Raw genomic sequence first — 59,378 nt, forward strand, 5'->3', positions numbered from 1 at the left:
ACATGCATGGCTTTCGGATTCATGTTTGGCCGTCGAAGGTGGTCTGGCCAGCCACCTATAAAAGGCCATAGGTCGGTGAAATGGATAAGTTTTCTTCCATTTTCACAGACAGAGGTGAGACCATGATCTTCCTTGGGTGCTCTTCATGCTTTTTACAAATCTTTCAACGTTTTGATGAGTTTGTATGTTGTTTTGAAGGTTTTGAGCTAAAAACCAAGATTTTGAAGTTTGGAGAGGTTGAGAGTGAGTTTCTCTACATCTCCACGTTAGGATCACATATCCTCGAGATCTTCAAGAGGTAAGTGGAGATCCGTAGTTTCTTTGATGTTTTATAAAGGTTTTATAGAGGTTTATGGGTAGAGATGCATGATTAGGGTAAGTTGAGGTTTTGGTTGAGTTGTGGTCAAAACATGCTTATGTGTGTAGTTGTGATGTTTGTTGGGGTTTTGAGGTAGTTTTAGACCCCTTTGTGCTTATGTTTGAGTTTATGTGTGTTGTAGAGTTGAGGTTTGCATGGTTGAGAGGTTTGGAGGAAGATTGCATGAAGTTGAGCAGGGTTCTACCTTACTGGGGAACCCAGTTTCGACCGCTGAAAGAGGGTTCGGCCGCCGAACATGCTAAGGAGGTGGTTTCGGCTGCCTAAGCTTGCCCCCGAAAGTTTAAACTTTCGGCTCTAGAGGGAGGTTCGGCCGCCGAAAGTGCCTCCGAACATGCATGAGTTTCGTCTCTGGAGGGACTTTCGGCCGCCGAAGGTACCGCCGAAAGTAGCTGAGTTTCGGCTCTGGAGAGGGCTTTCGGCCGCCGAACCTGCCGCCGAAAGTGCCCTGTCCAGCCTTCATTTGCATGTTTTCCTTGATGGTTTTAGGATGTTGTAGGGGGCTTTTGGGGAGGTTTATAGAGCTGTCCTTGAGTTAGGTTGGTCCCTCATTTGAGTCCATTTGTGTAGGAACGGACCAGAGGAACCAAAGAGATCAGCAGTGAGCACTGCTTCAGAGGTTTCAGAGTCAGTTCAGAGTCAGCCAGAGGTGAGTAGAACTAAACTGAATTCTTGTACATTGAGAAATCGAATGCTTTTAGCATGTTTCATGCACCATGATTATGCAATAGGTTGATTGCATTAGAATTCACGAATATGTTGCATTGCATTCTATATTATTGTTGATGTGGGTGATAGTGGATGATCCATTAGTCCCTGAGAAAGACCAGGTGCCCATTCTACGCCCTGGCATGGAATAGTAGAAGTCCAGGTGCCCATTCTACGCCCTGGCACGGTACATGGTAAGTTATGCTATGATGTGATATGACAGGAAGACCAGGTGCCCATTCTACGCCCTGGCACGAGTTTAGGATGTCGGGACTATTGGTGACATGTTCACCTGAGATGATGTAAATTGTCTGTGATGTGATGCATTCCATGAGAGCATGTTTAATACAATGTTTTATGGTTCTACTCACTGGACTATAGTAGCTCACCCCTCTCCCTTAACCCCAGTCTTGCAGGATCAGAGGTCAGGGGAAGTTAAGAAGGGTACAGGAAGAGTAAAGAATGTTGTAATAGGATAGGGTGGACATGTAATATTGGTGGTAAAGAGATGTAATGGTATTGTATAGAGTTTCGTTGCTTGACCTAGATGTGTTGTAAATCCTTTTGTACATGATCTGTTTATTGTATGTATATGTTGTTGAAAACCAGGCTTAACATAGTATGAGTTTAAATCCGTCTAGAGCAAGCTCTAGTAAGGGGTTCTGTAGTACAGAGATAGTGCATGCACAGGTTGAGCCGTGGTTCATAGCAAAGTTTAATGTTTTTACAGTAAATATATGATCATGTATGGGATTTCACAGGTATACAGAGATTATAGCAGGCTTGCTATGGGTCTCGGCGACCTTAAGTCGATCTGGATCCTAGCGCCGGTAGCGGTCCGGTTTTCGGGTCGTTACAATGGTCCTCACTCACCCAACCTTCCCAGCCTTCCCGAAAGCACTCCCCTGGCTCGAGATCAGGGTACTTCTCTTTTCATCTTCTTTATTTTTTTGAATTGCCTTTCTTACTTACTTTTCTTTTTGTTTACAAATATGGCTGGGTCAAGCAAATTTACCGAGAAGATATGTGCTGCTTGTAAGGGCAAGACTATTGCTACTAGGGTTGTTAGTCCCTGCTAAGCATGCTCGCCCTTCAAAACCGGTGATTGTGCTTCCTCCTCCCCCTCCCCAGCCTGCAACTGAGGAGTTGGCACCCCTTCAGCCTGAATCTTCAGCCCCGGGTGCTTCTGCTTCTGTCCCGGCTCCTGAGCTCCTTGCTAATGTCCTTTCCTCCTTTGTACCTGCTCCTACGAGTGCAAAGGTTGAGTCTTCTTGGCCTGCAGGCATTCAGCGCTTTGTCTTGGTGCTAAACCAAGCACCTTCGCTCTTTGATGATTTTTCTCTAGGCCTCCTGCTAATAAAAACGCCTTAAAGCCCGCAGATCGCCATCACTTAAATGAGGTTGAGATGAACGAGCTGTTTGTTAATTCCATCCATTCTGCATTGGAGGGTGCTCTTTGCACCTATGTGGCCAATGAGCATTTTAAAGCCTTAAGGTGAGAGTTTGATTAAAGGCCTGGGTCGCTGAAGTTCAAGGCACAATGAAGGAGACCATAGAGTCAGTGGAAAGCTTCAGGCTGATCTTAATGAGGCCCTTGCTTCTAACTTGGGCCTTGAGAATTTGGCTAAATCTGCCAAGAATCAAGTAGTCTTGTTGCAATGCCAAGTCTTAAAGCTGTAGGCTCAAGCTAAAGCGGCCCAAATTGCCTCTATCAGGGTTGCTGAGCTCGAGGTAGAGCTTAAGGAGACAGTGGTCCCGGGTAGGGAGATGTTTATTCAATGCCAAAATTCAGTGAAGAAAGAGCTGGTGAATCATTTTCATTATGATAATTTCTCCTAGATGGACGACATTCTTCCTGAGGAAGAAGAAGAGGATCAAGGGGAGCATGCTAAAGATACTCTCGCCCATGAGGAGCATGCTGAAGATACTCCTTCCATCCAGGTCTCACCTGTTAATGTAATAGACATAAAGAATATCGATATAATAGAGACTCGAGCAGATGATCCTGAAGAGCCTATCTCTTTGTAACTTTTCATGATTTTAATGAGAATGTTTTGCCCTTATTTTCATTAAGTGTTTATATATTTTACAAATAATCTCTTTTAAAATTTTGCTCAAGGGACTAACACCTGGTTACTGGCCTGACCCGTGGCCATGAGGCTAACACCTGGCCATACGGCAGATGCCCACCCTGTATGTCACGGAACTTGTTACATGTAGCTTGGGCATAAACTGCCTTATGATATTTCTTTGCTACATAAGACTGTCACCCGACCATGATTTTGTCGATTTTCTGTCTCGTGACCTTGTTTGGTTTGACCAACTATTGGATGGTATAGCGGGAACTGCCTTGGGACCTAGCCTAGCGAAAACAACTTTGTGGCCTTGATTAGTGGGATCAATACTCGAGTGGTCTGGTGAAAACTGCATTATGACTTGGCATATCGAAAACTGCCTTGTGGCCTTGATTAGTGGGACCAACACCTAAGTGGTCTGGCGAAAACTGCCTTGTGACCTGGTCTGGCGAAAACCGCTTTGTAGCCTTAATTAGTGGGATCAAAGCCCGAGTGGTCTGGCGGAAACCATCTTGGAGCCATTGCCTGGCGAAAACTGCCTTGTAACTTTGAATTGTTTTGTCTCTTTAATCTTTCTTCTTTTTTGAGGAAGACAATCCATTATTCCTTAACACTAAATAGCATATCATATGAAAATACCTCGTTGGCTTTGTTATTAAAAGAATATCCTCCTTTAATAGATGAGAGTGGAACCACCCGGTTTCCTCAAAATGGCTGACTTATGAGATTTTTGGGCAGATGACTCCTAAGATTTTTAAAAGTTTTCTACCTACCCGACAATTATATTGACAATCTGCTTACTTCCCCTACTTCTCACCGGGTCCTTTTGTTATCACATGTATGACTCTTACGGGTTCTCTATCAGGGATTGTTTCAAGAGTTGTTTTCTCGTGTTCAGATCTCATTTCTTCTTTTTCCTTCCTTGTGAATTTTCGAAGGGTGCCATCCCTTATCAGCCTTTCAATCTCGTCCTTTAATTGCCGACATTCTTTTGTTGTGTGGCCATGATCTTGATGGAAGCAGCAATATTTTGTCCTGTCTCATTTCTCCGCTTTCTCGAGATTGAGCTTGGATGGCCACCTGATTTCTTTATTATTTTTCCTGATCCACATCAAGACACAAGTTTGTGAGTCACTTAGCGGAGTGTACTTCTTATACTTACTCTGTTCATCCTCTTTTCGTGAGATGGGGTAACTCATGTGATCTCCTTCATGTCCTCGTCTCTCGGATTTTTTACTATGCTTCTGATTTACCCTCATGTCTTCTTTCAGTGCTTGAACTTAATCATCCAGTCTGATATACTTATGAGCTTTGTCTATCAACTGTTGGTACATTGCAGCTAAATTTTTTATTAAGAAATCCATGAGTTTGATATTGCGGGTTCCTTTCTTCAATGCTTCATATGCTATCTCATGATTTAACTCTTCCACATGTATAGCTTCAACATTGAAACGGGAAATAAAACTCCTTAAATACTCGCCCTCTCCCTAATGGATCTTCTGCAGGTCAGATAAAAGTTTTTTGAAAGGTATGCCAAGTAATAAATATGGATTTGAATAATGTAGCAAACTGTGTAAAATTTTGAACTAATATGGGCTTAGGTATTGGTACCATTTCTGAGCCAAACCTGTGAGTATTGATGAAAATACTCAGCATAACACAAAATTATTGACGTCCTGAAACTGCATGGTCATTTTGAAGATGGCCAGATGACTTCTTGGGTCTATCGTTCCATCGTACTTGTCTAAGATGGATAGCTTAAACTTGGTGGGAAAGATTTTTGCTAATATTTCTTTTGCGCCATGTAGACTGAAATCCTCTTCTTATTCCTTTTTGTATCTTTATACAACACGTGCTAACCTTCAATCCACTCCTTTCGGAGTCTCGTCCGATTTATCTTTGGATTCAATCCTTCCTTTGGAGCGCAATTTGGCCGCTTCTGTGGGCCCTTGTGGTGTCTATAGAGGCTTCTTCCCTTCTTCCATAATCCATCTTTGACGCTTCTTCTCGAGTCTTATACTGCCCAAGAGTAGCTTGCAGCCTTTGGATATACTGGAGTATCTGTTCATTATTTAAATTATTTAGGTATGCTTCGTTGATTACTGGGGCTTGTTTTCTCTGTTGTCCCGGGTAGATGAAATGATGACTCTTTCATTGGTAGCAATATTAACAGCAGCTCTAGGACTACCAACCATTTTGAGAGTGAAGGAAGAAAGAAGGAATAGGAAACTGGTCTTAATCCAAATGAATATAGGGGATTTAATGGAGTTCCCGACCAAATGATGTTGCTGAAATTAGATTGATGACGTAGCCAGAATGAGACTGTGTTGTGATTGGTTAGAGCCTGTAAGAGAGAAAACGTGAGGTGGTGGTGGGTGCTCACGGCAGCCACTCCGACACTCAAGTTAGTATCTCCACAAGTAGAGAAAATATAATGAACTACTAAGAGATTTAGTGTTTTAGAATAGCATCCATTTTTCTTTGTAATTCTTCTCTATTTATACTGTAAGAGGTAGAGATGAATATGATATTTTTCTGATAATCGGCAGTAATGTAGCCGTCTGCTTGATACGAGACATTATCGGCCAACATGTGAGAATCCCGCGATCACAGACATAATGTGTGTGATAACAGTAACTTCGTATCAAGACTCACCTTGAGAAGGAAGGATGAGTCTTCTGGTGATGACCCGGCTATTAAAGTGTCTGGATCTTCTCTTTCTCGTGCTAGTCTGCATTTTTCACGTTTCTAATTCTTGTCACATGTCTCTACCTAATAACAACAGTTTACAACTTATGTTGAGTGGATGTTATGTAACATCAGTTAGTCTATTAATTTTTAAAAAGTATATAAGAATGTTCTTAACATTGTAAAAAATCTATTAGTTAATCTCTGGATTAATTTTAATAATTAAATATTATAAAAAAATATATAATATCTTTAATGTGAATAGATTAATTAGTAAATTTTTTAAAAAATTAAGAAATTAATTAATAATTTTTTTAAATAATAAGAATTAAATAATAAAATATTTAATAATTAAAATTAATAAAATAATAAGTAGTAGATTTTTAAAAATATTTTAATATATTTTTAAAAAATTGATAAATCAATTAATAAATTTTTATAATGTTATAATTTATATAAAAAGCAAATATGTTAATATAAGAAATAAATATTAGGGATTGTATAATTATAAATTTTAATTTTTCTTTTTACTTACATACCGTTTATATTTAAATACCGTCTTTTATATATAAATAGATTATAATTTACGTCATAAAATATAATAAAATATTATATTTTTATATATAATATAAAAATTAAATAGTAAATTTTTTATATTTTAATTACTATTTTCCATCTCTTTTAAAAATAAAAATAATTAATCACTCAAATTAACAAATACTCTAGCGTGGATTCTCCGGCAAAAGAAAGAAGTATCTTTTATAGTCTACTACTTTAATAGTCTTGAAAATATGATATTTTTTCTTTGTAAAAAAAGAGAGTATAAGTTTCATGAGAGTTAATTTATGATTATCTATGTTGATTTAATATTAAATTACTTTAAATTAATTATTTTAATATTTATTAAATAAAAGTTAGGAATTTTTTTTAAAAAAAATATACCTTTATGATATGGCAGTGTAAACAAAAGCAATAGGCATTTACGATCCGCCGATGAGTCTATGACTTTCATGGCATTACACTATTACAGGGCATCTCGTGTCCTGAAATTGACAGAATTAGCATATTTTCGAGATTCCTTGAGCGCAAATTTCATGCCACGATGCCTTTAATACCTACAATTTTTTAGCCCCCGTTTGTATGGATAATTTTATGAAAAAAATTTAAATGATTCTCGTAAAATTATTTGTAATTTTATTTTTATATATTAAAAATTTTTTAAATTAAAAAATTTTGAAATTTTTTTATTTTAAATAATAATTTTATAAAAAAATTAAATAAATTAAATTATTATAAAATTTTTTATTTTTAAACGGAGGGTTAATATTTACATTATTCCCTATTATCATTTATAAAATAAAATTGAATTAAAAAATTTTGAAGTTATGATAATATGAGTTGGGCATATATAATTTGGGGTGTTATTAGTATATGCAGCTCCATCCAAAACCAAAACAGTTGTCTCAACTTCAACTTAGGTTGCGCTATTGCTTGGATCCATGAAAAGTCATCTTCATGTTGTAGCCCGAGTGGGAGTTGGGTTTGGACGGATTTTACGTGATTAATAGCTCGCATGGCGGTATGTCTTTTGCACTGTGTTATTTTTCCTCTTCACATTACTCAGGCAATGGCTGTTAGGGAGTTGGATCCAAGCACAGCCATTTGGCACATGTTTTGCTCAGGCATCTTCATTACTCATTTTAATTTCACTTTGATTCGAGATGTTGAAATGCTATTGCAATAACTTCAAAATGTCCTTTTCATTCGTATTAAAAAATTTGTAAATCAATATACTCATACTGTTTTCATGTAAAATTTGGATATCTAGAGTATTCATCCTCCCTTCATGATGTATTTGACTTCTAATTTAATTAATATATGTTTTTATTAAAAAAAACAAAAAAAGAAGAAGGAATTAGCCCTAAGTTATGTTGATTTAAAAGGTTATTAGGATTTAATCCTCCCATTTCAATTTATTACAATTATTCTTAAAAACCTTACTTGTCCATTTATTTTTTATTAATTAATAACTTATATATTAGCAATCTACAAACGAAATAAGTAATTTAAAAGGCAAAGGTAATCAAAGTATTATCTCTAATTACAAAAGGGGGGAAAATGCAACGATATCTAACCATACATCTTACAAGAGAAAGTTTAAAATTTCTGTACTTTTTTCAAAGTTAAGGGTATAATTAATAGATATGATTCATGAGGCTAAAAGGTTATAGATTTAGGCTAAAGATCCACTAATACAACACATCAAAATCAACAGCTCTTAAGCACTAAGGGAAAAGAAAACTCGGCTATCAATCTCAATTGTGTCATTTGCTTTCTACTTTCTCTGTTGCTATTATCAACAACACACTAATATGAATAATAGTTCCACCAGCAACAATACTTGAAGTCATGATTGACCCAAGAAAAAAGAATAAAACACAGCGGAGGTTCCCAACAACCGAAGCTTCTAGTATTAAATGAGAATAAAACCAATAAAAAAGGAAAATGCACATGCAGCGTTGGGTTACGGGTGGTCAGGTGAAAGCTAGACGCTAGAGAAATAGAAAAACTAGTTTCTGCTATTATAAAATTAGTTTAGATTTTAAAATATTTTATAATTATTAAAAATTTTATAGTCATTAAAATTTTTATAATCGTTAAAAATTTTATTTATGAAATTTTTTTACTATTGCAGGTTTGATATTTAGATTTAATATTAAATTTAACTGTTATGATTTTATTATATTATCTCAATATTTTTATAACCGCTTACAACGGCAATTTTTTCCACTATAAATACCTCTCTCTTTTCAAAGAAATACAATATCATTTTTTTACTTTATTCTCTCTCCTTTATGTTTTCTGTTGAGTTATAAATTAGAAATAAATTATTGTTGTCCTGATCTTGAAAATTAAATATCAGAAAGACCTATTTAATCCTGGAGATTACAAAATAAATTTTTAAGGATAGTGTCTAACACGACTCAGGTTTTATTATTTTATCATATTTTTTCAACAATCTTAAGAATTTAACAAATTTTAAACAGATGGAACAAAACGTTGTCATTGCCTCTGCTTTTGCACTGCCTACTTCCAATGACATTATCACTTATACCTGCTGTTGATCTAAAGTTGTATGAAATCTGGACCTATTTTAATAAGGTATGTAGGCATACATTTATCAGTACTCTTTCTAACGATCTCTTCCTGTTCCTACAAGGAAGCCAATGAAATATGAGATTCAATGAACATAAAATATACTGCTGAGAAAACTTTTTTATCTGCTTATCATCTACAAAATAGGATATCCTATAAGAAAACTGATAAAACACCCAATAAACTTTGGAAAGGCTATACACCTAACTTAAAATATTTAAAAGTATGGGGTGTCTAGCTAAAGTAATTCTTCCTGATCCTAAGAAACGAAAAATAGATTTAAAAACTTATGATTGCATGTCTATAGGTTATGCTGAACATAATGCTATATATAGATTTTTTATTTTGAAAAGTGATATGCTTGATTGTAATACTATAATTGAGACAAAAAATGCTGAGTTTTTTTAATATGTTTTTCCTTTAAAAATTGAGAAAATTTCCTATGCACCTAATGAAAATATTTATGAAAATGATTTTGGAAATAATAATGAAGATTTAAGAAGAAGTAAAAGATAAAGAAAAGAGATTTCTTTTGAAAATGAATTTTATACTTATCTTATTGAAAATGAACCTTTTAAGTTTTTCTGAAACTATTAAAAATTCTGAATCTCCTTTTTGGAAATAAGCAATTAAAATTGAAATTGATTCCATTACTCAAAATGATACCTGGACTTTAGTAGACTTGCCTTCAGGAGCTAAACCTATTGGTTGTAAATGAATTTTTTAAAAAAAATATAACCCAAATGGGTTAATTGAAAAATATAAAGTAAGGCTAGTAGCAAAAAGATTTTTTTCAAAAATAAAATATAGATTATTTTGACACATTTGCTCCCGTAGCTAGAATTTTTTCTATTAGAGTATTAATTGCTTTAGCTTCTATACATAAATTTGTTATTTATCAAATGGATGTTAAAACAATTTTTTTAAATGGAGATTTAGAAGAATAAATTTATATGGTACAACCTGATGGTTGTATTGTTTCTGGTCAAAAAAATAAAATTTGCAAACTTTTTAAATCCATATATGGTTTAAAACAAGCTCCCCAAACAGTGGCATGAGAAATTTAACCAAATTTTATTGAATGGTGATTTTACCTCTGTTGAACTTGATCAGTGTGTATACACAAAACGTATAAATGATGAATATGTGATTATTTGTTTATTTTTGGTATGAGTTACAATATAGTTTGTAAATAAAAAACTTTCCTTACCTCTAAATTTAATACGAAAGATATGTGAGAGGCAATTGTGATTTTGGAAGTTAGAATCATAAGAAAGAATAATAGTCTAATGCTATTACAAGAGCATTATGTTGAGAAGCTTCTAAGTAGTTTGGACATTTCAATGTCAAACCAGTGAGTACCATTTATGATCCTAACTGTCAACTAAAGAAAAATAGAGGTGACTCTGTTGCTCAATCTGAATATGCACAGATCATTGGGAGTCTGTTGCATTTAATAAATTTTTCATGACCTGATATAGTTTATGATGTAGGTAGATTGAGTAGGTATACACATAATCCCAATAATGATCATTGGGCTGCATTAGTTAAACTAATGAAATATTTGAGAGGTACCATGAATTATGATATCTTATATTATGGATTTCCCGTTGTATTAGAAGGATACAACGATGCTAACTGGATTTCAGATTCAAATTAGATAAAATCCACTAGTAGTTATGTATTCACTCTAAGAGGTGGTGCAATTACATGAAAATCAACTAAACAAAATATTATTGCTAAATCCACTATGGAGTCAGAGTTTATTACTCTGGAATTAGCTGGAACAGAAGCTGAGTGACTAAGAAACTTCTTAGCAAATATTCCGTTAGGAATAAAACCAACATCATCTGTATCAATGCGTTGTGATTGCCAAGCGGTAATAGTCATTGCAAAGAATAAAACTTTTAATGGTAAGAATAAACATATTCGTCTAAAACATAATATTATTAAGCAGCTGCTGAAAGATAGAACTATTTTAATTGATTATGTGAAGTCAGAAGTGAATTTGCCCAATTCTCTGACTAAACTTTTAGAGATAAAACTAATAGATGAAACATAGAGGGGAATGAGACTTGAGTCAATTTGAAATTAACAGTGATAGAAACTCAACCTTTGTGATTGGAGATCCCATGAAAAATATTCATATGGGTAATAACAAGTCATTTGTTAGTTCTGCTAGCACTATTTATCGTTGTTCATTCCTATGGTGTGAAAAGTGCTAAACTGCATTAATGAGAGGATGAGATGAAAGCTCTTAATCATATTCATATCTCTTATGGGTGGTGTATAAATTGCAGTATACACTTGATTATATCACCTATATAAGTATGGAGTGGGGCCGCTTCTATGAGATTGTGGCATAATCTCTAGAGTACTTATGAACTACTAGGCGCGCGCATAACCTATTAGCGCAAAACAGCGTTGGCAATAAGATCTGTGGAGTGTTATGAGATTGATGAGATATTAGCATATAAAATTTTTTTTCTGGTTTATAGAAACAAAAGTTTCACCAATTACTTTGTATGTTAAGTCTTATTAATCTAAGTGTGGTTCATAGTCCAAAAGACACCAGATTCGAAACATATACTCTAAATTTTTAAATCCAGCAATGAAAAATATTTTGAAATATGTGGAGAATTGTTGTAAAATTAGTTTAGATTTCAAAAGATTTTATGATCGTTGAAGATTTTATTTATGAGATTTTTTTGCTATTGCAGGTTTGATATTTAAATCTGAACATTATGATTTTATTATATTACCTCAAAATTTTTATAATCCCTTACAACGACCATTTTTTTTACTATAAATAGTTTTCATCCTTGCAAAGAAATGCAATATCAATTTTTTATTTTTTTCTCTCTTCTTTATATTTTTTATTGAATTATAAATTAAAAATAAATCTTTATTGTTTTAATTCTGAAAATTAAATCTCAAAAAAATCTACTAAAAAATTATAAAATAAATCTTAATATCCAACACAATTTAAATTTTATTATTTTATCATCTCAGTGTCCCACACTACTTAAATTTTATTTCTATTATAGAAATAGAAAATGGAGTTTCTACAATCGAATCTTATCGTTATCGTCAAAGTCAATAAATGAGAATCTACGGATGATGAAGCTGGCGAGAGAGAGTAACCGTTTCAACTCAAAACACAAGAAAAAGCAGGACATAAGACAAACTTACTCGCAGCAAAAAGTCCTCCTGCCAAAAATCAATATATAAGAGGAACCATATACACCTTCTTCCCAAAAACTACCATATATTAATTCTGTCAGACAAATTAATAAAAAACATCTTTATATAATGATAAATATTTTCCTCTTCCTGGTCCATGATAGATCTGGTTTTCCTCTGGGTCCTTTCTTGTTGGGCTCCCTGATGGGTCTCTCCATGTTCTACCTGGTGAAAGGACCTGTAAATAAGAAAGAATGGTCAGGGGCCTACCGGGTGTGCCCCGGCAGAGGCCCTCCGACGCTCAAGTCAGATTTTATGGCTCAGAGTAGTATATTTAGGCAAGGGTTACAGTAAGAATAAAAATGGTGTCCAGGAAGGAGAAGGAAGAAGAAAAGAGCCCCCCCCTGCGTGGCTTCTACCGTGATATATATATCTGTCTCTCTGCCACAATGCTAGCTGTCTTCTGTCGCCTAGCTCCGTATGTACGGATGTGTCAGGCGCCTGCTCCATGCGTAACGGCCATTAATTCTCCTCTGATACGTATGATTCTCCTCTGATACGCATGCGGAAGGACCTACCAGCGGGGCATCTTGGTCATTTTTCCCTTTCCGGGCTAGGTTGAATGGTAGGGCTGAAGTTGGGCCTGGTGAGGGCCTGATTACTGGGCCGAGAGGTTTGGGCCGGTTTGATTGAGGAGTCTAGGCGGAATCCGGCCCTGTGACTGAGCGGGCTGGACCTGGCTCTCGAGGGGAATATTGAAGCCTTCGGATCATGGACTGTTTTCATGGGCCTGGCCTTTATACCGGGGTGAAGAAATCCAGCGATCATCAATTGCCCCTTTATCTCCTCAGCAGTTATTCCATGACTGGTGAGGGGATAAATCTTTAAACTCTATTCATGACCGTGTGGTCCGAGAACTGTTCTTGTCGAAGGTATCCCTTTCTTGCCTTTTTATTATTTTTGTCTGAGCGTCGGACTCTCGTGTATATTTTTTGCCCTTGAGTATTTATGGGTTGTCTTGTCTCGAGCGTTTTGCGGGCTTTTTGTTGCCTGGACCTTTCTCTAGGCCAGCTGAGTTGGTTTAGTGTGAGCGGTCAATTCCCGAGGTCGGTGCCTCTTATGATTGCCCCTGATTCTCTGTTTTGGCTTTGTATTTTGGTATGCAGTTTGCTTAAGAATCGCCTTGCCTTAATTCGGTTTGCCTATTGGTTTTACCAGTACTGCGCTCGTTTTCTTGAGATTGGCATGGTGCTTTGGTACTTTTGGCTGTTGTGTGAGATCAAAGTCTCTCTACCTGATGACTCGAGGTCCTTTGGGAGGTCGGAGTTTAGCTTTTTATGGTTCCGTGCCCCAATCTTTTATGTGAGATCAGAACTGTGTTCTTATGAGTTGTTTTTGCTTGTAGCACCGGATGATCTTGAGGATTCCGGCCATTTTTTGCTCCGGGAGATCTTTGAGATCTTCGCCGGCCTTCTACCTTAGTGAGGTCTTCTACCTTAATGAGGTCTTCTACCTCTCCGAGAGGTCTTCTACTTTTCTGAGGTCTTCTGCCTCAGTGAGGTCTTCTGCCTCAGTGAGGTCTTCTGCCTCATTGAGGTCTTCTGCCTCTTTGAGGTCTTCTGCCTCATTGAGGTCTTCTGCCTCATTGAGGTCTTCTGCCTCATTTGAGGTCTTCTGCCTCTTTGAGGTCTTCTTTTGGTAGGACCTCGGTGAGGTCTTCTTTTGTCAAGACCTTATTGAGGTCTTCCTTTGTTAAGACCTCTTTGAGGTCTTCTTTTGTTAAGACCTTATTGAGGTCTTCCTTTGCTAGGACCTCAGTGAGGTCTTCTTTTGGTAGGACCTCGGTGAGGTCTTCTTTTGTCAAGACCTTATTGAGGTCTTCCTTTGTCAAGACCTCATTGAGGTCTTCTTTTGTTAAGACCTTATTGAGGTCTTCCTTTGCTAGGACCTCAGTGAGGTCTTCTTTTGTCAAGACCTTATTGAGGTCTTCCTTTGTCAAGACCTCATTGAGGTCTTCTTTTGTTAAGACCTTATTGAGGTCTTCCTTTGCTAGGACCTCAGTGAGGTCTTCTTTTGCTAGGACCTCGGTGAGGTCTTCTATTGTCAAGACCTTATTGAGGTCTTCCTTTGTCAAGACCTCATTGAGGTCTTCTTTTGTTAAGACCTTATTGAGGTCTTCCTTTGCTAGGACCTCAGTGAGGTCTTCTTTTGTCAAGACCTTATTGAGGTCTTCCTTTGTCAAGACCTCATTGAGGTCTTCTTTTGTTAAGACCTTATTGAGGTCTTCTTTTGTTAAGACCTTTATTGAGGTCTTCCTTTGCTAGGACCTCAGTGAGGTCTTCTTTTGCTAGGACCTCGGTGAGGTCTTCTTTTGGTAGGACCTCGGTGAGGTCTTCTTTTGTCAAGACCTTATTGAGGTCTTCCTTTGTCAAGACCTCATTGAGGTCTTCTTTTGTTAAGACCTTATTGAGGTCTTCCTTTGCTAGGACCTCAGTGAGGTCTTCTTTTGTCAAGACCTTATTGAGGTCTTCCTTTGCTAGGACCTCAGTGAGGTCTTCTTTTGCTAGGACCTCGGTGAGGTCTTCTTTTGGTAGGACCTCGGTGAGGTCTTCTTTTGGTAGGACCTCGGTGAGGTCTTCTTTTGGTAGGACCTCGGTGAGGTCTTCTTTTGTCAAGACCTTATTGAGGTCTTCCTTTGTCAAGACCTCATTGAGGTCTTCTTTTGTTAAGACCTTATTGAGGTCTTCCTTTGCTAGGACCTCAGTGAGGTCTTCTTTTGCTAGGACCTCGGTGAGGTCTTCTATTGTCAAGACCTTATTGAGGTCTTCCTTTGTCAAGACCTCATTGAGGTCTTCTTTTGTCAAGACCTTATTGAGGTCTTCCTTTGTCAAGACCTTATTGAGGTCTTCCTTTGTCAAGACCTCATTGAGGTCTTCTTTTGTCAAGACCTTATTGAGGTCTTCCTTTGTCAAGACCTTATTGAGGTCTTCCTTTGTCAAGACCTCATTGAGGTCTTCTTTTGTTAAGACCTTATTGAGGTCTTCTTTTGCTAGGACCTCATTGAGGTCATCTTTTCTTGTATCCGGGAGATCTTGGGGGTCCCGGTCTTGAATCCGGGAGAACTTGGGGATCCCGGTCTCGTATCCGGGAGATCTTGGGGATCCCGGTCTTGAATCCAGGAGATCTTGGGGATCCCGGTCTTGAATCCGGGAGATCTTGGGGATCCCGGTCTTGAATCCGGGAGATCTTGGGGATCCCGGTCTTGTATCCGGGAGATCTTGGGGATCCCGGTCTTGAATCCGGGAGATCTTGGGGATCCCGGTCTTGAATCCGGGAGAACTTGGGGATCCCGGTCTCGTATCCGGGAGATCTTGGGGATCCCGGTCTTGAATCCGGGAGATCTTGGGGATCCCGGTCTTGAATCCGGGAGATCTTGGGGATCCCGGTCTTGAATCCGGGAGATCTTGGGGATCCCGGTCTTGAATCCGGGAGATCTTGGGGATCCCGGTCTTGAATCCGGGAGATCTTGGGGATCCCGGTCTTGTATCCGGGAGATCTTGGGGATCCCGGTCTTGTATCCGGGAGATCTTGGGGATCCCGGTCTTGAATCCGGGAGATCTTGGGGATCCCGGTCTTGAATCCGGGAGATCTTGGGGATCCCGGTCTTGAATCCGGGAGATCTTGGGGATCCCGATCTTGAATCCGGGAGAACTTGGGGATCCCGGTCTCGTATCCGGGAGATCTTGGGGATCCCGGTCTCGTATCCGGGAGATCTTGGGGATCCCGGTCTTGAATCCGGGAGATCTTGGGGATCCCGGTCTTGAATCCGGGAGATCTTGGGGATCCCGGTCTTGAATCCGGGAGATCTTGGGGATCCCGGTCTTGTATCCGGGAGATCTTGGGGATCCCGGTCTTGTATCCGGGAGATCTTGGGGATCCCGGTCTTGAATCCGGGAGATCTTGGGGATCCCGGTCTTGAATCCGGGAGATCTTGGGGATCCCGGTCTTGAATCCGGGAGATCTTGGGGATCCCGGTCTTGTATCCGGGAGATCTTGGGGATCCCGGTCTTGTATCCGGGAGATCTTGGGAATCCCGGTCTTCTACCTCTGAGGTCTCTATGTCTCAGGGTCTTCGGGTGAGATTTAGAATTTTTCTGCAAAATAAAAGCTTGCACAGAGCGTATATAACGCGGATGCTCGTTGTTAATTCAATGATATTCATCAATTAATAATATGTCGCACATGTCACTTGGTTTCATTTTTCAGATGCATGCAGGTATTAACTCATGCAATTTTAGAGATGCAGCGAACAATACTTTTGCATGTGTAAATTTTCTCCAGGATTTTTCAATCTATAGAACATAGGCAGTTATCAAGATATCTGAACTTATAGAGGCATATTTTGATTAAATTTAGTCTTACTATTTACATGCGAAACATGTCTTTTAATGATCTATGAAGTCATTTGTATTCGATAATATTTACTTAAAAATGACTGCCAATAACTAAAGGCATTCTTGAAATTCTGAAGCAAAATAATAAATATACACAGCAAAGTGCGATTCGGGTAACTGGAGCATATATATGTCACGAGTATTTAAGATAAGTAATTAAGGGCTTTGTAAATTTTTCAAACAGTAATCTAAGTGTGGTTCATAGTCCAAAAGACACCAGATTCGAAACATATACTCTAAATTTTTAAATCCAGCAATGAAAAATATTTTGAAATATGTGGAGAATTGTTGTAAAATTAGTTTAGATTTCAAAAGATTTTATGATCGTTGAAGATTTTATTTATGAGATTTTTTTGCTATTGCAGGTTTGATATTTAAATCTGAACATTATGATTTTATTATATTACCTCAAAATTTTTATAATCCCTTACAACGACCATTTTTTTTACTATAAATAGTTTTCATCCTTGCAAAGAAATGCAATATCAATTTTTTATTTTTTTCTCTCTTCTTTATATTTTTTATTGAATTATAAATTAAAAATAAATCTTTATTGTTTTAATTCTGAAAATTAAATCTCAAAAAAATCTACTAAAAAATTATAAAATAAATCTTAATATCCAACACAATTTAAATTTTATTATTTTATCATCTCAGTGTCCCACACTACTTAAATTTTATTTCTATTATAGAAATAGAAAATGGAGTTTCTACAATCGAATCTTATCGTTATCGTCAAAGTCAATAAATGAGAATCTACGGATGATGAAGCTGGCGAGAGAGAGTAACCGTTTCAACTCAAAACACAAGAAAAAGCAGGACATAAGACAAACTTACTCGCAGCAAAAAGTCCTCCTGCCAAAAATCAATATATAAGAGGAACCATATACACCTTCTTCCCAAAAACTACCATATATTAATTCTGTCAGACAAATTAATAAAAAACATCTTTATATAATGATAAATATTTTCCTCTTCCTGGTCCATGATAGATCTGGTTTTCCTCTGGGTCCTTTCTTGTTGGGCTCCCTGATGGGTCTCTCCATGTTCTACCTGGTGAAAGGACCTGTAAATAAGAAAGAATGGTCAGGGGCCTACCGGGTGTGCCCCGGCAGAGGCCCTCCGACGCTCAAGTCAGATTTTATGGCTCAGAGTAGTATATTTAGGCAAGGGTTACAGTAAGAATAAAAATGGTGTCCAGGAAGGAGAAGGAAGAAGAAAAGAGCCCCCCCCTGCGTGGCTTCTACCGTGATATATATATCTGTCTCTCTGCCACAATGCTAGCTGTCTTCTGTCGCCTAGCTCCGTATGTACGGATGTGTCAGGCGCCTGCTCCATGCGTAACGGCCATTAATTCTCCTCTGATACGTATGATTCTCCTCTGATACGCATGCGGAAGGACCTACCAGCGGGGCATCTTGGTCATTTTTCCCTTTCCGGGCTAGGTTGAATGGTAGGGCTGAAGTTGGGCCTGGTGAGGGCCTGATTACTGGGCCGAGAGGTTTGGGCCGGTTTGATTGAGGAGTCTAGGCGGAATCCGGCCCTGTGACTGAGCGGGCTGGACCTGGCTCTCGAGGGGAATATTGAAGCCTTCGGATCATGGACTGTTTTCATGGGCCTGGCCTTTATACCGGGGTGAAGAAATCCAGCGATCATCAATTGCCCCTTTATCTCCTCAGCAGTTATTCCATGACTGGTGAGGGGATAAATCTTTAAACTCTATTCATGACCGTGTGGTCCGAGAACTGTTCTTGTCGAAGGTATCCCTTTCTTGCCTTTTTATTATTTTTGTCTGAGCGTCGGACTCTCGTGTATGTTTTTTGCCCTTGAGTATTTATGGGTTGTCTTGTCTCGAGCGTTTTGCGGGCTTTTTGTTGCCTGGACCTTTCTCTAGGCCAGCTGAGTTGGTTTAGTGTGAGCGGTCAATTCCCGAGGTCGGTGCCTCTTATGATTGCCCCTGATTCTCTGTTTTGGCTTTGTATTTTGGTATGCAGTTTGCTTAAGAATCGCCTTGCCTTAATTCGGTTTGCCTATTGGTTTTACCAGTACTGCGCTCGTTTTCTTGAGATTGGCATGGTGCTTTGGTACTTTTGGCTGTTGTGTGAGATCAAAGTCTCTCTACCTGATGACTCGAGGTCCTTTGGGAGGTCGGAGTTTAGCTTTTTATGGTTCCGTGCCCCAATCTTTTATGTGAGATCAGAACTGTGTTCTTATGAGTTGTTTTTGCTTGTAGCACCGGATGATCTTGAGGATTCCGGCCATTTTTTGCTCCGGGAGATCTTTGAGATCTTCGCCGGCCTTCTACCTTAGTGAGGTCTTCTACCTTAATGAGGTCTTCTACCTCTCCGAGAGGTCTTCTACTTTTCTGAGGTCTTCTGCCTCAGTGAGGTCTTCTGCCTCAGTGAGGTCTTCTGCCTCATTGAGGTCTTCTGCCTCTTTGAGGTCTTCTGCCTCATTGAGGTCTTCTGCCTCATTGAGGTCTTCTGCCTCATTTGAGGTCTTCTGCCTCTTTGAGGTCTTCTTTTGGTAGGACCTCGGTGAGGTCTTCTTTTGTCAAGACCTTATTGAGGTCTTCCTTTGTTAAGACCTCTTTGAGGTCTTCTTTTGTTAAGACCTTATTGAGGTCTTCCTTTGCTAGGACCTCAGTGAGGTCTTCTTTTGGTAGGACCTCGGTGAGGTCTTCTTTTGTCAAGACCTTATTGAGGTCTTCCTTTGTCAAGACCTCATTGAGGTCTTCTTTTGTTAAGACCTTATTGAGGTCTTCCTTTGCTAGGACCTCAGTGAGGTCTTCTTTTGTCAAGACCTTATTGAGGTCTTCCTTTGTCAAGACCTCATTGAGGTCTTCTTTTGTTAAGACCTTATTGAGGTCTTCCTTTGCTAGGACCTCAGTGAGGTCTTCTTTTGCTAGGACCTCGGTGAGGTCTTCTATTGTCAAGACCTTATTGAGGTCTTCCTTTGTCAAGACCTCATTGAGGTCTTCTTTTGTTAAGACCTTATTGAGGTCTTCCTTTGCTAGGACCTCAGTGAGGTCTTCTTTTGTCAAGACCTTATTGAGGTCTTCCTTTGTCAAGACCTCATTGAGGTCTTCTTTTGTTAAGACCTTATTGAGGTCTTCTTTTGTTAAGACCTTTATTGAGGTCTTCCTTTGCTAGGACCTCAGTGAGGTCTTCTTTTGCTAGGACCTCGGTGAGGTCTTCTTTTGGTAGGACCTCGGTGAGGTCTTCTTTTGTCAAGACCTTATTGAGGTCTTCCTTTGTCAAGACCTCATTGAGGTCTTCTTTTGTTAAGACCTTATTGAGGTCTTCCTTTGCTAGGACCTCAGTGAGGTCTTCTTTTGTCAAGACCTTATTGAGGTCTTCCTTTGCTAGGACCTCAGTGAGGTCTTCTTTTGCTAGGACCTCGGTGAGGTCTTCTTTTGGTAGGACCTCGGTGAGGTCTTCTTTTGGTAGGACCTCGGTGAGGTCTTCTTTTGGTAGGACCTCGGTGAGGTCTTCTTTTGTCAAGACCTTATTGAGGTCTTCCTTTGTCAAGACCTCATTGAGGTCTTCTTTTGTTAAGACCTTATTGAGGTCTTCCTTTGCTAGGACCTCAGTGAGGTCTTCTTTTGCTAGGACCTCGGTGAGGTCTTCTATTGTCAAGACCTTATTGAGGTCTTCCTTTGTCAAGACCTCATTGAGGTCTTCTTTTGTCAAGACCTTATTGAGGTCTTCCTTTGTCAAGACCTTATTGAGGTCTTCCTTTGTCAAGACCTCATTGAGGTCTTCTTTTGTCAAGACCTTATTGAGGTCTTCCTTTGTCAAGACCTTATTGAGGTCTTCCTTTGTCAAGACCTCATTGAGGTCTTCTTTTGTTAAGACCTTATTGAGGTCTTCTTTTGCTAGGACCTCATTGAGGTCATCTTTTCTTGTATCCGGGAGATCTTGGGGGTCCCGGTCTTGAATCCGGGAGAACTTGGGGATCCCGGTCTCGTATCCGGGAGATCTTGGGGATCCCGGTCTTGAATCCGGGAGATCTTGGGGATCCCGGTCTTGAATCCGGGAGATCTTGGGGATCCCGGTCTTGAATCCGGGAGATCTTGGGGATCCCGGTCTTGAATCCGGGAGATCTTGGGGATCCCGGTCTTGAATCCGGGAGATCTTGGGGATCCCGGTCTTGTATCCGGGAGATCTTGGGGATCCCGGTCTTGAATCCGGGAGATCTTGGGGATCCCGGTCTTGAATCCGGGAGAACTTGGGGATCCCGGTCTCGTATCCGGGAGATCTTGGGGATCCCGGTCTTGAATCCGGGAGATCTTGGGGATCCCGGTCTTGAATCCGGGAGATCTTGGGGATCCCGGTCTTGAATCCGGGAGATCTTGGGGATCCCGGTCTTGAATCCGGGAGATCTTGGGGATCCCGGTCTTGAATCCGGGAGATCTTGGGGATCCCGGTCTTGTATCCGGGAGATCTTGGGGATCCCGGTCTTGTATCCGGGAGATCTTGGGGATCCCGGTCTTGAATCCGGGAGATCTTGGGGATCCCGGTCTTGAATCCGGGAGATCTTGGGGATCCCGGTCTTGAATCCGGGAGATCTTGGGGATCCCGATCTTGAATCCGGGAGAACTTGGGGATTCCGGTCTCGTATCCGGGAGATCTTGGGGATCCCGGTCTCGTATCCGGGAGATCTTGGGGATCCCGGTCTTGAATCCGGGAGATCTTGGGGATCCCGGTCTTGAATCCGGGAGATCTTGGGGATCCCGGTCTTGAATCCGGGAGATCTTGGGGATCCCGGTCTTGTATCCGGGAGATCTTGGGGATCCCGGTCTTGTATCCGGGAGATCTTGGGGATCCCGGTCTTGAATCCGGGAGATCTTGGGGATCCCGGTCTTGAATCCGGGAGATCTTGGGGATCCCGGTCTTGAATCCGGGAGATCTTGGGGATCCCGGTCTTGTATCCGGGAGATCTTGGGGATCCCGGTCTTGTATCCGGGAGATCTTGGGAATCCCGGTCTTCTACCTCTGAGGTCTCTATGTCTCAGGGTCTTCGGGTGAGATTTAGAATTTTTCTGCAAAATAAAAGCTTGCACAGAGCGTATATAACGCGGATGCTCGTTGTTAATTCAATGATATTCATCAATTAATAATATGTCGCACATGTCACTTGGTTTCATTTTTCAGATGCATGCAGGTATTAACTCATGCAATTTTAGAGATGCAGCGAACAATACTTTTGCATGTGTAAATTTTCTCCAGGATTTTTCAATCTATAGAACATAGGCAGTTATCAAGATATCTGAACTTATAGAGGCATATTTTGATTAAATTTAGTCTTACTATTTACATGCGAAACATGTCTTTTAATGATCTATGAAGTCATTTGTATTCGATAATATTTACTTAAAAATGACTGCCAATAACTAAAGGCATTCTTGAAATTCTGAAGCAAAATAATAAATATACACAGCAAAGTGCGATTCGGGTAACTGGAGCATATATATGTCACGAGTATTTAAGATAAGTAATTAAGGGCTTTGTAAATTTTTCAAACAGTAATCTAAGTGTGGTTCATAGTCCAAAAGACACCAGATTCGAAACATATACTCTAAATTTTTAAATCCAGCAATGAAAAATATTTTGAAATATGTGGAGAATTGTTGTAAAATTAGTTTAGATTTCAAAAGATTTTATGATCGTTGAAGATTTTATTTATGAGATTTTTTTGCTATTGCAGGTTTGATATTTAAATCTGAACATTATGATTTTATTATATTACCTCAAAATTTTTATAATCCCTTACAACGACCATTTTTTTTACTATAAATAGTTTTCATCCTTGCAAAGAAATGCAATATCAATTTTTTATTTTTTTCTCTCTTCTTTATATTTTTTATTGAATTATAAATTAAAATAAATCTTTATTGTTTTAATTCTGAAAATTAAATCTCAAAAAAATCTACTAAAAAATTATAAAATAAATCTTAATATCCAACACAATTTAAATTTTATTATTTTATCATCTCAGTGTCCCACACTACTTAAATTTTATTTCTATTATAGAAATAGAAAATGGAGTTTCTACAATCGAATCTTATCGTTATCGTCAAAGTCAATAAATGAGAATCTACGGATGATGAAGCTGGCGAGAGAGAGTAACCGTTTCAACTCAAAACACAAGAAAAAGCAGGACATAAGACAAACTTACTCGCAGCAAAAAGTCCTCCTGCCAAAAATCAATATATAAGAGGAACCATATACACCTTCTTCCCAAAAACTACCATATATTAATTCTGTCAGACAAATTAATAAAAAACATCTTTATATAATGATAAATATTTTCCTCTTCCTGGTCCATGATAGATCTGGTTTTCCTCTGGGTCCTTTCTTGTTGGGCTCCCTGATGGGTCTCTCCATGTTCTACCTGGTGAAAGGACCTGTAAATAAGAAAGAATGGTCAGGGGCCTACCGGGTGTGCCCCGGCAGAGGCCCTCCGACGCTCAAGTCAGATTTTATGGCTCAGAGTAGTATATTTAGGCAAGGGTTACAGTAAGAATAAAAATGGTGTCCAGGAAGGAGAAGGAAGAAGAAAAGAGCCCCCCCCTGCGTGGCTTCTACCGTGATATATATATCTGTCTCTCTGCCACAATGCTAGCTGTCTTCTGTCGCCTAGCTCCGTATGTACGGATGTGTCAGGCGCCTGCTCCATGCGTAACGGCCATTAATTCTCCTCTGATACGTATGATTCTCCTCTGATACGCATGCGGAAGGACCTACCAGCGGGGCATCTTGGTCATTTTTCCCTTTCCGGGCTAGGTTGAATGGTAGGGCTGAAGTTGGGCCTGGTGAGGGCCTGATTACTGGGCCGAGAGGTTTGGGCCGGTTTGATTGAGGAGTCTAGGCGGAATCCGGCCCTGTGACTGAGCGGGCTGGACCTGGCTCTCGAGGGGAATATTGAAGCCTTCGGATCATGGACTGTTTTCATGGGCCTGGCCTTTATACCGGGGTGAAGAAATCCAGCGATCATCAATTGCCCCTTTATCTCCTCAGCAGTTATTCCATGACTGGTGAGGGGATAAATCTTTAAACTCTATTCATGACCGTGTGGTCCGAGAACTGTTCTTGTCGAAGGTATCCCTTTCTTGCCTTTTTATTATTTTTGTCTGAGCGTCGGACTCTCGTGTATGTTTTTTGCCCTTGAGTATTTATGGGTTGTCTTGTCTCGAGCGTTTTGCGGGCTTTTTGTTGCCTGGACCTTTCTCTAGGCCAGCTGAGTTGGTTTAGTGTGAGCGGTCAATTCCCGAGGTCGGTGCCTCTTATGATTGCCCCTGATTCTCTGTTTTGGCTTTGTATTTTGGTATGCAGTTTGCTTAAGAATCGCCTTGCCTTAATTCGGTCTGCCTATTGGTTTTACCAGTACTGCGCTCGTTTTCTTGAGATTGGCATGGTGCTTTGGTACTTTTGGCTGTTGTGTGAGATCAAAGTCTCTCTACCTGATGACTCGAGGTCCTTTGGGAGGTCGGAGTTTAGCTTTTTATGGTTCCGTGCCCCAATCTTTTATGTGAGATCAGAACTGTGTTCTTATGAGTTGTTTTTGCTTGTAGCACCGGATGATCTTGAGGATTCCGGCCATTTTTTGCTCCGGGAGATCTTTGAGATCTTCGCCGGCCTTCTACCTTAGTGAGGTCTTCTACCTTAATGAGGTCTTCTACCTCTCCGAGAGGTCTTCTACTTTTCTGAGGTCTTCTGCCTCAGTGAGGTCTTCTGCCTCAGTGAGGTCTTCTGCCTCATTGAGGTCTTCTGCCTCTTTGAGGTCTTCTGCCTCATTGAGGTCTTCTGCCTCATTGAGGTCTTCTGCCTCATTTGAGGTCTTCTGCCTTTTTGAGGTCTTCTTTTGGTAGGACCTCGGTGAGGTCTTCTTTTGTCAAGACCTTATTGAGGTCTTCCTTTGTTAAGACCTCTTTGAGGTCTTCTTTTGTTAAGACCTTATTGAGGTCTTCCTTTGCTAGGACCTCAGTGAGGTCTTTTTTTGGTAGGACCTCGGTGAGGTCTTCTTTTGTCAAGACCTTATTGAGGTCTTCCTTTGTCAAGACCTTATTGAGGTCTTCCTTTGTCAAGACCTCATTGAGGTCTTCTTTTGTCAAGACCTTATTGAGGTCTTCCTTTGTCAAGACCTCATTGAGGTCTTCTTTTGTTAAGACCTTATTGAGGTCTTCCTTTGCTAGGACCTCAGTGAGGTCTTCTTTTGTCAAGACCTTATTGAGGTCTTCCTTTGTCAAGACCTCATTGAGGTCTTCTTTTGTTAAGACCTTATTGAGGTCTTCTTTTGTTAAGACCTTTATTGAGGTCTTCCTTTGCTAGGACCTCAGTGAGGTCTTCTTTTGCTAGGACCTCGGTGAGGTCTTCTTTTGGTAGGACCTCGGTGAGGTCTTCTTTTGTCAAGACCTTATTGAGGTCTTCCTTTGTCAAGACCTCATTGAGGTCTTCTTTTGTTAAGACCTTATTGAGGTCTTCCTTTGCTAGGACCTCAGTGAGGTCTTCTTTTGTCAAGACCTTATTGAGGTCTTCCTTTGCTAGGACCTCAGTGAGGTCTTCTTTTGCTAGGACCTCGGTGAGGTCTTCTTTTGGTAGGACCTCGGTGAGGTCTTCTTTTGGTAGGACCTCGGTGAGGTCTTCTTTTGTCAAGACCTTATTGAGGTCTTCCTTTGTCAAGACCTCATTGAGGTCTTCTTTTGTTAAGACCTTATTGAGGTCTTCCTTTGCTAGGACCTCAGTGAGGTCTTCTTTTGCTAGGACCTCGGTGAGGTCTTCTATTGTCAAGACCTTATTGAGGTCTTCCTTTGTCAAGACCTCATTGAGGTCTTCTTTTGTCAAGACCTTATTGAGGTCTTCCTTTGTCAAGACCTTATTGAGGTCTTCCTTTGTCAAGACCTCATTGAGGTCTTCTTTTGTCAAGACCTTATTGAGGTCTTCCTTTGTCAAGACCTTATTGAGGTCTTCCTTTGTCAAGACCTCATTGAGGTCTTCTTTTGTTAAGACCTTATTGAGGTCTTCTTTTGCTAGGACCTCATTGAGGTCATCTTTTCTTGTATCCGGGAGATCTTGGGGGTCCCGGTCTTGAATCCGGGAGAACTTGGGGATCCCGGTCTCGTATCCGGGAGATCTTGGGGATCCCGGTCTTGAATCCGGGAGATCTTGGGGATCCCGGTCTTGAATCCGGGAGATCTTGGGGATCCCGGTCTTGAATCCGGGAGATCTTGGGGATCCCGGTCTTGAATCCGGGAGATCTTGGGGATCCCGGTCTTGAATCCGGGAGATCTTGGGGATCCCGGTCTTGTATCCGGGAGATCTTGGGGATCCCGGTCTTGTATCCGGGAGATCTTGGGGATCCCGGTCTTGAATCCGGGAGATCTTGGGGATCCCGGTCTTGAATCCGGGAGATCTTGGGGATCCCGGTCTTGAATCCGGGAGAACTTGGGGATCCCGGTCTCGTATCCGGGAGATCTTGGGGATCCCGGTCTCGTATCCGGGAGATCTTGGGGATCCCGGTCTTGAATCCGGGAGATCTTGGGGATCCCGGTCTTGAATCCGGGAGATCTTGGGGATCCCGGTCTTGAATCCGGGAGATCTTGGGGATCCCGGTCTTGTATCCGGGAGATCTTGGGGATCCCGGTCTTGTATCCGGGAGATCTTGGGGATCCCGGTCTTGAATCCGGGAGATCTTGGGGATCCCGGTCTTGAATCCGGGAGATCTTGGGGATCCCGGTCTTGAATCCGGGAGATCTTGGGGATCCCGGTCTTGAATCCGGGAGATCTTGGGGATCCCGGTCTTGTATCCGGGAGATCTTGGGGATCCCGGTCTTGTATCCGGGAGATCTTGGGAATCCCGGTCTTCTACCTCTGAGGTCTCTATGTCTTAGGGTCTTCGGGTGAGATTTAGAATTTTTCTGCAAAATAAAAGCTTGCACAGAGCGTATATAACGCGGATGCTCGTTGTTAATTCAATGATATTCATCAATTAATAATATGTCGCACATGTCACTTGGTTTCATTTTTCAGATGCATGCAGGTATTAACTCATGCAATTTTAGAGATGCAGCGAACAATACTTTTGCATGTGTAAATTTTCTCCAGGATTTTTCAATCTATAGAACATAGGCAGTTATCAAGATATCTGAACTTATAGAGGCATATTTTGATTAAATTTAGTCTTACTATTTACATGCGAAACATGTCTTTTAATGATCTATGAAGTCATTTGTATTCGATAATATTTACTTAAAAATGACTGCCAATAACTAAAGGCATTCTTGAAATTCTGAAGCAAAATAATAAATATACACAGCAAAGTGCGATTCGGGTAACTGGAGCATATATATGTCACGAGTATTTAAGATAAGTAATTAAGGGCTTTGTAAATTTTTCAAACAGTAATTGTGTTAATGTCACGTGGCAAGTTGTGTACCTTATTTCAATATTAATTGGCATGATTGTCCAAAATATAGCCAGCAGTGCAGATTCTCGAAAATCGAGTGAGTGCCAGTTCACGCTAATCCATGGTGTGCGGGTTCACGCCGATCTGCTCACATGGTATCTGATTAATGGTTTTTTAATTAGTCAAAAGACCCCAATTCATCATGGAGGCCCTTCTTAAGATCTGGTGGTCCAAAGTTTCCCATCTGATTGTGTAGACCCAGTTAGCCTCTACTCTGTGAAGCCAGCCTCACGCGGCATCCTCCACTGTACGAGCGCTTGAATACCTTGATTCAAACTCTAGGTCGTGCCAGAAATTACGCCGATCCGCTCGCCGCACCACTAAATCAATTGTGTGCATGAATTTGTGGAGGAGGTACAGGCTGACCGGGCGTTGACGCCGCTTACTTTGCAGAAATCGCTTGAGCGGGCCTCCCTCTTGGACCCACCCCCTTGGGTTACGAACCCACGTCACCTGGCTTGGCTAGTGGCTAATTGATTTTAGTTTTCTTCCATTTCTCTTCTTCTTCTCTCTGTCTCTCTCTTTTTCTCTTTTCCTTTTATATATATATATATATATATATATATATATATATATATATATATATATATAGGGCTTTAGCAAAATGGTTGCTGAGGACCCAACCTGTTTAGCTTTCTCTTGAGATCTGCCAATCGGGTAGCATCGTCGGCTTGTACAATTCAATTTTGAATGCTTGTCGTTCTGGTTGAAGGCTTGCCGACCTGATACCCTGACCGACCTGTTGAGCTTTTGATTTTCCGACCTACGGTCTTAACTATACAAATTCCTCGATGCCTCGATCAAGCGTCCTGGTACTAGAGCAGGTCTGTTAATAAGAGGTTGAAAAATTGCCGACCTCGTAACCTCACCGACCTCGTCTTCAAGTTGGACGACGCACTGAGTTCCGACCTTGATCACAGATCTAAGCTCGAGCACGGATCCGACCTCAACAAGTAATCTAACGCTGTGGTCGTCGGATTTGCCGAGTTCCTTCTGTCTTGCTATTTCGACCAACCAACCCAGAAATATCTCTCTGCAGAACACTCAACGAGTAATCTAATGTCGGGGTCGTTGGATATGTCGAGCTCCTTTCGGTTTTGTTACTCCGACTAGCGAAACTATTGACGGTCTTACTAGCGGTGCTTGATCAGTCATTCTCTCGACAATCAGGCGGACTAATGCCGACCATGCCGACCTGGGTATCTCATCTCACCTTGTCTTTGAGCTGGACGGCGTACCGCGTCCGAACTTATCCACCTTGCCTGGATATTTGATTATTTCCTATTATCTTCAGGTTGCTCTGATACTTGAGGGGCGTTGCTTTCCAACAGAGTTGGATGGCTATGAATCGTGTATCCTCTGACCTCATGTCCTATCCGACCTGAAATGTTAGTCCGACCTTGTCTATTTTTCATTTATTAATTTTCTCTCTAACTTGCTAACCTAATACTTTACAGCCGACCTCACAACTTCAACAAATATATATATACTTCTCATTCTTTTTTTTTCTTTTTTTTTTCTTTTATATATAAAAAAAATTAAAATCTACACTCAGAGACAAGCATTTCGATCTGAAGTTTCACCTCGTCAGATCTCAAAGAAAAAGTTAGTAGTAATAAAATTCAATAAATGTTAAAATAAACAACGAGGGTAGGAAAATGAAGATTAAGAGACTGTCAAGATATTCTTACACCAGCTGGGTCTTTCTTTTCAGCTGGGTTACTGTAAATCTCCAGCTTTCTTTTTCGTGTAAGCTTTCTTTTTTGTATTGTCTCCCTGTCGCCCCGATGCTTTCCATCTGTCCTGAAATGCGACTCCAACCTCGACCACGAATCTAGTTTCGAACATGGATCCGACCTCAACGAGCAATCTATCGCTGTGGTCGTCGGATTTGCTGAGTTCCTTTCTGTATTGCTAAACACGGCTCCGACCTCCTGTTTTCTTTCTCTCACCTTCTTCTTCTCTCTCTTATTTTTTTTATATATATTTTTTTATATATATATTTTTTTTATATATATACAGTGGACCTCAGAATTTTTTTTTTTTTTTATATATATATACAGCGGACCTCAGAATTTCAACAATACATATATTCCTCACCCTCTTTTTTTTTTTCTTTTACAGAAAATATTCACCAGACTTATGTGGATCTCAATGGGTGGATCTGAAAACTTTTGAGACAGTAAAATCTCTTTCGTGGAGGGCACATTCCCGGCCAAGCTCGGCGAGGGGTTAAAAGGAATGGGTGGTTGGTTGTTTGGAGTTGTAGGATTGGAAAATAAGAACCGCTGCCCCTCTTGGGCAGAGCTCAGATTATTTGGAATGACGTTAAGGTTATTTTCTTGGTGGTTTGCCATTGTGGATCTCAGTGGGTTTTGAAAGTGAAAACTCCGGTGATGAAAAGATCTCCTTCGTTTCCCACAGACGGCGCCATTTGATAAATATTTTCCTCTTCCTGGTCCATGATAGATCTGGTTTTCCTCTGGGTCCTTTCTTGTTGGGCTCCCTGATGGGTCTCTCCATGTTCTACCTGGTGAAAGGACCTGTAAATAAGAAAGAATGGTCAGGGGCCTACCGGGTGTGCCCCGGCAGAGGCCCTCCGACGCTCAAGTCAGATTTTATGGCTCAGAGTAGTATATTTAGGCAAGGGTTACAGTAAGAATAAAAATGGTGTCCAGGAAGGAGAAGGAAGAAGAAAAGAGCCCCCCCCTGCGTGGCTTCTACCGTGATATATATATCTGTCTCTCTGCCACAATGCTAGCTGTCTTCTGTCGCCTAGCTCCGTATGTACGGATGTGTCAGGCGCCTGCTCCATGCGTAACGGCCATTAATTCTCCTCTGATACGTATGATTCTCCTCTGATACGCATGCGGAAGGACCTACCAGCGGGGCATCTTGGTCATTTTTCCCTTTCCGGGCTAGGTTGAATGGTAGGGCTGAAGTTGGGCCTGGTGAGGGCCTGATTACTGGGCCGAGAGGTTTGGGCCGGTTTGATTGAGGAGTCTAGGCGGAATCCGGCCCTGTGACTGAGCGGGCTGGACCTGGCTCTCGAGGGGAATATTGAAGCCTTCGGATCATGGACTGTTTTCATGGGCCTGGCCTTTATACCGGGGTGAAGAAATCCAGCGATCATCATATAATATTTTTATTTTTCTAAAATAATGGATTTCATGTATAATTTTAAATATTTATTTTTTTAATAATAAATAAAAAAAGTGAATGATTAAATAGTAATCATTTATAAAGTCAAAGGATAGTCATTCAGTATTTATGTTGTTTTTTATTTTAATTTAAATATTTAAATTTTAAATTATATTATTTTGTATTTTAATTTAAATATTTAAAATTTAGATGAATTAATAAAATATTTATATTTGAAAGTAATTTTGATCAATTTTTAAAAATTAAAATATGAAAATTTAAATAACATACTAAATATAATTTTTTATTATTTTTTTAGATATAAAATAATATTAATTTATATTTAAATAATTTTAATAATAATAATAATCTAAATATTAAATATATAGTTTAAAAAAGATTTTATTTTATAATAATAATATAAAGATTTTATAACACATATATTATCATTAATTATTTTATATATATTGTTATGTCAAAATAAATAATATATTTATTATAAAATATTTATAATAATTACTATAAAATAAAATTCATTATTATTAACTGTATAATCAACAATTGAATTATTTATATTTAATTTTAGTTTTAAAATTTAGTCAACATTAGGTTTAAATGTAAATATTAAATATTTAAATTAAAATATAAATGTGAAATTTTTAGATGATTTGCCCATAAGGTACCTTATAAATTAGACGCGAGCCTGGCATATCACGACTGAATAATTTATGTTGACATTACCGTTAACTCTGCATTTAGCTATAATTTACTCAATCGTTTACTTAAATAAAACCATTTGTTGTCTGTTAAATTCCGAAGCTGTTAACGATGGCAAATACGACATTAATTGGTGAAGTGAAATAAATATATATATATATATATATATATATTTAATATTTAAATTACCCCTAACATATATATTATATAAGACTTGAAGGAAATAAATTTTATTTTATTTTTTAAAAATATTTTTCGCACTTTAATGAATGTGGCGTTCAATTATTCAGAATCTCGTATTAAACATAAATAGATAAAGATAATTGATGAAGGAAAAAAAATGAAGTGGGAGCAAATCACGTTTTCTTAGCCATGATAAAAGTAATAATTTATGAAAGAAGGGGATTTATAATTTAAATATGAAAAATATGAGTTGTTAAATTCATTTTTAAAACAATAAAATCTTAGTTATTGCCATACCTAAACCTTAGAGGTGATATAATTTGGACACCATTTATTTTTGTTTATAAAACTTAGATTTGCATATTTCATTTTTATATTGGACAAATACATACAATAACAAATCTGTAATCGGCTAACAAAATCAATAAAAAATTACTGTATAAACATATAAAATTATTTAATTATATTTATATTTATAGAAACATATGTACATAAATTTGAGTGAGCGTTGGATTTGGATCTTAACTGGGGCTAGCGGATTAGAACCAAATAAAACCTTTTTTAAAGGGATGGGTCCATGTCCCTCTTCCGTGTAGATCAAGTAACACCTTGGGTATATACCCTCATTTAATAGGATGTGACGCTTAATTTAAAATAGAAAATTATTTTAAAATTTATAAATTTTAAATAAATTCATGAAGTAGTTTTTATAATTTTTAAAAATTATTAAAATATTCTAAAATACTTAAAAATATAACGATTTAGTTCACTTATTAAAATTTTCACAACTCAAAAATTAGAAAATATGATAAGAGGAGAAAAAGTTTATTATAATTTCAAAAATGTCCCTTTTCTCATTTTTTTTTTTTAAATATAACTTCTAAATGCTTTTCTAACAAATTTCAATATAACGTATGAATTTATAGCTTGTTTCTCTTTAAAATTTAAAGTCTAAAGTGACACCTAAAGTCTCATCTCTCTCTAGGATGAAGCAAACCCCACCACCATCATTGGTGCCGTTTTTACCTCTATTTGGTCTCATTCTCGTAGATGATGAAACTACCCATTCCTTCTCTCATCATCTCTCATGTCGCTAGTGTTACATTTATTGCTTTCTTTTTCTCTTTACAATTGACCAAACATGCCTTGGGCTCCGGTTCCACAGTTGCCTCCACCTCTGCCTCCGTTTGCCCTCACGCACTCTCATAGACGATGAAACTACCCATCTCTCCTCTCATCGTCTCTTCCGTCATTAGTGTTACATTTATTGCTTTCTTTTTCTCTTTACCATTGACCATATATATCTTGGACTCCAATTTTATAGTTGTCCTCGCTTCTGCCTCCGTGTGCAGCATCATAGCGGTCAAGTCCACATGGAGCAACATATGCTACAGAACAAGTGACCAAGTTATAAACGTCGAACCCATCATCTCTTTTTCTACATTTCTTCATACTGGAGAGAAGATGAAAGTATTATCAACTAAATTTTCCGGCGGATTGTGATCACTTTCAGTCAATTTCATTTGAAAATGGATTTTCTTATGGGATTTTGATGAATAGTAGTAAGATTCGATGTTGTGCACTTAAAAAAAATGGATCGATAGTTTGTTGGAGAGAAGGAGGATTTACGTAGGAGGGATGAGTGTAACTTTAAATAAAATTAAAATTGCCTTTTTCCTATGACAAACAGAATCCGTTAATTTTTATAATAAAAGGATTAAAATCTGTTAATTTTTATAATAAAAGGATTAAATCGTTATATTTTTAAGTGATGAGGGCATTTTAATGATTTCTAAGAATTATAAGGTCACTAATGAATTTCCCTAAAACCTTCATATCTCAGCGGGAAAACGCTATATAAACCCACACCCACTCCCCACTCCCCACTATGCCTCCGACGAATACTGAACAACAATGACGCCGGAAATCACCATCAACGGATGCCCTTATAGCCTCAGCTCATACAAAGTTGACTTCTTCGGCACTCCCATCGACGTCACCGTCACTTCCTCCTCCTCCGTCGTTCGGAAATGGATTCGCACCACTCTCTTCCTCCGCCGAGACTACATTGGCCGCCTCGTTGTCGGTGTCGGCGTCCAGTGGACTCCATGGAACGGTAACGAACCTCCCCCTGACACTCTTCAGCTCTGCGTGGGCACTCGCTGCTTGATCTTCCGACTCTCTCTAGCCACTACCGTTCCGCTCATTCTTCGCCGCTTTCTCCTGGACCGGGATAACACTTTCGTTGGGATTTGGAATGGCTCGGACGAGAAGAAGCTGCGGATGTCGGAACACGAGCTCAGGCTTCACAGGCTTCTAGATTTGAGGAGATATATATCCACTGATTATGGGGGAAGTCTTGCTAGGGCTTCAGTGGAGAGGATAGTGGAGGAATGTTTGGGTTACGAGGGGGTGAGATTGGAGAAGGATATCAGCATGAGTGATTGGGGTAATGAGGATCTCTCCTATGAGCAGATTTTGCAGGCTTGTGTCGATGCTTATGTGGCCTTCGAGATTGGCAAGAACTTGCGTGCCTGGGAGCTGTGACGCTTTAGATGTTTTGGGAGTGCTTATGGCGTTTTTTTTTTTTTAAAAAAAATTTTTTTGTCCCTTCCCTTCTCTCTCCGAATATCATTGGGAAGGTCCTTTCTTTATTTTGTTTTCCTTGCATACTAAGAAGATCTTTTGTCCACGAAAATGGGTTTTTTATTGGTTCTGAGAATAATTATGTAGGGAACAACTTGCTAGAAACTGGAATCCTTCAGTTCCTGTTCAATTTAAGGTTTTTTGACGATGGTGATTTTACGAAATCTTCTTATTGCGATTGATATTTGTTTGCTGTTTGTTGCTTGTTGAAGGCCTTCTGAACCCTCATCTTAAATTCAGACTCCTTAGGCAGAATTACTTGTAGAGAAAGGAAAAACAAAAACAGCATCCCATTGCATCTTTTTGCATTAATAGCGGATGTATCGCCTAAAATTCTTGCGGAGATGATGGTCTTCGCTTTCAGCCCTTGCCTGACTAGCAGAGGTTTGGCCATTTGATCCAAACGCAAGAGCATTTGCCTTTGAACCTTCCATACTGGAGAGGTTTTGTTTAATCTTGGAGTAATATGATATTGGCAAAAATTTCAAAGATCAAATTGAATCTTAACCAATCACTTTTTACTTGCCAACAAAATAAAAAATCAATACGGAAAATCAAATTGATATTCAATCTTTTTATTTGAATCACAAATCCGCGATTGATTTAATTCGCTAGATAAGCACCACTAGCTCACTGGTCTGTTCACTATCTCCATGTTCCCATGTTATTTTCTTTCTCAGACGAATCTATCGTGGCCACCTTGTCGCCGAAGTAAGTGTCCAGAGGACTCCCTCCAACGCCAAAGACCCTCCCTGAAATGCTACTCTCCAGGTATAAGTGGGCACTCGCTGACTTTCTCTTTACTGTTACTGAATTTAATTAACCTTCGTTGTTACCTTGTAAAATTGAGATTTGCTACGCGCAATTACGTTCTGAGAAAGAAAGGAAAAACCAGCAACACGATGTCGTTTTTCAAATTGGCAGCCTCTTGCATTAATAGCTCGATGGACCGCGCGCGCAAAATCTTGCCAGTCGGATGTCCTTCCTTTTTCAGAACTGGGTCCCCTCTCATGATTCTGTGGCTGAGAGACCAAACCCTAGATAGACCCAAAAGAATTGGACAATTGGTTGATGGGTTTACGAAGGTATGAATCCGAATAGCTTGGAGAAAAAGACAAAAAAAAAAAAAAAGAAAATCCGAATAGCGATCCAAGAATGGGCTGCGCTATTCGGAAGGCAAAGAGCCCAATGGTAAAATAGCGCCGCTTCTGCCATTTTCAGACAGACGCCAATCCCATGCTTTCCTTTTCTTCATTTCCCCTCAGCGGTTCTCTCGAGCTCACGCTTGCTTCTCTTCCTATCTTCTGAACCCCTTGATTTTTATCAATTAGGGTTCTTAATTCTCACTCATACTTGCATGGATAGTCACAGGGGAGACGGCTACGGCGGCACCTCCAACAATCCCACCGCCGCTTCTGACAACCAACACTCCTACCATAATCGTCGATCCTCTCGCTTCTCAGATGGTCCTTCCCGATTCTCTGATGCTCCCGTCAACCGCTATTCCACAAATGGTACCAATACTTCCAGCAATTACGACCGCCGCAGCCCCACCAATTATAGTGGTGGCGGCGGCGGTCACCGCCTTTTCGACAGTCTTCTCCGTCATCCTCCTTCTGCTGGTGGTGCTGAAGGAATGGGAGGGTTTGAACCACTTGGAGGCGGTGGTGCTGCCGGTACCGGTGGAATTCGCGCAATGGGCGGAGGTGGAGGTTTTGGGTCTAATTACCAGGCACCGCCACCGCTGATTCCGCATCAGCCTCTGTCGGGACAGAAACGAGGGTATCCATTCATTGGCCGCGGGAGTTCTCCTGGTGAGATTTTTGTTTTTAGCTTGGGCCTATTTCAAGCATGTGGTTGGTTATTTGGATTGACACTTTATTGTTCCTTGCCATAACAACTGTTGAAGTTTGTCTTTCTTGAATATGATGATTTAGAGTGCAGCATATTGTGATTTTAATGTTATTTGCTTTGAATTTGCTTCTTCAAAGTCACTTTGTTTTTCCCTTAATATTGTAATAAGTTTAGGTTTGTTTTCTTAGATCGCTTTGATGGTGGTAGCTTTGCCAAACTCTTTGTGGGATCTGTTCCACGGACTGCTACTGAAGGAGATGTAAGTTTTTTCAATTTATGCAGCATATTGTATATGAAATTATATTGAACAATGGAGGCATGATATACTCTTAACTTGAAATGTATATGTGTACACACACACACACACATAGACCTCAACCCTTGTGTGGCTGGATTCCAAACCATTGGTGAAGCTCATGTGTGTTAGGTCCGTTTCATGAGTGATTTAAGATTTCACTTGCCCCTTCATCATCTTCATCTTCTTGACATGTTTATTCTCAAGTAAGCTCTGGTGATTTAAAATGCCATCTAGCTGTGTTGAATGTACAGTATCAGAAACCATAATGTGAAATCGTTATTAGTATCTGAAACCATCATCCTGCATTTGTTTTCTGCAAAGCTAATGTGAATGGTTTAGTTATTTTACTAAGCTCAACTCAACTAAGCCTGTTTATTTTAGTGCTATACCTATTGTACTATACTCAGCTAAATTCTACTCTACTTATTACATTAATAGTCTTTTAGGTTCTCTTTGTTAGAATCCCTGTGTTTCTTTATCCTATGTTTATTTGATGCCAGATTCGCCCCTTATTTGAACAACATGGAAATGTGATAGAGGTTTCCTTGATCAAAGATAAGAGAACAGGACAGCAACAAGGTACGTATAAATGCTTTTTTTAATGAAATAATTTTGATTCAAAACTCTCTTATTTCAGGTCCTTTAAGAGGCTGATGGGGGCAAAGTATGCTCATCTTTCGTCTCAGTTTCTTTTTGCAACAAGTTTCAGGCTTGTTGGTTTTGGTTGCAACCCTCTTTTTTTGTGTACATCTGGTCAAACAAGAAGGCAACACATATAAACCTACTAAAAACCAGTTTATGTATAGCACTTGGGACTTCAAGATGATAAGATCCTCTTCTTGTCATACTGGCTGCAGCAGTGTGGGAATTACCCAACAAGTTATTTGTATTGGGAGTGTCTGTTTCCATACTGTAGCTCTATAATTTCGGGATATTTCAAGACAAATTTGTACATTAATGACTTGGAGTTGGAAAAAATTGCTTAAGTTATTGCTTTTTTAATGGGTGTTAAACACTATGTAATTTGAAGGAATTTTGTTTTGTTCTGGATCTTAAACCTGGGAGTTTTTAATTCAGAATGCATTGGAATGTCTGTGTATCACCTTGTACAGTGCGATGTGAGATGGTTTAGGAGTTAGTTTATCATATATGGTTGGTTACTGATTAAATAAGTCGTGATTGTGGGTTATAAGTTCCTTAAAGCTGCTTTGGATATTGTGAATGGCTTGATTGTGGGATGGTTGTGGTGTATGGTGATAGCCTGATTATTTACTCTTTTAATACCCACAGCAGTTGGTTGAGTTTGTTCTTGTGCTTGAATGGGTATGTGAACCTTTTGTTTTGTTGGTAATTTGAGGCAGGATGCTTAATTTGGAGTTCATGGTTTGGATATTTTTTTTTCTCTTGAGCATGGATGTGGCAGTTATTTGCTTATCATGTGTTGGAAAATGTGATGTATTTTACCTTGTTTCCTCACTTTATGAAGTGAGCCTTTTGTTGATGAGATGGATATCAAGTTCCATTATGATCTTATTTCTCACATTTAAGGGATCCTATCAGATTGTTGGGTGGGGGGGAGGGGAGAGTAGAATCAGAGATTGATAGAAAAGCAAGGATATGGGTTTTGAATTTGTTCTTCTGGTTGAATTTGGTATTTTTTCATTTACGTAGATATGTGGTAGAAGGATAGTTGTAGCTGTTGACTTATTTGCTAATCCTAATTGATTCTAGGGATTTGATTTGATTTGATTAGGATCTTTAATTATCTCTGTAATTATTATTTGATTATTTGCTTCCTGTTTAGATATGATTCTTTGTGTATAAATAGCCATGTAGACATATTGTACAAATCAAGAGTGAAATACAAGAATACTCAATATTCTTCCAAAAATCTTCATGGTATCAAAGCCTTTTTCCTGATTTTTTGGGTTCAAATTCAATTTTTCCTCTTCAGGGTTTCAAAACCCTAAATTTACTTTTTTGGTACTAACCCATTTAGGAGCCCTTCACTCTCTCACCGCCGGCACCAGAAGAACCGCCGGACTGCCGCCGGCCGATCGACCAGCCCCGACGCCGGAAAAGCTTGCGCGTGAGGCTCACGCGCCACCTCTTCCCGGCGCGTGACCCGGCGCTTCCCGGCGCTTGACCCATCATCTGCCACTGCTTTGCTGCTCCGATCACTCCGGCGACGATTCCGATCATCTTTCCGGCCTTCCCGTGCTGCTACCCGGTCCTTTTGGTGAATCGATTGGGCTCTCTTGTGTGTACACCCTTGAATACCTCCTATTCTGTCACCGTTTATAAACCTTTACCATGACAGAAGGTAAAAGGGTGTCAATGGCAGAAGGTAAAAGGGTGTCGATAGCAGAAGGTACAAGAATCTCGATTCCTAACTCTGATTCCTCATTCTTTAGTGCCACATCTGACGTTGTAAAGTCAGGTAATACTTCATCTCTCCATAATATTCCATGGATTATCGATTCTGGTGCGAATAGACACATGACAGGTTCGTCTAAAGGCCTTCTCAATTATTTTCCTTCCCTAACCAAAGATAGTGTCAAAATTGCTGATGGCTCTTTTACTCCCATATCCGGAACAGGTTCTGTTATTTGCACATCGAATATTAAATTATCATCTGTCCTCCATGTTCCCCACTTTCCTGTCAACCTTTTATCTGTTAGTGCTATCACCAATGCCCTTAATTGTAAAATTAAATTCTTTCCTGATCATTGTGTTATTCAGGATCTTCACACAGGAAAGAGGATTGGCAATGGTAGACTGCATGATGGCTTATATATGTTGGAGGGTGATCCAGGTTCTTCGATATCTCAAGCCTGTTTTGGAGAAAATAAAGATGTCAATCAGGAAATAATACAGTGGCACAGACGGTTAGGACATCCATCATTCTTTGCCTTAGAAAAACTTTATCCTAATTTGTTTGCTAGAACTCAGTTTGATTCTCTATTTTGTGATGCTTGTGAGTATGCTAAACACACTAGAACATCTTATCCTTTGAGTCATAATAAAAGTCAAATTCCTTTTGCGACTATTCATTCTGATGTTTGGGGGCCTACTCAAACTGTCTCATTGTCTGGTAATCGATGGTTTGTCACCTTTATTGATTGTTGTACTCGAATGACTTGGGTCTATTTGATTAAAGCTAAAAGTGATGTCTTTTCTTGTTTTCAATCCTTTCATAAGATGGTTTGTACTCAATTTAATACTAAGGTGAAAATTTTGAGAACTGACAATGGAAGAGAATACATGGATAGTAGCTTTTCTGCTTATTTGGAGAATAATGGGATAATACACCAGACTAGTTGTCTTTATACTAGTGCTCAAAATGGCGTTGCTGAGAGGAAAAATAGGCATCTATTGGAGGTAGCTCGATCTCTTATGTTCACCATGAATCTACCCAAAGCATATTGGGGAGATGCAATTCTTGCATCTGCTTATCTTATCAATAGAATGCCTCTCAAGAACCTTGACTTTATGAGTCCTTTGGCGGTTTTACAAGGGAAGAATTCATACGTTGTTCCACCAAAAGTATTTGGGTGTGTTTGCTTTGTCCATACTAGACGGCAGGAAAACTGGATCCCAAGGCCCTTAAATGTGTGTTTGTTGGATATTCTCCAACACAGAAAGGATACAAGTGTTATCATCCTCCCTCTAGGAAATACTTCGTTAGTATGGATGTTACCTTCCGAGAAACTGAACCCTACTTCAGTACCAACCCCTCACCTCTTCAGGGGAAGAATAATGAGCAAGAAGAGGTGATCCCGAATTCTGTGATTTTGAGTGATATGGTTCAACCAGAAAGTTTGAGTTTTAGTAGACAGGGGGAGATGTCCAATCAGGGAGAGAGAACTGGTCGTTTGGACAAGCCAGATTTGAGAAGGTATTCAAGGAGAGACAAGGCAGAAGAAGCCATTATGCAGTCTACTCAGAGTCAAGAATCTTCTCCTGGTGAGTTACCTAGTCATGAATCTTCTTCTGGTGAGTTACCCACAACTCTTTCTTCTGGTGAGTTACCCACAACTCTTGAATGTTTCAATGACTTAGATAAACCTATTGCACAAAGAAAAGGGGTCAGATCTTGCACTAAACACCCTATTTCTAACTTTGTTTCTTATGAATCTTTATCACCTTCCTATAGAGCCTTTGCCTTGTCTATTTCCTCTGTGTCTATTCCACAGGATTGGAAGAAAGCTCTTGCAGATCCTAAATGGAAGAAAGCAATGATTGAAGAGATGAAAGCATTGGCTAAAAATGAAACTTGGGAGCTTGTCACTCTTCCACCTGAGAAGAAACTCGTTGGCTGTAAATGGGTATTCACAGTGAAACATAAAGCTGATGGCACAATTGAACGATTTAAGGCCAGATTGGTTGCTAAAGGTTTCACCCAAACCTATGGAGTGGATTATCAAGAGACATTTGCCCCAGTTGCAAAAATGAATTCAATCAGAGTTCTGTTATCTTGCGCGGCCAACTTGGACTGGGACTTGCAACAGTTTGATGTGAAGAATGCTTTCCTCCATGGAGATTTAGAGGAAGAAGTATTCATGGAAATTCCTCCTGGGTTCGCTGATGAGAAGACACAAGGAAAGGTGTGCAAGTTAAAAAAGGCTTTGTATGGGCTAAAACAATCTCCCAGAGCTTGGTTTGACAGGTTTAGCAGAGCCATGATGTCCTTCGGTTACCAACAAAGCAATGCTGATCACACTCTGTTTATCAAACATCATAAGGGTAAGATCACCCTTCTTATTGTGTATGTTGATGATATAGTGGTGACAGGTGATGACAAAGAGGAAATGGCTCAACTAAAGAGGTTGTTAGCTCAGGAATTTGAAATCAAAGATCTGGGAAAACTGCAATATTTTCTAGGTATCGAGGTGGCCAGATCAGAAAAAGGAATTTTCATCTCTCAAAGAAAGTACATTCTGGATCTTTTGAAAGAAACTGGTATGATGGGGTGTAAGCCAGCAGAATCTCCCATTGAAAGTAACCACAAGCTGAAAGCAAGAACTGGTGAGTCCGTGGATATTGGAAGATATCAGAGATTGGTAGGAAGGTTGATTTATCTCTCACACACTCGACCGGATATAGCCTATGCTGTTAGCTTAGTCAGCCAATTCATGCATGACCCTCGCGAGACTCATATGCAAGCTGTACTTCGCATCTTGAGATACCTAAAGTCTGCGCCAGGGAAAGGGCTTCTTTATTCCAAACATGGTCATCTCCGAATTGAAAGTTTTACAGATGCAGATTGGGCAGGATCTCTCGATGACAGGAGATCCACATCTGGCTACCCCACAGTTGTGGGGGGAAACCTTGTCACTTGGAGGAGCAAAAAACAAAGTGTTGTTGCTCGGTCAAGTGCGGAAGCAGAATACAGAGCAATGGCCCAAGGAGTGTGTGAACTCTTATGGTTGCAGAAGTTATTGGAAGAGTTGAGATTGTCCGAGAGAGACAAGATAACCTTGTATTGTGACAATAAAGCTGCTATAAGTATAGCACAAAACCCAGTCCAACATGACCGAACGAAGCACATTGAAATTGATCGGCACTTCATTAAAGAAAAATTAACAGACGGTGTCTTGAGCCTAGTTCATGTGACTTCTACTGATCAACTTGCGGATGTGTTTACTAAAGGGCTTAACAACAAGATCTACCATAATCTGATTTGCAAGTTGGGCATGTGTGACATCTTTGCACCAACTTGAGGGGGAGTGTTGACTTATTTGCTAATCCTAATTGATTCTAGGGATTTGATTTGATTTGATTAGGATCCTTAATTATCTCTGTAATTATTATTTGATTATTTGCTTCCTGTTTAGATATGATTCTTTGTGTATAAATAGCCATGTAGACATATTGTACAAATCAAGAGTGAAATACAAGAATACTCAATATTCTTCCAAAAATCTTCAGTAGCTCATTGTTTGGCTTGATTTATGTTGACCACGAATGGACAGTTGTGTGATTTAACGCTTAGAAATGTGATCTTATGGATTTTGTGGGAAGCATGTATTGTTCATGCAGTTGTATGGTATGCTGTGTTTATGATTTTGAAAGAAGCGTCTGTGTACGTTCTCTTACTTTATTTTGATCTGAATGTGTGGGTTGCACTGGTCTAGTTTATTGAAAGCCGTTTCTGTGACCCTGTCCAATAACTGGTGACCAGTGGATCTCAGAGCATGGTTAAGTTTGTGTACTATCTTCAATTTGGTATACCTCTTCTAATTCCCAGAGGTTGATAGCAAGTCCTGGTAACTAGGGTTTTCCTGCAGGTACCAAGGTTGTTACCTGCCCAAAATTAATTTCATTTGCCCCAACTTCTCTTTCCATGGTTTGCTCAACTTGACCTACTATATAAAGTAACATTTTCTTTTTAAGAGGGTTAATCTAGTCTTAGGAATGTTTGTTAGATTTGTATTCCCCAAGCCTAATGTTGGCTTTATTTTTCCATGGAAGCCTTTCCTGTTCTCTGAGAACCTTGTATGGTGATGAAATTATTTTGAGAACAAGTGTCTTGTTCATTATCATATATGTTTTAATGATGTGCATTTATTTTTTGGCCGAATGACTTACAGTTTGGATCCTTATGAATGTAGAATGGTTCTTTTTCTGATCATTTGTAGATGAATATGTGAACTAATTTTTGAATTTGCAGACCTTCAATGTGCTGGCCTCCTGTCCTTGCTTAGACCAGTGAAAATTAGCAATGTTTACCTGGTATCTGAAATGATACCATGATGATTATTGGCACCCTTGATGGAGGAATGTTATGATATTCTAGGTACTCCTTGTCTGCTTGAGTTATTAATAGGCACTAGGTCTCCTTTTTCAGAATGTCTTTGTAGCTTTACAGGGTTGGCACTTGGTAGTGATGTTGTGATGTTTTGGGTGTGCCTTTTTCCCTTTGTAACACAGTGATTGGAAAATCCGTGTAGCTTCTGGTGGCAACAATATATGTATATACATATACATATATTGTTCTCTAGAAAAATGCAGGAGATTTGTATGAATTTTGAGTTGTGCATAGAGCGGAGAAGGTAAAATATTTTAATGGATATCTTACTAACTTGTGGAATGCCCAAATCTATATACCCAGGTAAGTACCGCTTTGGAACTGGAAGCATTTAAAAACTGGATGGACCAAAACCAGCATCCAACCAGTCTTGAACCTGCCAGTTTGGTTTTGAGCCAAACCAGATTTTTTACTTCTTTAAAAATATACAAATATTCGAAACAAAAAACAATTCAACTGTTAGATTTGATCAAATGGAACAAAAATGGAATCAGGGAAACCCTAAAGGCTGTTTCCAGTGCCCTTGAACCTGAGCTGCCGGGTCAGGCCAGAGTAGGATTGAAACAGGCTCTTAGCTGCCCTTACCCAAATCAATATTGCCAAGTTCAATTTTGGGAACTGAAATTTGTGGGTAGCATTAAGGAGCTTGTTTTACGTTATTGGTTTATGATCTGATTGTATCAAGTGGCAATATATGAGATCCCAGTATCTGCGATATTCATAAATTATTGTAATCATAGTTATGGCAGCTAATCTTGGTTTGCGACTTGTACTATTCTTGGAGAATATTTTACTTGATTGTTGCAGCAGGAGACTATCATTACTTTCTTGTGTAAATAGCTCACTGAACTATCCTGCTCCCATTGAGTATCTTTTACTGCCCCTTTCACTGTTTAGTATGCTTCCATTGCATGACCTGCGGTTTAAAATATGACCCTCTAGAATCACATCCAGGCGTACCAACTTAGAGCGCTGGAAGTAAAACCTGGGATATTGGCCTTTTTAACTTTTGCAAATAGGGATTTCCTCTAATTTTATGTTGGTCTTTTTGGATTCTACACATGCCGTAAACTGTTTTACTGGTTTTGCTAATCTCGTGAGCACATGACTTGACAATGGGGTTAAGATGGACGAATTGTTTTGTGTGGTAATCTCATTTCTTTTTTATGATGTTACTGTTTGCCAAACTGTATAAAGATCTTTGAAAAAAATTGTTTGGATTTTCTTATTCATTATTGTTCATCTTTTCTGTTTATTGGATATATTCATGTGTGCTCGTGTGAGAATAATTAGGTATCTTTTGACGGCGGAATGTGCTAACGGTGGTGATTGCATTCACATATTCCATTAGTTGTTTTGTTGTATTATTGTGGATGTACAGGTGGGAAGAGAGGTTCAGTGGGCTGCTCATGTTTGCTTGTTCGTTAATTTCATTCTGATTTTATATCTGAGCATTCCTTTCTGCTCTGTTGTGAGGTTTTGAGATGGTAAAGTTTTGTGTTGTTACTTCAGATCATATTTGGTCTTTCTTTTATTGTGTTCCTGTGAATGCTAGCACAAGTCATCTGTTATTTCCTTTACTATCCTTGTGCAAACTACTGCATGGGGAAATGCATTTTGAATTAGTTATGAGCTTTAACCTTTTCCTGGTTACAATGTAATCGAAAAGAAAATCCATCTTCAAATTGCAATGATTTTGGTATAATCTAGCAGCTTATATTTGTAAAATGGGCTTCTGAACACACTCACCTATTTCTCATGACAAGCCAATCAAATTTGTGGGTCTATAGTTTTAAGTAATCGCCCAAACTCTAGGTTCATCCTGTCTGCTCTGTTGAACAATATTGTCCGTGCCTATCTAATCAGTTCAGCTGCTTAAGTGTTTGGTTTATTTGCACATCTCTATCACTGTTGGAAATGTACCAAATAAAATCAGGTTAAAGACATTTTACTTGTGCAGGTTGTTGTTTTGTTAAATATGCAACTTCTGAAGAAGCTGATAGGGCTATGAGAGCTCTGCACAATCAACATACTCTTCCTGGAGTGAGTTTTATCCTTGTGCTACTTATTAGTAGTGGAAACCATTGTGGTAGTTTCAATTTTAAACATTCCTTTTCCAGGGAGTAGGTCCTATCCAAGTAAGATATGCTGACGGGGAGAGAGAGCGCCTTGGTAATAATCTGTTTCTCATTGAACTTCTTAGCCTTCCAAATATGATTCTTTTTTTTTTTTTCACCAATAGGCATTAGCTCATTGGTTCTGGATTGTTTTTAAGGCTGTGAGGTTTTGAGTTCGAACCCTCAGTTAGTGCCAATTGTACAACAAAAAAAAAATATGATTTTTCCTTATCTAGAATTTTTATGCTATATGCGTGGGTTTTCCAAAATTGGTTATTTTTATTGCATGTCAGAGATGCATTATAGCAATACTTGTGTGTGATTAACATTGCATATTTTTCATGAACCGGTGATTTTATATATCCTTTTTCCTAGCTAATAGCGTTGAGGATCAAGTATTTTCCATCATTAAATGCTGTATTGAAGGGAATATTTGCTCGCAAAACTTTAGCTTTGTAGAAAGTAGTATGTGTTTTTGGGTTCTTTTATCTTGAAGTTTCGTAATTCACGATGCTTTCAATTTTTCCATGATAGGTGCAGTTGAGTACAAATTGTTTGTTGGGTCACTGAACAAACAAGCTACAGAAAGGGAAGTTGAGGAAGTATGTTACATTTTTCAATTGGTTGAATTTTTTCTGCTGTTCAAAATTAATGTCATTGCAGTACCATCCTTCCTCACTTCAAACAGCAGCTGTCACAAAGGAGCTTTTCTTTTCTTCCCTTGTGGGAATGCAAAATTGCTGTTCTGTTTTGATAAATAGATAAATTGACACATGTATTGGATAATTGAAATCTTATTCTAGTAACTATTCTTGCTTTTTTTTCAGATTTTTTCACCATATGGTCATGTTGAAGATGTCTATCTCATGCGTGATGAAATGAAGCAAAGCCGTGGTGTGTTCTTCTCTTAATTTGATTTTGATCTAAACATGATGTGGCTGTTTTTGAATTGAGGTTTTGATTTTTCGTCCTGCTGCTCCTGCATTTATTTGCCATGCTATGATATGATGTTTCAGAAGCTAAATCAGTAGAGCTTTATTTTACGTTCTATTTGTGAACTAACCAAATGCTTGATTTTAAAATTATTATTATTCATTTCTTCAAAACATTTGCAACATACTAGATATCTTCTTATTTTAGTCTTGAGATTGCTAATATGATCAATATATACATTATCTACTCTACTATGCATCAGGTCATCAGTTCGTGTACTGTTATGTTTCATTACTTGTGATGTTTGTCTGCATAAATCTAATGCCATTGTGTTTCTATATTCCTGTTGCTGTTGCTTTTCTTCAATCCGTTCTGCAGGATGTGGATTTGTTAAATACTCTGATAAAGAAATGGCAATGCGAGCTATAAATGCTCTCAATGGGATTTACAGAATGAAAGTAAGCACACCTTTTCACTTTCCTAGTGTTAAGTTCATTGAATATGTTTCAAGTTTATGCTTTAATCTGTGTTTGTTATGAATGTTAGGGTTGTGATCAACCGTTGATTGTTCGGTTTGCTGATCCAAAGAGGCCCAGACCTGGAGATTCAAGGTCTGTTGGCGGCTAACATCTATTCCTTTATGTGCAAGTTTGGTGCATTTGCTCTTTGCTTGTTTTTTTTTTTTTTCAGTGGGATACTACTATGGATGAGGAGATAGGGAGGCATATGAAGTCTTAAATATGGCATCTCTAGCATCAAACCTGGGAATATAGATATTTTCTTGTGTTGTGTGCAATTTACACCAATCCCTATTTAATTTTCACAGGGGTGGTCCTGCACTCGGAGGTCCAGGTTTTGGCACTCGATTTCAAGTTCCAAGGCCCAGGTATCTTTCCTTGTCCTTGTTTTGGAATATTAATGCTTTTTAGTTTCAGCATCTACTTTTAGTGAATTTGGGGTTTCATGGTTACTTTTATTAGATCGGCATCCAATTTTAGTGATCCTATGGGTGATGGAGGTCCACCTAATGCTTGTCTTCCAATAAGTCGACAAAATATGGGGCCTTCCTCCAATGCTGGTGTCTCTGGTTTTGGGAGTCAGTTGCTTCCTAGGTCTGGTGATCTAGCAACGCCTTTAAATCAGGTAAGTAGAAATGGTGCCTAGTGGTTGCCTGATGGATTGAATATTGATACTTTGCTGCTTCTGGTAATGGTGGGATTGGTTTTATGTTTGTTCTGGAATGTTATCCTGACATTAAATTGAAAAAGAAGGAACAGCTTTGTGCTTGATAGTACATTGATGTTCTGATCAAGTTCACATTTCACCTTGGTGCTCTTTTAGTTGATCTCGACTGTTGTATTAGATTTGTCCGGTTTATTGTTTGTGTGCTAGTTTCTTTTGATGGATGTTTGCACTCAGTCTCTTGGTCCCATTTAGCTTAAAACTCTGATACATGCTATGGTTTCTGGACTCAGGGTGGCCCTCCTGATGGTGCTCCTTCTGGACATGTTTTTTCTGCTGCACAACTGGTATGTGAATGTGAAGAATGTCCTGTTATGCATACATATCTTTTGATGGTGTTCCTAGAATGACTTGGAACAATGATGGTTTTTTTTTCTCCCCAGAATTTTAACCAGCATTTACATCAATTCCCACCAGTTGGCCAGCATACCTCTCCACCACAGAAACCCCTCCAATCTCCCCAGCATTTGCCTTCTCTTCAACTAAACCTTCAAGTTACATCTTGTTCACAAGCACAAACTTCCCATGTTGGTCAGTTACATTCCCCACTTACTGCTAGTCAAACTCCTTTCAGTCAAGCACCACCGTCACAGCAGTATGTTGGTATGAGCGGACAGTTATCTGCTTCTCAATCTCAGCTGCAGCAGGGTGCCTCAACGGGTATACCATTACCAGCACCTTTGAATATCAACTTACACTCCCATTCTGTGTCTGCTGCGACTAATCAGCAGCAGATGCCTGCTCCTGTCCAGCAGCAACCGCTTCAGCCTCTTCAACAGTCCCCTTCTCAGTTAGCTCAGATGTTATCACAACAGACACAAACTCTGCAAGCAACCTTTCAGTCATCTCAGCAGGCCTTTTCACAGCTGCAACAACAATTGCAAATGATGCAACCATCAAATCAAGGTCTAACATTGCAGCAGAGTTCTCAGCCTACTAAACAGGAGGTATGATTTGATTTGAGGTGAAAAATGAGTGCACATTTTCAAATTTTAAAACAGAAATTAGAGAGAGAATGGTCTTCCAGTGATTAAGTGGGATTGGTTAGGTTTCGGTCTGGGTTCATTACTTTTGTTGAAATCTGGAGGCAAAATGATGTGTTTTGCTCTGAGATTGATGCACATAAATAACTGAAGCAATTATTAAAAACGATATTGAAACATCAGTAATTGATTTTTAAAACATGGGAGGTTGGATGTTGAATATAGTATTTGTTTAATTTGATAGAGTTTTCTTGGATAAAATCCTATTTTTGGTAGATGCTACTATCTCCACATAGATGTGATACATTTAGATGTTGGGACACCTTACCATCTGTTACATACCTGCCTGCCAATTTTTCACATTAGAAGGTGCTGTTGCTGTGGCACCTTGCTTTTTGCCTCGCATACTCTTTTTAAGTGTTAGGACTGCAGTTGTGGGGGGGAGGATTCTAGTGTCACCTCTTCTTTCCTGGAATTAGCTGGGATGTAAAGGTTATTAGGGTTATGTGCATAGCATAATCTTCCTTTAAATCATCTCCCATGTTGTCTCATTCTTCTAATCATGGTCTTCTCTGGTTTTTAAGCCCATTCCTGTGCTGTCTTGTTTCAAAATTTTATAAAATTGTGGTTTCTGCTAAGATTGTTCCATTCCCTCAATAAATAGGGGTCGGGGATTCCACCAAAAGCATTTGTTAGTATGCCATTTACTAGAGTGGCTGCAGATGTGCCTCCATCTACTTCTTCTGCTCCTGTTGCTCCTGTAATATCTCAGCCAGTGGCTCCTGCAAAATGTAATTGGACAGAGCATACCTCTGTTGAGGGATTCAAGTACTATTACAACAGTGTGACTCGGGAGAGCCGGGTGAGAAACTAATTTCTTGACTTGCTTTACTGTGGTCGTTTTATCTAAAATAAATGATTTGTTCTCTTTGCGGCAGTGGGAGAAACCAGAGGAACTGACATTATTTGAACAACCACCACAGCAGCAGCAACTACAACAAAGAACTCCACTTCAACAACCTCAAGCCCAATCAAACCCTCAAGTTCTGCCCATTCAGCAAGTTCCACAAGTACCACGACTTCAAGCTTCGTTCCAAACACAGTTTCACCAGCAGCAGCTGTTGCAACAGCCTTCCTTTCCTTCATTGGTCAGTCTTTATTCAACTTGCAGAGCTTGTAAATAGTTAGTTCCAATTGCTGACTCTATTATGTGAATATCCAGGATGCTGCTTCCGGAGTTGGAGTTCAACAAGATGATCAGGTAATGTCATCCTTGTATGAAATGTTTGCTTCTGTACAAGGATTTGTCTATGCAATATTTGTCTAATTTATGCTTTTGTAAGCACTCAACCAATCTAACTATTTAACTAAGGGACTTCTCATTGAAGAATATAATATTCCCTCCGTCCTATACTATTTGTTCATTTTTTCTTTTTTTTGGTTGTCCCACGATTATTGTCGCACTTTCCTTATGACTCTATTTAATTTTATCTTATTTTCAAGAAACTTCTCAAACATTTCTTAGTATTTAATAAAATTTAATGTTTTTAAGATGTGTATAGTTGGAAATTTAATAAAAAAAATATCTTTAATATGTGTGAAAAAGTAAAGTGGACAAAAATTATGGAACAGATGGAGTATATTATTATGACTGTGGTTTCTTTGTTAATGAGTTTAACTCAATTCTGTGGGGAGTTTTTCTTGCTCCTGGTTTTCATCTTTCTTCTGGATGTTTCTGGCTTTGCAGGAACTTGTTTAGGTCTCTTCTTTGCTCTTCTCTTTTCTTTCTTTTTTTTTTTTCCCCTTTCTTGTGCATGCTCCTATTTATTTTCTGTATACCCACATTAATGCTTTTATCTCAAGTCATTTCTGCGGCGGGCTTCAGGTTGCTCAAGAGTGGATGTGGAAGAATAAGGCAGCAGGTAATCTGGTTTTATATTCTATTTGATGTTAGTCTGTGAATGGGCTAGTAATGGAGGACATTTCTGTTGTTGCCCCCAACTTGTCTAATAGAAACTTATCGAGTTTGAAGTGGGTTCCGGTACCATACTAGGCCATCATAATTTTAACAATTCTAATGATGTCTTACACATGGAAGTAGAGGAGTTGGATCTAAGGACGCTGAAGAAGTAGATTCTTTTGGGGGGATTTGTGGATGCTTACAAAATTGAGCCTCGCAATGACATTTTAGGAGTTCTATGACATTTCTTAATGAAAATTGCGTTTTTTTTGTATTTTTTTTTATAGAAAATGATTTGTTCCCCTATCTAAATCTTATAACAGGAACATGAGCTGAAGAGTGGATTCCAGAGCAGCATATGACATGATTTTGCTGCTAGCATGCCCAGTGGCAAGGCTAATTCAAACAAAAATGGTAGAAATGATAACTATAATGGTTTCTGCATCCTATAGTTTTCTTGGTTTACTCGGGGAATTTACCGTCCGAGTTATTGAGTTAGCAAATTGAGGATATGTGCCATTAGTAAATTAACAAATCCAAGGTTATGTAACATTTCCTGTAGTTGTTGTAATACCATCTTAGTTACAATTTATTGCCATAAAGAATACCGGTAGATGGCATGGCAAATTGATACCCGGCAGTTCTTCACGTTTAAGTTGCTGTTTATTTGGTTAAAGCTGTATTGCACTAGATCAAAGCATACAGGAATCTTGGAATGAACCGGAATACAGATACCACCATCTTGGTTAATAAGCTTCGAGTTTAATTAACAGCCCTACAGTTGGTGCGGATCTCCCCAGAAGCCTCAGTCAGTGGCCCCAAGCTTCCCATTTTTAACATTGAATTCTTGAAATCCTCAAAGAACAAAAAGGGGTCCTCTGCGTAGGATTCTACTATCAGGCGTGTTTGGTCATCATCGGTCACAAGGGTCTGGTCGGACGGAAGTAAACCCTCGCCCAAAAGTAGATTAAGGTAGTACTGGTTGTCAAATGTCGCTGGAGTCGCCAAGTCCAGGTGTGCTAGAATTGAGGTGCTGTCAGGTTCTGAACACAGCTGCTGCAGCGATTGAATGAAATCCAAATTAATATCATGGCCATTGGAGTTGGCAGTCCCTTGAAGCCGAGAGCTGAAGGTTGTGCATCTAGCTTTTCCTATGGTATGAGCACCTGCAGCATAACGAATCGTCAGACACCTGTTCAACTAAAGCCAAGCTGGTTTTTTATTTATTTTTTTTTTTTGTCGAAGGCATCAATGAGGTGAAATGAAGAATGTTTGATATAAGAATACCAGAGAGGGCAACCATGTCATCGAGTGAGAGGCCAACATTCTGAAAGCTGGTCACTAGGGTAGCCACAGTAGAATTTGGAGCTGGAATATTGTTTGTGGCTGCTGATTTGCTAGCACTCAAGCTGTCCTTCCTACCCATGTGGACCTCCCAACTCGGTCCTCCTGACTGAAAATGATTTAGTTCTTAGATTAGCTCAAATCATTAAAAGAAACCAGTAGGAAAATATTCATAATTTGTTCTTTGAGGGAGCAGTTAAACTGCAAATGTGTGCGTGGTGTATATACCAGAACGACAGAATCTCTAGCTGCAATGGCAAGAATATCAGCACAAGACACTGTTTGAGGACAAACAGATTCTAGTTCTGCTTTAATTCCATCGATGACTTCAAATCCTCTCAACGAATTCAAGTTGGGTGGTGCTGTTTTTTCACCCACAAAATTTCCACTATCATCCAGCAAAACTGAAGCGTCACAACCCTGCAGAGCTCATCCACGTTTAATCAGTTTCCGTTATAACCACAGCTGAAATGCTGTTTCTCTCTCCATGTGTGGGTGTGCTTGTGTGTGTGTATATATATATATATAGAGAGAGAGAGAGAGTGAAGAAAAGAAAGCATATAGAAAAGCATGACTTGCATTAACAAAGCAATCATGGAAATGAAGACGAAGTAGGGAAGCTGCCATTCTTGGGTCCTGAGAGATTGCAGTTTCAACCCAAGAGAAGATGATAGCTTCAGCCTCCGGGCAGCTTTCTTGGTAAATGTTAAATTGCAGAACAAAGCCAATGTCCCCTGCGCATGTTTCATTCAAGGTGGATGGTGTCTCTGCAAATGCAATTACAATCTTAAGCATTACAAAACAGAAAGCTAAACGTGTTGCCATTTTCGCAGTGATAGCAAGTGTTGTAATGGCTTGGGTTTTATAGAATCAAGATTATTTCATCGAAGTAGAAAGCAGTTGAGTGACAGGAATTAGAATAGGTCAAGTTCATTCATATACCTAATGCCATGTGCTTCCAAATGCCCTTTTGGAGAATATATCTCTCTCAAACTGGCTGTTGGGGATGGAGATTTTCCATCTTCCAAAGAGATGGTGAGGTCATGGAAGTTGAGACTTTAGGTTTTGAACTATTCTATTCATGAAGTAATTACGTGCAGGGGTCACATGCAAACAATAACTCTTCGTGCAAATTCTTTGGGGAAAGAAATGAAGATCATAAATAAATTCAAACAAATTAAAACGGCTCCTTGCGTTGTGACCTTTAATTTTTTAGTTTACAAAACCATTTATCATATATTGAATTCTTGTAAGAAATTCATAATTGACGAGTAGGTAAAGTCCATGATATTAAAACAATATAGAAATTATTTCTTAAATTGACTAAATGTTTTGTCTATTTTTCTGTATAAAGGGATATATATCTTCTGGAGAAACATTTATCAAGCACACCTTTTTAAACTTATAATCTTTTATTCTCAATGCTTTTGCGACAAGGAGAGGGAAAAACAAACAAACGGAATAGACGTGGCTACACCCCTGAATCAAAGCAGGATATTTTCCATCAGCAATTATCATCTGTTGACAATCAGGACAACAAGCCCATTTTTAAATAGGCCTTGTTTTCTCAAATATTATTGGGCCTTTTTCTTTTAAATTAAGAAAACTTTGTTTGAAAATTTCATTTATAAGATAACAATTTAAATAAATTATCATACAAACATGAATATTGAGTTCTAAAATGAAAAGAAAGAAAGAAAAAATCAACCTGTCTTAATTTAGTGGATAAAAAATATATTATTTACTTAAAACACCCAGACCCATTACTTACAAAGTTAAAAGATTGTAATTTGTAATTTGGTTTAGGTAAACAACATAAAAATCTGAGACTGACTTATAAAAATTTTTATAATTAAAACATATAATCTATCGTGGATATTATTTAGTAGTTTAATATCACCTATATGAGAGTAGTGATTAATGGTGAATTAAATTTAATTAAAACTTGATTTGTTTTATATAAAATATTTTATAAAAAAATATTTTTTTTATTTTCTAGTGTTTAAACACTTTGAGAAATTAATTAATAAAAAATTTATTTAATTATATGAAAAATTAAATTATTTTTAAAAAAACTTATTTAAAAAAAAGATTCGTTTTTTATATTTTAAAAATCTTATTTACTTATATGGGTCGGTTTTTAAAATAGAAAATGGATATATATTTATCAAAAGTGACTGACACATATGGTAGGAGAATGTGTTCATAAGATAAAAAAGAAAATTGTAAGATGTGGCAATAAATTTAAGAGTTTTTTTGGGTTGACCTCCAAATTTGCATTAAAATCCAAAAGAATAAAGATGATTGAGAATCTACAAGATTAGCGCAAACATGTAATCAGACCCTTCTTAGAAAATAATCTAAAAAATCAAATTAAAATCCAATAAATCAAACCATCATCAACTCAAGAAATCCTAAAACAATAAAAAAAAAAAACCGTCATAGCTATAAAATATAAACATGGCTGCCATACACAACTAGCAAAAGCAAAGAAAGGACAACTAACGTAGAAACATACAACAAAGTCAAAAACATAAAATGCAAATAAATCATACAGGCCACAAAATTCCAGACTATAAATACTGAATCTATTCAGCTTCAGGAGTTGATGAGGCAGAGCTCACGGCGATGTTGCCTTAAGATGCATGGATTATCGGGCGTAGCAGTAGAAACCTCGAGCTGTTGGTATTAGAACATGCAAGACCTCCTGTTAAGCCTAAAGAAAATCTTCAATCCAACGTTATCCACAGATCGCAGTAAGAGACCTCTGTATATCGAGACATCTTGATATGATAAAAATAGAAAGTATTAGAACTAACAACACTGTATTGACAAAAAGAGGAGAAAGACATTATCGGTGGAAGAAAAACTAAATCAGAACATATTGATGGACTTTTTAGTTGGATAAGGGAGAAGGAGCAAAAACCGTAGATGACATGTTAGTGATCGGAGAATTTTCAAAACTCGTTCGCAAGTGAGGATGATGAGTTAAAAGTATTTATTCCTGTGTATATGAGAGAATAATATCTACCATTTGTCTTAAATTCTTTTTGTACCATGATGCTTTATATAATCTCCATTACCCAAATTGCACGTGGAATGTCTACCTCTCTCTAATTTCTAAAATACATACCTTCTACTAATTCTTCAAACCCTATTGAGAACAAAAAGAAATTTAAATAATTTAATTATATACATTTATTTTTTTTATAAGTGAAAGTAATAGAACTAGAAGCAATGTCTTTGAAAATTACATATATTGGCATTTAATTTTAATTAGTAAGGACTTGTTAGTTGGTTGAAAATTGAACATGAAATCATTAATTCTTTAAGAAAAACTAATAATTAAATAAAATCAAAATTAAAAAATATATAATATATAAATCAATTTTTCTAAATTTTAAATTGAAATAATTAACTATTGTGATTTGAAATGGCTCTTAGTAGAATTAGAAAAAGGCAAAACTTGTTGTTTAATCAAATTAAGAATTGCCAACTATAGTAGAATCAGAAAAGGGTTACCAAGTCAGGACGGAGAATTCGTTGATGGCGGAGGCATTGTGTTTGACTTAAACAGCAATAATTTTATGGTGGTGTGCAGGTGGAATTAAACGGATGCATTATTAATTGTTCAAGCTGTTCATGATAATGTTCAACAATCTTGCTCTTTCTTTTGATGCTAGATATTCAAACTTATATTTCAGCTCATTAACGCTGTTCATGATAATGTAAGGAAATCGGCTAATCAGATATTGCTCATACACGAGCTCCAGCTACTTTGTTTACGTCCGTTTCTATCAAGTTTGGAACTTCTCCTCTTCCTTTGATTTATAACGTAATGGCATTTGATAGTGAAGAGGATTAATAATTTGAGGGAAAATAAAAAAGGCAAAAAGTGGAAAAGCTGTAAATGATACGAAATCCCAACAGGAAATGGAAAGTGAAATAATGGGTAGAAAGGCAGGATGGATTCACATAATCAAACAAAGGCAATATTTGCACTTTTTCTCAAAACCCACACACACGAGAGGAGAGGAGAGGAGAGGAGAGGAGAGGAGAGGCTTCCAATCTTCAAAACCTTTCCACTTTCCAATAAAGCCCAAGGCAAACACTTGAGAATATTCACTGCGCCCTCAACAGGAAAATTCATAACTATGCCTATATGTTCATACTACATCTTCCCTTTTTGAAATCTTCTCACCTTTACCGATTAATTCGCCTAACACTTTTCACATAGTGTGTGAATGAATGCAAAGATTCCAGATGCTCCCACAAATTCATTAATTCTTTATTTTATTTGAACATGTAATTATTTGAATTTCTAATCTAATTTTCCACTGCTGATGCTTAGAACAGGCGGTGGAAAATTTAGGAAAAAATCATCATTATTCTGCATCACCTTATCATTACTTTTTGCAAGTTGTCAACATAAAAATCCTGCTCCACAATTCCAAGAAGCAACCTCTTAATTCAGCTATGCATAAGACTTAATTGAAGCCATCTCTTCACACCACTCATCAAAATCTTACTTCTTGAAACTTTTTTATTTTTTAATTTAATTTATCAAGATATCCCTTTTTTAAAAATTAACTTCTTTAAAATTTAAATACTATGTTTTCTTTAAGGAATAAACCTGAATTTTTCTCTTGAAGCAAACTGAATCTTACTATATTGATCTTGAAGTACATATATGATCACGATCCTCTCCAAAACGATTAGATAATAAAAGGCGGAGATAGTGCAGTAATTCAACTGGTCAGTGATTGAGAGCTTTCTCTCCAAGCCTTCTCATAGATTAGACATAACAACTTGGGTACCTAACTAATCATGTACGTATGGCTGTAAGTAGATAATGAATCATTCATGAAAATAAACAAAACACTATAGATAACGACGACAGTGCAATATGGACTAGGACTTAACAACTCCACAAGGTAAGAAAGACAAGGTTAACTTCAACAGTGCTTAAAGCAACCAAATCTCTACCAAAATCTTTCACCATCCTTCCAATCAAGATTACAAGCCATTTCTTTCCAAAAATTTTCACATCACATTGAATGCCTCAAGTTCTCGTCTCTATATATACCTTAAAATGGAAGAAAAGGTCATGATTCGTTATGCCTAGTGGTGGTCAATTAATTGTTATCTCTCCATACATGTCACAACATAACTAGCTATCTATATCATCCCATGATCCTTAGTCCTTGCACACTTGCAAAAGGATCAAGTTCCCACAAAGTCCCAAGATTTATGAGTTTCAGCCGACTCTCTTTGACTAGCTGATGGGAAAACCCTAACCCTAACTACACTCTCATGTCAGTACACATGCTTATTCAACCATAGAAAACAAAAACGAAGAAGAAGGAGGAGGGGGCATTAGAAGAAGGAAGACAGAAAGACTATAGAGAACAAATGGGAAATGGATGAGACAAACTCTAATATCTCCATAACCGGATAATTAAACTCTGCATACAAAGAATAACAAAAAAGGACCATACGAAACAAAGGAAACGAGTCCCTGCATATATAAGCTGCTAATTAAAAGGATAGTCATCTCCATCATCATCACCATCGATCATTTTCTAGCTATAATTAAGGTTCTGTGTCATTGAAATTAAGACTTGGTGATCGATGAAGCGGGATTTTCTCCAGAGAGGAAACCCCATAAGTGAGTAATTACATACCAGCAAACTAAACTGCAAATCCTTCTACTCCTCTGTAGTTTCCTTTCTCATCTGGGTGGGCACGATGTCCTGAAGAAGCCCATGGTCTCTAAAGAAGGAAGCTGATGAAGGACCAAACCGTCTCTCTTGAAGAAAACTTGGAGAAAACGGGGGATAGAAACTACTACTACTAGTGCTAATATTCAGAGAAGGTGATGAGCTATACATGTAGGCATGTTGCTGTTGCTGGTACTGAGGTTGTGGAATAACAAAAGAAGTTGCAGCACCGAAACCACCTGAATCTGGCAAAAGTCCGATACTTCCCCGAGGGGTTATGGGACTTGGATGCGTGTGTTGTCCTTCATAGGTTGTAACAACTATGGTGGGATCTTCAGATGATCTCTCTACTCTCTTCTTCACCCCGCATCCTGCACTAGTGCAACGATAATAGCTCCTGAAAAGTAATAATACATGAACAAACCTTTTTAACACAACATCATCCAAAAGCTTTGCATATTCCTGCAACTTGGCAACCCACCAAGTAATAACACTACTTAATTAATGTATTTATACATACACATACACACACGTACACATATATATCAAAGAAACATTAGGGGACGAGATGGGGGATTCCGTTGATACCTAGGATAAGGGCTGTTTTTCACTGCTTTCTGGCCGTACTTCCTCCATCTATATCCATCATCTAGGTGATCAACTTCGCTCTTTGTCATGAAAGCAAATCTTGGCTCTCTTTGCCTTTTCTGGTTCTTCTTCTTGGGTTTCAACCTAAACCCATAAAACATTATACTTTCAGTATAAGAAAGTGAAACAATAAAAAATCCATAAATCTCACAATCAAGTTTAATTGCAGAAAAAAGAATAAAACCCATATCCGCAATAGACTTGTGGCTGCCTGTTTCTTGTTTCATATATCCAAAAAGTAGCCAGCTAACGACACACACGACAAATAAAGCAAAAATCTAGAAAGAAAAGAAGCCTGATATCATCTTCTTGAACACTCACTGTTTCTTGTTCTTTTCTTGATCCAGCTCTTCTTCATCTCCAGCTTTAGCTTGTGCCTCATTTCCTGGTTCATTCGAGGATGAAGAGATGGAGGAGGAGTTAGGAGTGGCCGGAGTGTTCAAGACCTCGGATGATTCGGGAACAGTAGACGCCGGTGAAGGTAAGGGTTGGTGAGGAACAATCGGAGGCTGAAACCAATCGAATAAAGAAGTACCAAAATCTTGGTTGCTATCAAGCAAGTCCATGATGCCTAAAGAGGCTTTATCACCGATATCACATGGCATCATGTCAAAGATGCTGGCTGATGTTGGGGTTGTGGATGATAAAGCAAAACTAGTGGAAAGCTCCTCCGTGATGAATGTGGAATTTGCCATGGAAATCTCAGTCTTTATCATTTGCTCGGCTCTCTTCTCCATAGAAATTTGATACAATCTGTGTATTTATATCAAAAGAACATATTCTGCTTCTTCATTTGAGTATGGCACTTGTTCTCCTTTTCTCTTTCTTCGCCTTTTTGAAGTTTTTTTATTACAAAAAAAAAAAAAAAAAAGACTGAAGAAGCAATTGAGACTCTTTTCGGCCTAGTGTGAATGGTCACTGGCTCGGATTTTGGACAACAGCTTGGAGTAAGGAGGTTCCCATTGGCTCATGACCGCTATTTGCCGGTTATCTCTGGTACGGAGGCAGTGGATTTGGGCCGGTGTTTCCCATTGATTGCGTGGACCGCTGCTGTGCCCACGTCTTTCCCACGCGGACATTTTGACTGGTTTCACCGGTTGCGCTTAACGGGACACGTAGATCGGTGAAAAGAAAGTTTCCATAGCTCGTTTACAAATGGACAAAGTGATCACTGGCCGGGCCCCATTTTTGAGTTCCTCTCTCTAGGATCTATTCTCTCCTCCTCTTAAATTTAAACGGTAGAAGATAATTACTTGAAATTACCCGAGTACCCCTCAATTTCAATAATTGAAGTACAATTTCGTATTTTTGAAATGCCACGAGGGATTATTCATTTCTCACAATGCTAAAATTATTTCATGTCAAATCAATTGAATTGATCATTCTATTCCATTTTTATTATTAGATTAATATATTGTTTTTTTTTTTTTGAAATGGTAGGTTAATATATTGTTAAGTGGTAGATTTTCTGCCTTATATTTATATAATAAGATAAAAATGTACAAGGAAAATAAGTTCAATGTCTGAAGCGTGTGAAGGAATTTTGTGGCACGTATGGTCCAGCGTCTGACATGAAACGCAGAAGATGATACAATTTACGTCTCTTTATCGCTTCTTCTCCGACAAGCCAACGACGTGAATTGACCTCAATCGGTACCGTTTTAATCAAAAAGC

At 38.6% G+C, this 59,378-nt stretch overlaps 4 protein-coding genes across 10 annotated transcripts; 2 read left to right on the forward strand and 2 right to left on the reverse strand.

Moving 5' to 3' along the window:
- Window positions 1-32,937: 32,937 nt before the first annotated feature.
- Window positions 32,938-33,958, forward strand: LOC110602431. The gene has a single exon (XM_021739958.2). The coding sequence runs from the start codon at window positions 33,063-33,065 to the stop codon at window positions 33,693-33,695; it is 633 nt and encodes a 210-aa protein (XP_021595650.1). The 5' UTR covers window positions 32,938-33,062; the 3' UTR covers window positions 33,696-33,958.
- An 851-nt stretch (window positions 33,959-34,809) lies between these two features.
- On the forward strand, window positions 34,810-50,664 carry LOC110602429 (flowering time control protein FCA). 7 transcript variants are annotated; one of them, XR_006348793.1, is made up of 19 exons: window positions 34,830-35,608; window positions 35,837-35,907; window positions 36,447-36,525; window positions 44,718-44,800; window positions 44,878-44,929; window positions 45,409-45,476; window positions 45,702-45,768; window positions 46,186-46,265; window positions 46,354-46,418; window positions 46,634-46,693; window positions 46,788-46,950; window positions 47,283-47,336; window positions 47,433-47,996; window positions 48,697-48,894; window positions 48,971-49,180; window positions 49,255-49,293; window positions 49,918-49,954; window positions 50,316-50,497; window positions 50,534-50,664. XR_006348793.1 is itself a non-coding variant. In XM_021739954.2 (18 exons), the coding sequence occupies exons 1-17, from the start codon at window positions 35,152-35,154 to the stop codon at window positions 49,944-49,946; spliced, it is 2,361 nt and encodes a 786-aa protein (XP_021595646.1). In that variant the 5' UTR covers window positions 34,828-35,151; the 3' UTR covers window positions 49,947-49,954; window positions 50,316-50,664. The 7 variants fall into 7 exon arrangements, 3 of the variants coding, with proteins under 3 accessions (XP_021595646.1, XP_021595647.1, XP_021595648.1); XR_006348791.1 differs by having other exon boundaries at window positions 34,826-35,608; window positions 49,255-49,322; window positions 49,475-49,954; window positions 50,316-50,664; XM_021739954.2 differs by having other exon boundaries at window positions 34,828-35,608; window positions 49,896-49,954; window positions 50,316-50,664.
- A 90-nt stretch (window positions 50,665-50,754) lies between these two features.
- Window positions 50,755-52,161, reverse strand: LOC110602432 (peroxidase 40). Its single transcript, XM_021739959.2, has 4 exons — window positions 51,916-52,161; window positions 51,565-51,756; window positions 51,280-51,445; window positions 50,755-51,158 (listed from the first exon to the last, which is right to left on the reverse strand). The coding sequence occupies exons 1-4, from the start codon at window positions 52,159-52,161 to the stop codon at window positions 50,755-50,757; spliced, it is 1,008 nt and encodes a 335-aa protein (XP_021595651.1).
- Window positions 52,162-56,762: 4,601 nt separating this feature from the next.
- Window positions 56,763-58,555, reverse strand: LOC110601688 (probable WRKY transcription factor 48). The gene is made up of 3 exons (XM_021738919.2): window positions 58,026-58,555; window positions 57,645-57,788; window positions 56,763-57,453 (listed from the first exon to the last, which is right to left on the reverse strand). Exons 1-3 carry the CDS (start codon window positions 58,439-58,441, stop codon window positions 57,045-57,047), a joined length of 969 nt encoding a protein of 322 aa, XP_021594611.1. The 5' UTR covers window positions 58,442-58,555; the 3' UTR covers window positions 56,763-57,044.
- Window positions 58,556-59,378: the final 823 nt, after the last annotated feature.

This window comes from Manihot esculenta, chromosome 15, assembly GCF_001659605.2.
Source record: "Manihot esculenta cultivar AM560-2 chromosome 15, M.esculenta_v8, whole genome shotgun sequence".
Lineage (NCBI taxonomy): Eukaryota > Viridiplantae > Streptophyta > Magnoliopsida > Malpighiales > Euphorbiaceae > Manihot > Manihot esculenta.

Bases quoted from the DNA above. Each gene is read 5' to 3' on its own strand.
- LOC110602431 (XM_021739958.2), top strand. From the start codon at position 33,063: ATGACGCCGGAAATCACCATCAACGGATGCCCTTATAGCCTCAGCTCA.
- LOC110602429 (XM_021739954.2), top strand. From the start codon at position 35,152: ATGGATAGTCACAGGGGAGACGGCTACGGCGGCACCTCCAACAATCCC. The intron at 44,930-45,408 runs GTAATAATCTGT...TTTCCATGATAG, and splicing joins CGGGGAGAGAGAGCGCCTTG to GTGCAGTTGAGTACAAATTG. The intron at 47,997-48,696 runs GTATGATTTGAT...CTCAATAAATAG, and splicing joins CTCAGCCTACTAAACAGGAG to GGGTCGGGGATTCCACCAAA.
- LOC110602432 (XM_021739959.2), bottom strand. From the start codon at position 52,161: ATGGCAACACGTTTAGCTTTCTGTTTTGTAATGCTTAAGATTGTAATT. The intron at 51,757-51,915 runs GCAAGTCATGCT...TGAGCTCTGCAG, and splicing joins TCCATGATTGCTTTGTTAAT to GGTTGTGACGCTTCAGTTTT. The intron at 51,446-51,564 runs GTATATACACCA...AATCATTTTCAG, and splicing joins CTAGAGATTCTGTCGTTCTG to TCAGGAGGACCGAGTTGGGA.
- LOC110601688 (XM_021738919.2), bottom strand. From the start codon at position 58,441: ATGGAGAAGAGAGCCGAGCAAATGATAAAGACTGAGATTTCCATGGCA. The intron at 57,789-58,025 runs GTGAGTGTTCAA...TTATGGGTTTAG, and splicing joins CAAGAAAAGAACAAGAAACA to GTTGAAACCCAAGAAGAAGA. The intron at 57,454-57,644 runs GTATCAACGGAA...ATTACTTTTCAG, and splicing joins AAAAACAGCCCTTATCCTAG to GAGCTATTATCGTTGCACTA.